The sequence below is a fragment of the Cetorhinus maximus genome, chromosome 29 (genome assembly GCF_964194155.1).
Source record: "Cetorhinus maximus chromosome 29, sCetMax3.hap1.1, whole genome shotgun sequence".
In the NCBI taxonomy this organism is placed as follows: Eukaryota; Metazoa; Chordata; class Chondrichthyes; order Lamniformes; family Cetorhinidae; genus Cetorhinus; species Cetorhinus maximus.
The window spans coordinates 15,285,988-15,341,752 of NC_135907.1; the positions used below are offsets into that span (position 1 = coordinate 15,285,988).

The window sequence follows — 55,765 nt, forward strand, 5'->3', positions numbered from 1 at the left end:
AACAATGAGAAGGGGTCAATTTGCCATCCATTAGATGATTGACTTCTCTTCCTTTTCTCACTGCTTCTCTGGGAGGGCTAATTAATTTTGGATTCGCTGACAGGGCTAGTTGGCTGGGTCTTTCTATTTGAATTGCAAAGAGCAATGGACAATGTCTGACCAGTCTCAGCACGAGGAGAGTGCCCGTAAAAGGTCAACAAAATCCCTGCCTGCGCGCCAGCGAGTGTCAAATGTAATCCTAAAACTGTGTGTAATGAAACGGGGAAAGCGTGGTGTGTTCCCCACAGGCATGTAGTCAGGGAGCACCCAAAAGCACTGTTCATGGGGCTATTTTGGAAGTGGTATTTATGGGGCAAAATTTTTACCTTGGCGGGGGGGTGCACACCCAATCCGCTCGACCGTAAAATGACGCCCGTTGACGTCGGGCGAGCGTCCCGATGCCAACGCTCAGTCGTGCGATATTTCAGTCGGCGGGCACACGCCGGAGTCGGCAGCTCACCCGCCGGCAATTTAAAGGCCCAGTAAGGTCATTAACAAGGTTCATTTTCGCTGCCCGTCCAACCTTACAGTTGGGGGGGGCAGGCGGAAGGGCCAAGCGGCCTTTGCATTTTTTTAGGAAACCTCATCCACGGGCGGGGATGAGGTTTCCAACAGCAAATAAAAACAAAATAAAAAATGTTACATTTCATTTATAACATGTCCCTGCTCATGTGACATGTGACAGAGTCACATGAGGGGACATGTTTCATCCCATTTTTGAAATATTTATGTTATATTTGGAAAGATGTTCATCGCCCTGAGGCAGCTCTGTGCCTCGGGGAGTATTGCCAGCGCGTGCACCCGCATGCGTGCGCGAATTTAGCGCTCGCTCTCCCAGCCCCCCCTACACGGGCAGCGCTGAGCGCTGTCGCTCGCGTTTCACGCTGGGCAGGCCCCGACTGCCCCTGACTAACCCTGCCCGCTTCCACCCGCCCCCACCCTACCCCCACCCGCCCCCGCTGATCCCACCCGACAAGGGCTAAATTCTGGCCCCAGAGTAACAAAGTCGATAACCTTAGATGTTCAATTTGCTTCTTGGGTGTGAAATTGGACTTGCAGTTAATGTTCTCTCCCATCAATACAGTGAGTCACACAGAGTCCACAGCACAGAAGCAGGCCATTCAGCCCAACTTGTCCATGCTGATGTTTATGCTCCACACGAACCTCTTCTTACCCCTCTTCATCTAAACCAACTGAAATACCCTTTTACTCCTTTTCCCCCATTTGCTTATTTAACTTCATCTTAAATGCTTCCCTGCTATTAGCCTCCACTACTCCTCATGTTAGGAACCGTCAGGTGGCGCAGTGGGTAGCGTCTCTAATTCTGGCCCAGAAGCTCTAGGTTCAAGTCCTGCTTCAGGCCTTGATGGTCATAGAAGGTGTGTTTGCTAATGTGACAAGCCAGGTTGATTATCAGCCTGTAAGTCCTTCCAATATGCCTGAGAGCTGGCATTAAAGAGTGGGAGAGTTTTCTGGTCAGCTGTACTGAGAAAGCAACGGCAAACCACTGCAGTACTTCACCAAGCATAACCATGGACCAATCCAATGGAAGCCCATGGGAAGCAACTAATGCTCTTAGGGCCTGGTACCTGAAGGAGGATGAGGACTCCTTACAGTGGAACTTTCCACATTCCTCCCACTCTTTGGGTAACGAAGGTAGAGTGGTTTATTGTTATAGAGTTGATTTTCCAGGCAACTTTTCTTGGTGGAAACATTGAACTTTATTTACAAGCCAGCAACAGCAGCTACATGTGTGCATCTAACTCTATAACTAAAGAAGAACTCCCTCCTCGAAGTTCCCCATGCTGCTACAAACTGATTGGTTTACACAGATCATGTGATCTCACAACACAGGATTATTCTTAAAGCTACAGTCCTACGTTCATCAAAATTATGATTACTACATTCCTCCCCCTTTAACTTTTCTGTACATTTTGTATTTACAGGGATATTTGTCTCACAACAGTACAATATTTACGCAGACCGAAGAAACACTGAAGGGCAGGCGTGTATATTGATATAACCTTTTGTAGGTGTTTGTGGTCTCAAATTCTTTGGTGGTATCATCCATTTCCAGTTGCTGATATGCGTGACTCATATTAAGCTTTGTTTATTTTGTCCCTCCTGTTAATTTAGCATACAGGTCTTCAATCTTGGGAATAGGGTACCTGTCCAGTTTGGCTGCTTTGTTGACCATTAGCTTATAGTCCCCATAGCTCCGGATGGTCTGATCCAGATTTAGGACAGGGACTATGGGTGATGCTCACGCTGAGAACTGAACTGCTTTTATGACACCCAGTCTCTCTAACCGGTTCAACTCAGTGTCAACCTTCTCTCTCAGAACATGTGGCACTGGTCTTGCTTTCAAGGAGCGAGGAGTTGCTTCTGAGTCCAAGTGAATCTTGGCCTGTAGGCCTTTGATTTTCCCCAGTTCGTCCCGGGAGACGGTGTCATTTTTCTTAGTAGCTCCGGCAGTCCTCCTACTTGCAACTGGAAGATTTCGGACCAGTTTAAATGAATCTCTTTCAGCCAATCATGACGTAGAAGGCTTGGTCCTTCACCGTCTACCACCATCACTGGTAGTTGTGCTGTTTGGTGTCTATAATAAACAGTAATACCCATTACTTGGATTTGTTCGCCTGTATATGTTTTCAACTTGGCAGAAATCTGTTCCAAATTTAATTGTTGAGCACCTTTATTTAAATATCTGAAAGTGTGCTCTCCTCCTACAGTGGAAGAAGTACCATTGTCTACTTCCATTTTTAATGGTTTTCCATTCCCTGTAAAGCGACAGTGATTGGCTCACGATTCCCAGCTTTCATGTTGAATGAGGAATAAATGTCAGAATTGGTTGTTTCTCGTTCTTCCGCATTATATACTTCATTTGACTTTGTTTGTTGCCTGGAAGCCTGTTTTAATCTCATTTTGCAATGTTTCAATATGTGCCCTCTTTTGTGACAAAAATAGCACTCCACCTCTTTAAATCGGCAATCATTAGGAGTAGGATTGTTTCCGTGTCGATAACAATTAGTTTGCGAATTTGCTTCTAAGCTGTTTCCTCTAAATTTTCGGGTGGTGGGGGTTGTTTCCCGCTTCTCGTCGGAGTCCCGGCTTTTCGCACCACTTTCAGCTGACCGTTCCCTCACAACTAGGAAAACGGCGACATTTTGTTCACCTTGAATTGCTTGTGAAGACCTTACAGCGCTTTCCATCGCAAGCGCTATTTCTAGCGCTTTCTTAAAATCAAGATCTACTTCAGCCAGCCATCTTCGCTGAATAGCATCACCTTGCACGCCACAGACTAAACGATCCCTGTGCATATCATTCAGGGTTTCACCGAAATCACAACATTCCACTCGTTTGTGTTAATTTCACCACATAGGTAGCAATGATCTCCCCCGGGGCTCTATTCCGTGAATTGAACCTGAACCTCTGCATTGTGACTGAGGGTTTGGGTTGAAAATGTCTCTTAATGAGGTCCACTAATTCATTGAAGGTCTTCGAATCAGGGGCACTGGGGGCAGTCAGGCTTCGAATTAAACTGTAGGCCTTGCTCTTACAAATACTTAGGAGAATTGCTCTCTTTTCCTCCCCCATGATTTCATTGGCTTGAAAGTAGAACCCAAGACGTTTATATATTGAGTCCAGTTGTCTATGGCTGGCTCAAAGGGATCAATTCTGCCAAACTGCAGCATCTCGGATGAGTATATCTTCTTTTCTTTTACTTACCTTTGATACTCACAGCTGCTAGGCGAGGGACAGCACTGGATCTGATTTATCCCATTCTTGTCGTCAGTTTTTTTATAGAGTTGATTATCTGGGCAATTTTTCTTGGTGGAAGCATTGAACTTTATTTACAAGCCAGCAGCAGCAGCTACATGTGTGCATCTAACTCTATAACTAAAGAAGAACTTCCTCCTAGAGGTTCCCCACACTACAAACTGATTGGTTTACACAGATCATGTGATCTTACAACACAGGATTATTCTTAAAGCTACAGTCCTACATTTATAAAAACTATAATTAACATTTATCAAAACTATAATTACTACATTTATCTACCCAAGAATGTCTTAACATGATGGAATTAACTAATGTGCATTTTTCCTACTCAGAAGAACAGCCAGGAATGGCATGGGTTCTAAACATCTTTTGATGTTTCATTCAGCAGTTGAAGAACTAAGAAGGGGGAAAATGTCCAGAGGAGTGGTCTGGTCATGGTTAAGACCAGACAAGCTTTAAACCACAGAAATGGAAACTCAGAGAATCAGGCAGTATCTGGGAGAATTAACTGTTCAGGTCTGTGAGCTTCCACCAGTACTGAGTTTTCTGTCCCCAGTTGAGAAAGAAAGGAAAGCTTGCTTTTATTTAGCACATTTCATGACCACAGATGATCCCAAAACACTTTACAGCCAATTTTTGAAATGTTGTAATGTAGGAAACACAGTATCCAATTTACATACAGCAAGCTCCGACAAACATCAATGTGATAATGACCAGATAATCTGATGTTGGTTGAGGGATACATATTAGCTAGGACACAGGGAAGAGCATCCCTTGCAATAGTGGCTGCAGGATTTTTTATGTCCACCTGAGAGAGCAAACTGAGCCTCAGTTTCTTTTGGTGGCCCCTCAAGACAAGGAGGATGCTTGTCATGGAGTACAAGAACCTGTGCATGGAATCTTTTAATGTGGGGATGTTGTTGAGTGGCAGCTGCTGCACATGGGTCTCTAACTGACCATAAGACTCTCCCCCTCTTACCCCTTGCCGTAGGCGTATTGGAAGGATTTGCAGGTTGGTAATCAACTTGATCGGCCACACCATGAGTGCACCTTCCATGGCAATCAAGCCCCAGAAAGGGACTGGAACCTGGGGTTTCTGGCTCAGAGGTAGGGATACCTACCCAGTGTGCCACAAGACCACCAGCCTCGTTTTGATGTGTCCTCTGAAAGATGACACCTCCTATAGGAGAAACATCCATTCCTCAGATTGATTTGGCTCCCTTCCATTTCTCAGCTCAGAACACAGATCCCCCATCCTCAACACGACTCCCCGATCCCCAACATCGACCGATTATTTTATTGCTGGTTGTGGGAATCTTGCTGCGTACAAATTGGCTGCCACATTCACCAACACTGAAACAGTCATCAAACTTCAAAATAACTCATCTTTTATGCTTATAGGCATCGGTGAGGCATGTTTAAGTGCTATAAGACATATTACTTTCGCATTACTTCTTATAGGACTGTGGGTGTACCTACACCACATTGACTGCAGCGGTTCAAGATGGCGGCTCACCACCAGCTTCTCAAGAGCAATTAGGGATGGGCAATGGCCTTGCCAGTGATGGCCATGCCCCATGGACAAGATGAAAAGGCTTACCTTTTACTTATCTGAACATGTCATTTTATCCTACTCTTGCTACCTAAATTGTATTGATATTCCAGTCCGACAATGCATTTGAGTAACATCACCTCTCAGGCTGGTCCATTTGAAACATCCAAGGGGGTAGTTTTGAATTTGGGAACAGAGTAAACGGAGCAATATGGCTTCAGCTGCCACAACACTCCCAGCTGGATATAAAAACTAGTAGAAATGAGCCATTGTATAAGTACTGCAAGTTTCAAGTCAAAATAACTCCATGTTTCTTCAGCCTTTCCTCGTGAACTCAGATCATTAACATCGGGGATTAGCCTGGTTGCCCATCTCTGCACTGCCCCCAGGGTTAAAAAGATGCCTTTTCCATTGGCCAGAATTCATATTGCCTAATTCCTTATGCAGTCCGGCTAGAGTACTGCAGAAGTGGAGCCATGACTTCCTTTGCCTTATATGCTCCTGTTCTACTGTTGATTGGATGTCGTGCCTTCAGCTATGTAGGCCTGAAGCTCTGGAAATCCCTCGCTAAACTACCCTGCCTCTCTACCTCCTTCTTTAAGGTGCTCCTTAAACCTTGTTGGCCAATTTGGTTACTGTTACGAGACAGCCTTTCGGTAAAGCTGAGTTATTTGAAAATCCCAGAGGGAAACTTTAAACAATTGGCATAACCTATATTTTGAGTGGTATGTTTGAGATGAACTCTAAATTCAGGAATCAGACCACCAGTTCTCGAGAGGTTTTATATTAAACTGAATGAAACATTTTATTAAGTTACAACACATTAAACACATATACAAGGCTACAAATTACTACTATCATAACTTTTATCAAATTCCTAAACTAATCCCAATTAAGGCAACAGCAACCCATAGATTTTCAGCAGGCATCAGGCAAAGCGTTTTCACCGTACAAATTCAAAATGAGGTTCTTTTCACTTTGGTTCCTGTGGAGACGGTTTTAGGCTTACAGCTGCTTTGATCTTACATTGCCTCTGTCCTGCACACACAAAACTGCTGAAGTTATCCCTAACACAGCTCATTGAATGTAAGTTCTCACTGTATCACCAGCCTCTTCTAACAATAAAACCCCTTTCATAGTACCAATTTTATTAGTAATATAAACATATTGCCTGGTCTCTGCTAGCTAGGTGCCAGATTTCACTCGCCTTCTTGAATGCTCTATTCAAAAAATGCAAATGCACTCTACCTCTCTTACACCTCAAAACTAGTACATGTCAAAGCACCCAGACTAGCTGGTTTTAATCCAATTAAGACACACCCACAGACTAACCCTTTATTTTAAAAGAAAAATATTTTCCAATAATATTATATACATTAATAGCTTCATGACAGTTGCCTGTCCTTATGTGGCTTGGTACCAAATTTTGATAATGCCTCCACGAAATACCTTGGATGTCTCACAACCCTGAAGGCACTATATAAATGAAACTAGTTGCTGATGCTGCTCTGCATTGAATGAGTGTGTTGAGCATTAGATTGACACCCATCCTCATTCCATTGGTACGGAATAACTTAACCATCTGTAGTTATCTAAGAGCAACGCACAGACCCGTCCTCCAGGGGTTAATGACTGATTGACTGAAGACAAATTGTTCCCATATTATATCAGATGCCTGTGTTCTCTCCACTCTATATACTCAACAGTCTGCTCCTAATGATCTTAGTTTCCTTCTGGTTATGTGATTGAAACCATATGTGGGTACACGTATGCTAAAGCTGCTTTTACTGCATCAGAGGTAAGAACCTGTGTTATTTTTTTTTTATTTTGAATCATCTATTTCGCTTCTGTGTATCTAAAAGGGGTTCCCACTGAGGAGAAGTTCTAGAGAATGTTTTGCTGACCCTTGATGTGTTTCATTTGCCGACACTGGACAATGGGAGAAGTAGAAACAGAGTTTTTTTCTACCCGGTTTCTCCAGCGCAGTACTTTCCCAGCTGATAGACCACAAATATTTTAACCCCTTAACTGCTGCCGATGAATTGTTTGGTCACCCGTGATAAAGGAGGAGCTCTGCTGCACTAAGGGCTCTTAGAAGATGCTTAGCTCCCTTCATCAGAGGCCATGATGTCACAGCGTCACCACAGACTGAATTTAAGATCGGAATTTGCAAACCGCACTGATGATCCAGTGTTGAAAGCTGTGTTGTTAATTTAGTTCCACGGTTAATATTATAATGCCTCTTTGGAGCAGGTAGTTCCTGGAACTCGACCACTCCAGTAACTCTCTAATGTGACAGTCTTGGCCCTTTAAGACACATTTACACATGAGCAATGATCACAACCTTGATAAATTCTCGTTGATCTGCTGCTAATGCCGGCGATGCTAAAGTGGGATAATAAAGCACAGCTTTGCTTCTGACAACGGGTTCCCGTATTTATCACAGATTCACAGAATGGCCCAGCACAGGAGGAGGCCATTCAGTCAATCATGCCCATGTTGGCTCTTTGAAAGAACTTTCTGATTAGTCCCACTCCCCCTGCTCTCTCCCTGTGGTCCTGCAATTTTTTATCCCTTCAGTGGTTCATCGAATTCCCTTTCGAATATTGTCACTGAGTTTGCTTCCACCTCCCTTTCAGGCAGTGCGTTCCGAATTATAACACCTCATTGCATTAAAAAAAATGCTTCCTCATGACGCCTCTCGTTATTTTGCCAATTACCTTATCTCTCTGTCCTCAAGTCACTGACCTTTCTGTCACTGGAAACAGTTTCTCCTTATTTACCCTGTCAAAGCGTCTCATGATTTTGAACACCTCTATCAAATGTCCTCTTTGCTCCTAGGGGAACACCCCCAGTTTCTCCCATTTCTCCACATAACTGAAATCCCTCACCCCCGGTACCATTCTAGTGAATCTACCCTATGCCCTCTCTAAGGCCATGACATCCTTCCTACTTTCCTAATCTGCGGCGCCCAGGATTGACCACAATACCGCAGCTGGATGGAGGCCCTGTGGCGCAGGGGTAGTGTCCCCGCCTCTGAGCTCCATAAAGCTCCAGGTTCAAGTCCCACTCCAGGACTTGATGGCTGTGGAAGGTGTGTTCATAATGCAGCCAAGCAGGCTGAATAACAATCTGCAAACTCCTCCATCATATGGCAGGTGGTAAGAGTGGGAGAGATTCCTGTCAGCCATGGGATGGAAAGAAATTAGAGCCTTGACCATCACTATTCATCGCTCCAACTTGCATGGAGAGGTGTGTGTTGCCACAGCAACTCATATTCCTGTTGGGCTTGGATGGCTGGTATGGATCAGATTGGTGCCCACAGCATAGGGTTTGACCAGCTGGGTGCACTTGAGATCTGCCTCCTTGAACTACCCATGGTGGAGGTCGCATTGTGGGTCAGCTCTCTTCAGCCAGAGGATTGAAGAAGATTCCAGCTGGGGGCCAAATCAGTGCTTATGAAGTTTAACAGAACTTCCTTGATTTTGTAGCTTATGCTTTTTACTGGATTTTCTGGGATGATAGACCTGCAATTGTGCTTGGGAAGGAGAGTGAGTGAATGTTGGCAATAGTGAAAAAGCAAGGAGAGATTCCAACAGGCAAAGCTCACCTTTGTAACTTTGCATAACATCACCAACAGGGTTTCATCTGACCTGAATGTATAACCAAGACATACATAGATGCCTTTACGATGCCATAATTTCAGGAAGTTTAATTTAAGAGTGCCTCTGTACGATTTTTTTATATTTTCACGGGACATGGGCATCACCAGCTAGGCCAGCATTTATTGCCCCTCTCTAACTACCCTTGAAAACATCCTTGTATGTCCATCCTTTCCAAGAAAGTGGTTCCAATTGTTATATATTTTATACATCGGAGTTATGCAGAGATGACACTAGTTTCTAAGTGTGCAGAAACTTTATTTACAGAGTTTTATATAATGCTTTAAAATGTCAACACCACCCTTCAGCTCAGCTTCTAGCAGCTTCTGTGTTGTCTGTTTACCTTTCTCTGAGTCCACAGCCAGGCTTAACCAATCAAGCACAGTGAGCATCAATAGTAAACAGACTCACATAAACATGGAACAATTGAATTGAACACTACACCAGTTAGAAGAAAATGGGGACACAAATGAATGAGGAACATGGGCTGGCTGTTGTATTTTCCCTAGAATATGTTTCTGGCATCTATATCATTGGTTTATATTGCATGTGGTATAATTTTTTGAAAATGCAATGCCATTTTAAAATGGGGTCATGTCCAGCAGTTGACCCCATTCCCCCTTGCTCGCTCAGTAGCAGTGAAATCACTTTTCTCTCTCCTAGTGAAGGCATGCTGCCATTGAATGTGCAAACTTCACTTCTGCTCGTGCTTCCCTTGTGTTATGCACTATCCATGGGATTAGGAAGGGAAACACTTCCATGGCATCGTTCCCAGGTACTAAATGCCCCACAGCATGTCAAAGAAGATGAGTTACTTTTGAATTGTCTCATTGTTGTCATTTAGGCCAATGTGGCAGCTGATTCAAGCATTCAAAGATCCCACAAACAGTAATGCGATGAATATCCAGATATTCTATTGCAGTGGTGTTGGCTAAGAGAAGAAATGTCAGCCGGAGATGCATTAAAAACTTCTTCAAAACAGTGCCTTGAAATCTTTTACATCCTCCTGAATTGGCAACCGGACCCTCAGTTTAACATCTTATCCAAAAGACAGCATCCCTTCAGTACTACACCGAATTGGCAACCTAAGTTACTTGTTCAAGTCCAGGACTGGGATTTGAACCCACAACGCTTTATCCTAGCAGTAAAATTGCTAGCTACTGAGCCAAGCTAGTGATGCACACAGCTGCGCACAAATTTATTCCAACAAGAATGTCTGTCAGAAGAGCCTACATCTTCCCATTATTTTTATGCTGATCCATAGATGACACGAGCTCTCAAATGGCGATATTCACAATGTTAGTCGAGTGTATTTGAATCACGGGGACGGAAGGCTTGAGAATGGGAGGGGGAAGTAACCATGAATTTATTGGAGTGTGCACAAGCTTCAGATTACTAGATGTCCCCTGGACGAGGTGACTGGCATGGCAATATTTACAATGTTCTAGTCCCAGTCTTCAAGTGGGTAGAAGCCATGCTACAGCTAGGCAAAGCCCTGGTTAGACCACACTTGGAGAACTGTGAGTGCTTCTTGGCACCACACCTGGCCTTGGAGGGAGAGCGGTTTGGATTTGCCAGAATGATACCTGGACTCCAAAGGTTAAACTACGAAGAGGGATTACTCAAACTGGGCTCCTATTCCCTTGAATTTAGTGGGTTGAGGGGTAATTTGATTGAAATTTTCAAGATATCAAGAGGAACAGATAGGAAGAGAGAGAAACTATTTCCATGGCCTGAATTTTCCAGTTGCCTGGCAGGCTCGGGGGTGGGGGGGGCGGGGGGGGGTGCAGATGGGGGTGGTCAGCTGCCCACGATCAACTCCACGCCGCCATTTTACGCGGGCGGGCCAATTAAGGCCCACCCAGCGTAAGATGCGAGCCGTAGCGCTCAGCGCTACCTGTGCGGGCGGGGGGGCGGGAGGAGGGAGAGCCAGGGCCAGCGCTCTTTCGTGCACGAGTGCGAAAGAGGGTTTCAATCTCCTCGAGGCACGGAGCTGCCTCAGGCAAATTGAATCGCTATTGAAATAATTAAATAAATGGGGAAAAAAAATATTTAAACATGTCCCCTCGTGTGCTGAGATGGGACACGTTTTTATATTTCACAAAATCTTTCTATTTGATTCATAAAAGCTTTAGGAAACCTCATCCCGCTCGTGGATGAGGTTTCCTAAAAAACGTCAAGGCCGCTTGGCCTTTTCGCCTGCCCCCCGCCCACCATAAGGTTGGACCGGCAATGTTAACAATGACATAAATTAATTCATTAATGGCCTTAATAGGCCTATCAGTTTTCGGCGGGCGCACCCTCCGAACGAAACATCGCGAGGCAGCGCGATGACATCAGGACGCACGCCCGACGTCATCGTGCATCATTTTATGCTCCGGCCTATCGGGCCTGCACACCGACTGAAAAATTCAGGCCCATAAGTTGAAGGGCCTAGAAGGAGGGGGCATAGTGTAACAATTAGAGCCAGTCCTGTCAGGAGTGACATGACAAGGGGACACCTCTTCAGTCTAAGGGCGGTAGGAGTTTGGAGCTCTCTTCCGCTAATGGCAATTGACGGTGAATTAATTCTTAATTCTAAAACCATTATTTGTTAACCAAAGGGATTGAGGAAAATGGGTCAAGGGTAGGTAGATGGAGTTAGGCTGCAAATTAGTTGTGATCTCATTGAATGGCAGAACAGGCTCAAGGGGTTAAAATGGCCTCCTACCGTTCCCGTGGAGAACTCCAGGAGAGGCGGGGCCTGTTGCACCTTTGCCCTTACTTTGCGCCCTCGTGTATGGCCATAGGAAGGCAGGTGTGCACAAACGTGCTTGTTTTTGTTGCCCTTTTTGCACCTTTGAGTGATCCAGAGGTTAGAGAAAAGAATGCACAATGTCCACCAGGTTAGATCCATGTCCAATTGACTGGGCAGCGGGGATGCCATGGGTGAACAGCAGTGGTAACGGAGTGGCTGATACACGTACAAAATTTTAAAATACTCATCACACTCCAGATGGGCCAATTTCTGGTAAGTCCCAGGGCTGTTTTGTGGGTTTCCTTTTTGTTACAGATGTTATTGAGTTCTTCAGTGTTCTTGATATCTCCTGACTGTACACACATGGGTGCGATTTTCTGCCCATTAACTGTGAATTTGGCCAACAATTTTCTAAGCCTCTTTCCCCTCTCTAATCTCTACAAGTAAACTTTGAAACTCATTGTTCTTGACAGTTAGCTGGTGCAGTGGTGTATCTTTTCACTTTGGATTGGATACAGCTAGTGAATGTAGCATCTGACTTGCGAGCAAGATTAAGTGAATAACTTTTAGTAGTTAAGATGTTTCAAATGAATGCATGTGGCTATCCAGTGGGTAGCATAAATTTCTGCCAGAAATAAATAATGATACTTGAAGTTCTATACATCGGCGCCAGAGCCACCATCAACTGAATTTATAAATTTTCATCCTATGTCCAAATGTTACCATGGCCTCATCCCTCCCTATTACTGTAACCTTCTCCAGCCCTATAACCCTCTGTGAACTCTGCGCTCCTCCAATTCTAGCCTCTTATGCATTCCCAACTTCCTTCACCACACAAATGGCTGTGATTTCTGCCATCAAAGCCCTAAGCTCTGGAATTCCCTCCCTAAACATTTTGGCATCGCCGCCTCTCTCTCTCTCTCAAAGAGGTAGAGCCTACCTCTTTGACTAAGCTTTTGGGTCAAATGTTCTAACGTCCCTATTTTAGCTCGGTGCCCATTTGTCTGCCATTTAGGTAGAATCGTAGAATGGTTACAATACAGAAGGAGATCATTCAACCTATTGTGTCTGTGCTTGTTCTCTGCAAGAAAAACTCAGCTAGTCCCCCTCTGTTACATTTTCCCCGGAACTCTGTAAATATTTATCCTTCAGATAATTACCCAGTTTCGTTTTGAGAGCTACGATTGCCTCTGTCTCCACCGCACTCTCAGGCAGTGCATTCCAAATCCTAAGCACTCACTGCAAAAAAAAAGTGTCCCCTCATGTCACCTTTGGTTCCTTTGCCAATGACCTTAAATCATTCTCGGTCCTTCCCCTAATGGGAACAGTTTTTCTCCATCTAATCTATCCAGTCCCCTCATGATTTTGAATACATCTATCAAATCTCCTCCCGACCATCTCTTCTCGAAGGACCACAACCCCAGCTTCTCTAACCTGTCTACGTGACTGAGGTCCCTTTTCCCTGGAACCATTCTCGGGAATCTTTTCTGCACTCTCTCAAATGCATTCATTTCCTTCCTAAAGTGTGGTGCCCAGGACTGGGCACAATATTACAGTTGAGGCTGAGCCAGTGCATTTGTACCCAAGTCGCGGGATCCTGTATGCTTTATTAACCGCTTTCTCAAACTGCCCTGCCGCCTTCAACAGTTCGTACACATATACCCTCATGTCCCCCTGCACATGCAACACCTTTAGAATTGCACCCTTTATTTTATATTCTTCCGACCAAAATCTATCACTTCACTCTTCTCTGCATTAAATTTCATCTACTATATGTTCACCTATCCCACCAGCTTACCTCTTCTTGAAGTTTATCACTATTAGGAACATAGGAACAGGAGAAGGCCATTCAGCCCATCGAGCCTGCTCCACCATTCAACACAATCATGGCTGATCAAACACTTCAATGTCTTTTACCCACACTATGCCCATAACCCTTTACGTTATTGTTAATCAGAAATCTATCAATCTCTACCTTAAACACACTCAATGACTGAGCTTCCACAGCCCTCTGGGATAGAGAATTCCAAAGGTTCACAACTCCCTGAGTAAAGAAGTTTCTCTTCATCTCGGTCCTAAGTGGCTTCCCCCTTATTTTGAAATTGTGTCCCCTGATTCTAGACTCCCCAACCAGGGGAAACATCTTACCTGCATCTACCCTGTCTATTCCTTTAAGTATTTTGTAGGTTTCAATGAGATCACCTCTCATTCTTCGAAACTCCCGAGAATATAGTCCCAGTTTCCCCAATCTCTCTTCGTAAGACAGTCCCGCCATTCCCGGAACAAGTCTGGTGAACCTTTGTTGCACTCCCTCTATGGCAATAATATCCTTTCTGAGGTAAGGGGACCAAAACTGCACACACTACTCCAGGTGCAGTCTAACCAAGCTTCTATACAATTGAAGCAAGACTTCACTACTCCTGTATTTAAATCCTCTTGTGATAAAGACAAACATTCCATTAGCCTCCCTAATTGCCTCCTGCACCTGCATGTTAGCTTTCAGTGACTTATGGACAAGGACGCCCAGGTCCCTTTGGACATCTACACTTTCTAACCTCTTTCCGTTTAGGAAATACTCTGCACATCTGTTCCTTCTACCAAAGTGGATAACCTCACATTTTTCCACGTTACATTCCATCTGCCATGTTCTTGTCCACTCATTGAGTCTGTCCAAATTCTCCTGTAGCCACTTTACATCTTCCTCACAACACACATTCCCCCCCTTGGCTTTGTATCATCCACGAGCTTGGAAATGTTACATTTGATCCCCACATCCAAATCATTGATAAATATTGTGAACGGCTGGGGCCCAAGTACTGATCCTTGCGGTACCCCACTAGTCACAGCCTGGCAATGTGAGAATGACCTGTGTATTCCTACTCTCTGTTTTCTGCCTGTTAGCCAATCCTTAATCCACGCCAGTATATTACCTCCTATCTCATGTGCTTTCATTTTGCTAACCAACCTCCTGTAAGGGACTTTATCAAAAGCCGTCTGAAAATCCAAGTATACTACGTCCATCGACTCTCCTTTATCAATTTTGTTAGTAACATCCTCAAAAGACTCCAACAAGTTCGTCATACATGATTTCCCATTCGCAAATCCATGCTGACTATGCCCAATCAGATTATGATTATTCAAGTATCCATCCATCATCCTTTATAATGGATTCGAGCATTTTCCCTGTTACTGATGTAAGGCTAACAGGTCTGTAGTTCCCTGTTTTCCACCTCCCTCCCTTCTTAAATAGTGAGGTCACTGTTCAAAATGCTTCCAAGTTTCGTGTCACCTGCAAATTTTGAATATCGGCCCTGCGCACCCAAGTCTAGGTCATTAATGTAAAAAATCAATGATTCAAATGCCGACTTGAAAGCCAGAATCAGGAATGGTGAACATAAAACCATTGTTGATTTTTACAAAAACCCATCTCATCCACTAATGCCCTTTAGGGAAGGAAATCTGCCATTCTTACCTGGTCTGGCCTACATGTGACTCCAGACCCACAGCAGTTGACTCCGAAATGGCCCGTGCAACACTCAGTTGGATCAAACCACTGGGAAGCCCACAAAAAGGAATGAAACCAGACGGACAACCCGGCATTGAGCTAGGCACCAGAAACGACAACTGCAATCTCATCCCTGTCAACCCTGCAAGGTCCCCCTTACTATCATCTGGGGGCGTGTGCCAAAATTGGGAGAGCTGTCTCACAAACTAGTCAAGCAACAGCCTGACATAGTCACACTCACTGAATCATAGCTTACAAGTAATATCCCAGACACCACCAGCACCATCTCTGGGCATGTTCTGTCCCACTGGCAGGACAGACCCAGCAGCGGTGGCAGCACAGTGGTTACAGTCGGGATGGAGTTGCTCTGGGAGTCCTCAACATCCACTCCAGGCCCCATGAAGTCTCATGGCATCAGGTCAAATATGGGCTAGGAAACATCCTGCTGATTACCACTTAACGCCCCTCCCACCACCCCGCTGATGAATCATGTTGAACACAACTTAGAAGAAGCACTGAGGGTGACAGACAGCATAAGCAGCAAGTGATAGGCAGGGCTAAATGATCCCACAACCAACGGATCAGGTCTAAGCTCTGCAGTCCTGCCATGCCCAGTCCTGAATGATGGTGGACAGTTAAACAACTCACTGGAGGAGGAGGCTCCACAAATATCCCCATCCTCAATGATGGGGGAGCCCAGCACATCAGTGCAAAAGATAAAGCTGAAGCATTTGCAACAATCTTCAGCCAGAATTGCCGAGTGGATGATCCATCTCAGCCTCCTCTGGAGGTCCCCAGCATCACAGATGCCAGTCTTCAGCCAATTCAATTCACTCCACCTGATATCAAGAAATGGCTGAAGGCACTGGATACTGCAAAGGCTATGGGCCCTGACAACATTCTGTCAATAGTACTGAAGACTTGTGCTCCAGACTAGTTGCGCCCCTAGCCAAGCTGTTCCAGCACAGCTACAATACTGGCATCTACCCGGCTATGTGGAAAATTGCCCAGGTGTGACCTGTCCATAAAAGGCAGGACATATCCAACCTGGCCCCTTCAGTACTTTCAATCATCAGTAAAGTGATAGAAGGGATCATCAACAGTGCTATCAAGTAGCACTTAGTTAGAAATACCCTGCTCACTGACACTCAGTTTGGGTTCCACCAGGGCCACTTAATCCCTGACCTCATTACAGCCTTGGTCCAAACATGGACAAACGACTTGAACTCGAGAGGTAAGGTGAGAGTGACTTCCCTTGACATCAAGGCAGCATTTGACCGTGTGTGGCATCAAGGAGCCCTTTTCGACCCCTTGGAAAATAGTCTGTCTGGACTTTACCCAGATTGACAACTAAGCAGAATAAGGACAGCCTATCACATTCAACTCTGCTCCCTGCAACCCCCATCTCAAACGCTTCCTAACCTTTTACCTTGCTTGACCCTTTAAATATAAACACAGCTTTGATGAGGGAGAAGAAGATGCACTAATTTCTTTTATTTATTCATGAGATGGAGGCATTGCTGGCAAGGCCAGCATTTGTTGCCTATCTATAATTACCCTTGAGACGGTGGTGGTGAGCTGCCACCTTGAACCGCTGCAGTCCATGTGGTGTAGACACACCCACCGTGCTGTTAGGGAGGGAGACCGAGAATTTTGACTCAGCAGCTTTGAAGGAACAATATATTTCCAAATCGGGATGGTGAGTGGCTTGGAGGTGAACTTGCAGGTGGTGGTGTTACCATTGACCTAGTGCCCTTGTCCTTCTAGATGGTAGAGTCCACGGGTTGGAAGGTGCTGTTGAAGGAGTCTTGGCAAGCTGCTGCAATCCATTTTATAGATGGTGCACACAATTATCATTGGGCGCCAGTTCCAGAGGGAATACATGTTTAAGTTGGTGGGTGGAGTGCGGATCAAGCGGGGCTGCTTTGTCCTGGATGGTGTTGAGCTTCTTGAGTGTTGTGGGAGCTGCACTCATCCAGGCAAGTGGGGAGTATTCCATCACACTCCTGCCTTGTGTCTTGTAGATGGTGGACAGGCTTCGGGGAGTCAGGAGGTGGAGCCTGCAAAGTACTTCTAAGGAATGAACGGCGTTGTTAGACTTGTTTTCCTGAAAAAAAAAGTTGGCAGAATGTTTTATCTGTACCAGAGGCAAAATTAAAAATGCACCTTTGCAGTCTGAAGCTTCCCCATTGGAAAACCAAGATCTATCCCTCTCTGTGACCCATTGTGGGAATCTTGAAACAAAGTCAAAAAAAATTCATTCTGCGACAGCCAAGGAATCTGGCGCCGCACGAATTTCTGATGAAGAGTCATTCGGACTCGAAACGTTAACTGTCTTCCTCTCCGCAGATGCTGTCGGACCTGCTGAGTTTTTCCAGCTATTTTTGTTTTTGTTGTGTATGGATTTACCACAGCCTGTTCGATACCCAGTGCTGGAACCAGCTGCCTGGCACAGAAAGTTAAACATAGACATTGACTGTCCAAACAAATATGTGGCACTGAGGTAGTAACACCCGCTAAGCGTTCTGCACTCGATGTAAAGTTGACATTGTTTCAGGTTTCTCCATTCCTTGGCTGGCGTTGGAGCGAGGCAGTGACCTGTGGTCTCATGCAGCCCGCGAATGTCTCCAAACGGCCAAGCAAAGATAGATGCTTCAAGAGCTGACTAAGTCTAAGCGCTAGGATTGCTCTTTTCTCTTCCCTCCTCTTCAAAACACAAGCCAACTTTATCCAGTCAACTTGTACATATCCTGTTACAGCACTGAGAGTTAAGAAAATGTGAGTGCAACGTTTTCCAGTCGGGAAAATCATTTTGTCAACTCCCTTCATATTTTAAAGCGGAGTTGGCATTCTGTCTGAGCTGCTGTAGGAGTTTTCTTTTTATTGTAATCCTTCTTCATTAAGGATGTTATTTGAAATTCTTCAAAGCAAGGAGCCTCATCGCTAACTGACTGCCCAGAGCCGCAATCCTGAGCGGCGACATTGGGAGAGTTTTAGGATGCGCCGGGATCCTTCTGTGCGAGGAGCCTGAGCAGGCAACATGGCGAGGTCCAGGGAGGTTTCAACTCCCAGGACTCTGTGTCAAACCCCGCATCCTGCTCGAACCACCACTGCCCGGCTGCTGGGTGGAAGCAGGAGTTTGGGCAGCACAACACCACTATTGCGTATCTGTGAGAATGGTCCAGCAGCGATCAGATAGATAGTGAGTTTGTTTGTAATTGCGGGAGGAGGGGGGAGGGAGGCCCAAGAATAAGGGAGACCCACAGTTTCCTTCTGGGGCACAGAGGAGAATTCACAAGTATTGCTTTGGCTGTAAAGTGCTTTCCTGAGGAACTGAAAGGCACTATATAAACGCAAGTCTTTCCTTCTTTGGAAGGAGCTGTGTGAGATGGGAGTCCTCATGCAGGAGGGCATAAGACACCCATTAAACATGGGAGATTTGATAACTAATTGTTAATGGCCATCAATATCGTAGGGGTCACCATTGACCAGAAATTGAACTGGACTAGCCATATAAATACTGTGGTTAAGTTCAGGTCAGAGGCTGAGAATCCTGCGATGAGTAACTCACCTCCCGACTCCCCAAAGCCTGTCCACCATCTACAAGGCACAAACCAGGAATGTAATGGAATACTGTCCACTTGCCTGGATGAGTGGCGCTCCAACAATACTCAAGAAGATCTACGCCATCCAAGATTGCTGTTTGATTGATACCCCATCCACCATCTTCAGCATCCACTCCCTCCCCCATAGGCACACAGTGGCAGTGATGTGTACCATCTACAAGATGCGCTACAGCAACTCAACAAGGCTGCTTCGACAGCACCTTCCAAACCCACGGCCGCTATCACCTAGACGAGCAAGAGCAGCAGATACAGGAGAATGCCACCACGTGCAAGTTCCCCTCCAAGCCACACACCATCCTGATTTGGAAATATAGCTGACACCCAAGTATGCTGGTGGGCGGGTGGTGCCAAACAAGTGGGCTGCTTAGCTCTGAATGTTGTTGAACTTCTTGAGTGTTGTTGAAGCTGCACTCATCCAAGCGAATGAAGAGTATCCCACCACACTCCTGTCCACCACCCACAAGCACTTGCGAACACCACCATCTGCAAATTCCCCTCCAAACCACCCACCATCCTGTCTTAGAAATATATCGCCGTTCCTTCACTGTCGCTGGGGTCAAAATCCTGGAACTCTCTCCCTAACAGCATGGTGGGTGTACCTACACCACATGGGCTGCAGCGGTTCAAGAAGGCAGCTCACCACCACCTTCTCAAGGGCAATTAGGGATGACATTTGAAGAAGTGCAAGGGAGTTCTCCTTGATGTTCTGGCCAACATTTATCCCTCAACCAACATCAGCTAAAACAAATTAACTGGCCACATCTATGTATGCACATCAGTTGAGCAATTTCTCCACAAGCCAACAGTGACTACATTCAGAAGCAACTTGTTGGCTGCAAAGTGCTTTGGAAAATCCTGAGAGGCTATATTAATGCAAGTTCTTCAATTCTTCTTCAGTGGCATTTGGAGCTTACAGTCTAAGGAGACTCGAATGTTGAATTCAGCTTTCGTAAGATTATTACTGTATCATTTCTGGTCTACCCTCCCCCTCCGCCACACACACACACACATGCAAACACACGCAAACACACACACACGCAAACTCACACACACACGCAAACACACACACGCACGCAAACACACACACACACACGCAAACACACACACACACGCAAACTCACACACAGACGCAAACTCACACAAACACACACACACATGCACAAATGCGTGCGCAAACACACACGCACACGCAAACTCACACACGCAAACTCACACAAACACACATGCACAAACGCACACACACACACACGCAAACACACACACACACGCGCAAACACACACACACACGCAAACTCACACAAACGCAAACTCACACAAACACACACACACACAAACACACATACACAGCTGGTTTTCATCTAGTTGGGATAAAATACAGCTGGAATAAGTTTACTTTGAGCTTAAAGATTTGATCATTTTCCCTCTCCAAAAAGGCTCATAATGTGGCCCATAAACAACGGACTCTGTTATTCCCTCCTCCCCCCCCTCAGGTCAAAGAAACTCACTTAGCCAAAAAAAATATAAAACCAATTAGACAGAACAAGCTTGCTATTTTCAGCTGAGTCGCAGGGTTTTTTTTTTTACTCCCTGCCTCTCTGCACAGCTAAACCAGAACAGATTCCCTTTGCTTGCAAAGACTTCCAGTCAGGAGACCTAGGAATAGAGGGGCGAGGGACAGAGGCAGAAGGGGGAGAAAGTGTGAGGGAGAGGCTGAAATAAATAAAGAAAGAAAGAAAGAGAGAGAGAGAGAGAGAGAGGGAGGGAAGAAAAGGCATCCAAATATCTCACCGCAGATAGGGATCTGCAAACAGCTGCCAAACTACACATAAGTAAATGCTTGCAAATTCATGAAGTATTTCTTTGTGTTTCAACTATCTTCAGACTGAATATAACAACTTGAGCAACTGAGGACAAAGAGCCAAGCGAAAGAACTAAGCATTTATTCTTTTCTTATCAAAAAAAATAATAAATCTCGAGGGTGAAGATAAAGAATACGAGAGAAGTAATCCGACTTTATTTTTTTTAAATTGACTTTTCTCGCTGGTGTTTGAAGGGGATTCACTCCGGGGGAGCCTTGGCCGGTGAGTGTGCTCGTTTACTTATGTCTTGTCTCGTGTCGTCTGCTCTGCGGCTGATCCGCGCAGCCCGTCTTGCAACACGTGGTTGGCTCAGGACCGAGTGGTTCTGCGGCCTGGCAGGTGCCGGCCGTCACTCAGCCCATCTCCCTCCCCGATCGAGGGGCAGGAGCTTCGGAGGTGGAGGGCTGAGGGCGTTGGGGTGGGGAGGGAGGAAACCTGGGTGGAACTTGGCAACGGCAACGCGCAATAAACAGCGATCCTCTGTTTTAATGACTTTCCGCGGTATGTACACAGCACATAACGGCGTAGAGATAGATGACGGGGTTTTACGGAATGTAAGCGGGGTTATTTTCCACTCGCCAGCACCCAGCATTGCCTGACAATTCCCAATCAGCATAACAGGACCTCACACTGGTCTAAAAGCATGATTTTCAAATGAGTCGACAGAAAATTTTGGGATCTTCCTGTATCGCATTCCTCATGAGTGCACAAACTAATTTATTTACCCTTTCGCTCGGAGTGGTCCGTGCTAGGTTTGCAGGTAGCGGCCGGACTAACACAAATTTTAAGAATAAATTGGATAGATACATGGATGGGAGAGGTCTGGAGGGTTATGGACTGGGTGCAGGTCAGTGGGACTAGCGGAATAATATTTCGGCACAGACTAGAAGGGCCGAATGGCCTGTTTTTCTGTGCTGTAGTGTTCTATGGTTCTATGGTTCTAAATTTCTCAGGCCTGGCCTAACATTCCTGTGTCTCCCAGCACCATTGCCACGGTAACGGTAAGGGTCAGGAAGCATAGCGAGTGATGGGCTGATCTTCCTCTCCCCAAATCCCCTCAACCCCACTGTCGCAGCCAGCGTCCAGAGTGTTGGGTAAAGGTAAAGGGGAGGAAAACAGCAATCCTGGGAGTCCATGTCTTTCAAACTCGATGCCCATTTTCCCAGGACATCCTGGACTACAGGTGGGAACATTTTATGCTGTGCAAGCACAGGATCTAGGAGCAGGAGTAGATCATTCGGCCCATTGAACCTGTTCTGCCATTCAATACGATCATGGCTGATCTTGGGCTTCAACCCCACTTTCCCGCCCACTTCCCAAATCCCTTGATTGCCCGAGAGGCCAAAAGTCTATGTATCCCAGCTTTAAGTATATCCAACAATGGAGCATCCACAACCCTCTGGGATACAGAATTCCAAAGACTCGCAACCCTTTGAGTGAAGTCATTTCTCCTCATCTCAGTCCTAAGTGACCAGCCTGAGGCTGTGCCCCCATGTTCTCGATCCCCCGACAACCCCTGAGGGTTTACCCTATCAGTCCCCTTCGGGATCTGGTACATTTCGATGAGATTGCCTCTCATTTTTCTCAACGGCCTCCAATAATTTTCTGGGGGATTCAATGCAGCCCTGGAAAACGGAACCAGGGAAGATGTCCCACGGGAACTGTTGGAGGTTCTGGACTGGCACTTCAGACAACTGGTCCAGAAACCAACAGGGACTTTTCAAACTTTCACATGTGCAACTCCCCTTCTCTAACTTAGCGTGAGCGCCCATCCCTAGACCAAAGGGTCCCATCCCACCCCCAGAAACGAACCTCGAGGTACCTAGGTTCAGCCGAGGTCAATTTGGGATCAAGCTTAAAGGGAAAGCACCAGTCGACTGACACTGAGCTGAGGAATGGAAGGAAAATGGAGGTCCATGGCCTGACCAAACCTCAGTGAGGCCAAAGTTTTTAGACCCAGGATACATAGGAAGGAGCCACTCTTTTCCAGATAGTTCGAAGGTGATATTTGTCCTTCAATGTTGAAAATTTAACGGGTAGATGCGCCACCTACAGTTCTCAATTCTGGTTGGACATACATCGGGAGGTTCCATTGCATGACCCCCTGCCCCAACGTGCCCCGCCCTAATGCTCCTGTCATTGGACACCTGACCCCCTCCATCTTGGCAGAGCAATGACCAATTGGAAAGTAGCTGCCAGTGGTCTGATAACCCACGGAGCAGCGTCCCAGCCTGAGTCGGCACCTTCGGGAGAGGAGGGGAGGAGAACTGGTGGTGGTGGAGAGTGGGGGAGGTGGCGAATATAAAATGAGGAAAACGTTGCTGTTTTCAATCTTTCAGAACTCTCAGGGGTAAATCGGGAAATAATTCAGCCTCCAGTTTTGGTTTAATTAAATTGGCAAAGGACTGGTTTGTCCTTAGGCCCCTGGTTACCTGTTGATATATTTTAGCCTCTTCAATTGCCATTTTCAACAATTTTTCACCATCAGGGGTCATTGAGATAGAAATTAGATTCCCGGTGTGGTAGAAATTAGACCAATTTTGGGGATCAGTGACCTAAGCCCCTTGGATACCCGAAAGACCTCTGACCCGATTTTGGATTGGGTCATTTTTCAAGCACCTGGGGTGGGCCAAAGCTGGCGCCGCTTGACAATGCTCACGAAGGATCTAACGGCCTCAACTCAAGCATTATGTCCAGCTCCGGGTGCCACGGTTTGGGAAAGATGTGAAGGCATTGGTGGGAGTGCAGAAAAGATTCACGAGAATGGTTCCAGGGATGAGGAACTTCAGTTACGTGGATTGATTGGAGAAGTTGGGACTGTTTTTCTTGGAGAAGAGAAGGTTGAGAGGAGATTTGATAGAGACGTACAAAATCATGAGGGCAGAGCAGATAAGGGAGAAACTGTTCCCATTGGTGGAAGGATTGAGAACAAGAGGGCACAGGTTTAAGATAATTGGCAAAAGAAGCAATGGAGACGTGAGGAGAAACTTTTCCACACAGGGAGTGGTTAGGATCTGGAATGCGCTGCCTGAGAGTGTGGTGGGGGCAGGTTCAATCGAGGAATTCAGAGGGGAATTAGATTATTATCTGAAAAGGAAGAATGTGCAGGGCCAAGGGGAGAAGGCAAGGGAGTGGCACTAGGTGCATTGCTCATTCGGACAGCTGGCACAGATACGATGGGCTGAACGGCCTCCTCCTGTGCTGTAACCATCCTGTGATCTAATGCCTGGTTTAGGACCTCACAAGTTGTGCTGCCTTGATAGTATCATGCACCGGGTGACTCCCCTCAGCTTTTGCTGACTTGGATGCTGGTTAAGAGTTTTCTTTTTGAGTTTGATGGGCGGCGGGGGGGTGCGGTGGTCAGGTAGAGCAGGACTGTTGCTCCCGGTCCCACACAACTCCGGAGGGTCACTGCAGTCTTGCAATCCTTCCCCCCTCCTGCTTTCCTTCCAGAACTTCGCCAGCACTCAGCCCTCATTACCGGAGTGGGAGGGAGCCCGAAATCGGTTCCCTCGACATGGGCAGGTTCGTCCACGCAGCGCTGACAAAATATTAAGACAAGGCCCGAGGACTAAATTTGGGTGGTCTTCAGCCCAAACTCTTCTGGCGCGTGCAGTGTTTGTGCCCAGAGATGGACCCGAATCAATTTATGCCACAGCACTCCCTACACCAGGTTACATGATCCAGGATTGCAATTATCCTGGTTGCATGCTAGAATTCTACAGTTTACTTTGTCGATTGCCTCGGGATCTTTCTATATATTTCTGCCTACTTAATTAAGGGAATTGCGGCAATGGGAACATCCTGCCTCATAATAAATAAGATCATACGGAAATTGGAGCAGGAGAAGGCCATTCGGCCCCTCAAGCTTGCTCCGCCATTCAATAAGATAATGGCTGGTCTGATTGTGGCTTCAACTCCACTTTCCTGCCTGTTCCCCATAAGCCTTGACTTCCTTGTCAATCAAAAGTCTGTCTTAATTCAGCCTTGGGTATATTCAATGGCCCAGCCTCCATTACTCTCTGTGGAAGAGAGTTCCACAGACTAACAACTTTCTGAGAGAAGAAATTCCTCCTCATCTCCATCTTAAATTGGAGATCCCTTATCTTTAAACTGTTCTAGATTCCCCCACAAGGGAAAAATATCCTCTCAGCATCTACTCTGTCAAGTTTCCTCAGAATCTTATATGTTCCGATTAGATCACCTCTCATTCTTCAAAACTCCAATGAGTATAGGCCCGACTTGCTCGGACTTTCATCATAAGACAACCTCTCCATCCCAGGAGTCAGCCTAGTGAAGATCAGTTACCTCAGCACCTACCAGGGTGATATTCTGGCCTGCAATGTCACGCAGAATGACACGTGTACCCAATAAGTCATCAAAGGAAGATAATCAACCCTGGATTTGAATGAAGCTGCCTAATTGATTTCTCCAAATAAAGGGGAGATGCTTCTCTGATGTTATCGCAAGTAAGGGCTGAAGACTCTCAGATCCACGTCATCCCCCCCTTCCATCATAACCAGGTGGCTGCATCGCAACTGGTGCGGGGGCTGGGGGTGGGGTGGGTGGAGAAAATGTTAGTCAGCAGAACTTTGGGGCTTTTCCTTTGCTCGATAGACTATTGTGTAGATGGGTCTTCATTATTCTCATCCTCTTCTTCAGAATCTTCATCATTGTCATAGTTCCACCAGGTTCAAATTCTTCAGTTCCCCCTATCATCATTTTTCCTGACGTGGACCTTCTAAGTAACTGTGAGTTTGATGCAGTTTACGTTCTACCGCTGATCCCAGCTTGGCTGATGAAACGGCTTCTTTCACCATTCCTAACGGGGGCAATCTGAGCAAGCCCTCACATTGTTAGACTAATCAATAAAGATTGATCACTGTGATTAGTCAACAACTCCAAAACCCAAAACAAAATGTCTACTGTTTGATGTGATTCTGCAATTGGACAGCACTTGTGGAACAATCCTGAGTGCGTTAATAGCTACACTAACAACCAATTTAAGATTAATTAGTTGAGGTCAAAACATGGCTCATTTACACTTGCTAGAAGAGGTGTCAGCTGTGGCTCAGTTCATAGCACCCTCACCTTTGAATCAGAAGGTTGTGGGTTCATGTCCCACTCCCAGAAACCAAGAAATGTGAATGTACTCGAAAGAGTTACACTTGCTAGAAGCAACATACATTCATATGCAGGGACTCGTTCTCTACAAACAAAAGGAACATGTTCAAGCCTTGTGACTTCTTTGAATTACCCCAGAGCTTGGGGATTCTATAGTTCCCTGTTGTTTTCTACATGATAACACCTCAGCCAATCAGTGTTGACTTCCCAACCAATCGGCACCCTTTTCTCCTGTCGTAATAATTATGATCGTTTGAAATCTGGCATTCTTGCATCTGTCCTGATGAGTGCAAGACAAAAAGCTTCAGCCACATGTCTCTCTTTTCAGTAATATCTAACTCCATCTTGTGCCTACCAGGATGGTAGAAGGTGAGCTAGAGGTAGGCCTTGAATTTTTAATTGTCTAACAAATTCTTATATTACTATAAAAAAAAATCCCAAGGCATTTTACAGACGGATAATCAAAAAATATGGGTGCTGAGCCAAAGGAGAATATATCAGAAAGAGTGAACAAAAGTTTAACAGGGAGGTGGTTTTTAGAAGGATTTAAAGGAGGGAGGAGAAAATGGAGGGGTTTAGGGAGGCAATTTTTAGAGGATGGAGCCTAGTGATTCAATATACAGCTGGCATTGGTCGAGTGAAAGGAAGGGGAGGAATTCACAAGATGGCAGAATTAGAGAGGAATGGAGACTAGACGAGAGTTTTGTAGGCATGCAGGAAGTTTCAGAGATAGGGAGAGGGTGAGGGGATGAAGGGATTTAAACACAAGGAGCAGAATGCTAAATTGGCGACATTGGACAGCCAGGGGCCGAAGTAGATCAATGAGTGCGGGGGGGGTGAGGGATACTTTGCGCGAGTTTTGAACAAGTTGAAGTCGAAGATGGTGAATGGGAAGCCGGCCAGGGAACTATTTGTGTATTCAACTAATAAAGTGCCCCGGAATGTCCCGATGATATGATAAGGTGATGTATAAATGCAAGTCCTTTTTGTCTTTAACAAAACTTTGGGAAAAAATTATTTTGCCAGTTTAAATCATAAGTGGCCCGTCGAACAAGCTAACTTTTGGATTCAAAGAGTATTCGCTATTTCAAGGCTCAGCAGGAATTCTATTCAATTTCTAAGCATCTTCCTATTTATGAGTTCTTTGCTCCTTTGATCTCCACAAATATAATGGCATCAGATGGAAGTGATTTTGGGCAGACAATTAAGTCGGATGATGGGAGACAGACTTGTTTTGCTTGCATCCAGCTAATGATATGAGAGGATGTAGTACCTCAAAACAAGAGAAACCCAGGCCTCAGGCTGTTCCAGCGCTCTCGGTCAACCTGACACCTTCAGGTCTACAGATGTCGAAGTAGCACAACTGTAACCTCGTTTATAAATCCCACCAGCCAACGGCTGGATTCATCGCATCATGCCAAATCACTAAATTCAAAGTTAAGGAAAAAACGCACCCACTGGGAGCCTAGATTGAAAAGAGACAGCCTGGGTGTTAAATACTGAAAATGGGTTGAAGTTGGTTCTATCAGACTTCAAAAACATATGCAACAATAATTTCACTAGTCATCACATCTTTATCCCTTTCCTCAAAAAAGCTACTAATTGCTGCTGCTGGTATCTACAAGTGCTAGTCCTCCATCATTCCTGACACGTGACCCACCAGTATTCTTGCTCATGGAGCTCCTCCAGTGTTGGATCATCCATCATTAATACACAGATGTTGTACTAACAACCATGTGGGTTTTTTTGCCCTTTTGCTGGATCTGGACATACCAGATGGTTATGGTCACAATATTTGCTCACATATGTGTAACTTCCGCGCCATACCAAAAGCCATTGCTTGCAGCGTGATTAAGCGCTAGGGTGCTCTTCTTCTCTTATCTCCTCCACCTCTATCGCCCTTCAATATCTCTGCGCTCATCTAATTCTGGTCTCTTGAGCACCCCCCGATTTTAATAGCTCCGCTAGTTGTGGCCAGGTCTTCAGCTACCTGGGTCCTTACGCTTCTCCTCAGGGAGGCCCTTTCCTCCCTGGGCCTCTTCACTTCACTATCGTGCTTTTCTCCTTTAAAATGTACCTCTCTTACCAACCTTTCGACCATCTGACCTAGTATCCTATAAACGTGAACATGTGTTGTAAATAGTTATACTTCTTTGGAAGGGGTGGGGGGGAATTCTTTACAAAGAAAGTGGGAATGTTGTAACATGCCTTTAATAGATTGCAGTGTGACATCACTACAAAGGAAGTGTGCCATGCAATCCAGCTTTAGTTTCACTTTTGCTTTCAACGGAGCACACATAGACAGCTCTGCTGCTGATGTGTCTTCAAGTTTACTGTCAATATATCTGTTCACATGTGCCTAGAATCAACCCACGACGTGTATTTACACAATCCCTTATGAGTGATTGGTGCCTTTACATCATTATAACACACAAGACAGGTGTTATATTTTGTTTTAAGATGCTCCTGTGACGTGCCTTGGGAGTTTTATTACATTAAAGGCACTGTAAAAGTATAAGTTGTTGTTGCTGCTGTTTGCTCTATTAATGGTTCCAAGTTTTTACAAGTGATTTTTGAATCTCAGTGTACAAAATAGGGAAGGGAATATATTAGCGTGGTGAGGGTAGCTGAAAGGATTGCTCCGTCTCCGGATATTTGCCTTTATTTATGTACCAGTCAGGCAGATGCATCTTCCATCTATACGCTATTACTTCTGAAGTCTATATTCTCCACCTTGCTTTGTTTAATGCCTTTGTTAACTAATAATATAAATAATAATGTTACTAGAATCTAATGAATTGGAGTTGATCATTCTCAAACTGGAAAGAAATGCTTGCATTTATATAGCACCTTTCATAACCTTGAGGCATCACAAGGCACTTTACAGCCAATGAAATACTTTTCAGAGTGCAGTCCCTATTGTGATATAGGGAATGTGGTTTGTGCACAGCAAGCTCCCACAAAGATCATGGCCAGATAATTTATGTTCGTGGGGTGAGTTGAGGGATACAGATTGACTCAGGACACCGGGGAGGACTTCCCTGATCAAAATGGGGTGTCTATGCCTGTCTGAGAAAGTAGACAGGGCCTCAGTTTAACATCTCTCCTGAAAGATGGAACCTCCAACAGAGCTGCACTGATGTGTTAACCTGGATTTTGTACTCAGATCTCTGCAGAGGGGTTTGAACCCACAATCCACTGACTTAGAGGCAAGCATGCTATACACAAAACCACAGCTGACGCTGCAACATGCTGCAACCCATTGTAAACGTCTTGAGATGAATGGTATATGAATTTCAGTGCTGGTACGATGCTAGTTATATAGACCGTACATCCAAATGGTTGTTCGCAACAGGCAGAGTACTGACTGTACTCAGCCAGTCCATGCTTGCAAAACTCAGAACATAATGTCTAATCTTGGTTCCACAATTGGACAGCACTTTGAACAATCATGAGTGTGCTAAGATTTACACTAACAACCAAGATTATCACTCGGTCTCACAATGTGGCTCACTTATGCTTGCTAGAAGCTACATATATTCATAAGCAAGGACCTGTCTTCTGCAGGCAAGAGGAACATGTCCAGGCATTATGAAAATTTTGAATTAAACAAAAACATGGGGGAAAATAGTTCCTTTGTGCATTCTCCATGGCAATGCCTCAACCAATCAGAGTCTACTAGCCAAACAATCAGCACCCTTTTCTCAGGTAGTACAAATTGTTGCTCCCTTTGAAATTTGGCGTTCTTCTATCTGTCCTGATGAGTGCAAGACAAAAAGCTTTGACAGCATGTCTCTTTTTACAGCAATATCTTGAGGTGAGCGCTAACGGAGTTTGAAATCTTAAGTGCAGTCGGGCCACTGTGGGATTATCAGAGATTCGGACAGTTCAAACTATTCTATCCTTTATTGTACCTGTCCCTTAAAAAAAATTATTGAGAGTCAGCACTTATCATTCTAATCCTAGGTGGTCCCAGCCCAGGACTTGATGGCCAAGGAAGGCTTGTTCATAATGCAGCCAAACAGGTTGAGGAAAGTATAGATTTGACTCCTAGCAGTCTCACACTTGGTATGTTTCCAATCACTGGTGGCCTCAGATATTCACATGACGCCACCACAAAGCAATAAATCCCATGTCAACATCTTTCTTGACTAGTTCTTGTGCTAATGACTAGCTCTTGTGGTAATTACTAGCTCACTAAACTGGTGCAGATGAAAGCAAAAATTGCTTATTTTGTCAGTAAGGTTGGGGACGTTGGCACTATGCATCCTGAGCGACATGAGACAATTGCGCCATAGTCTTTAGTGTTAATAATGCGTCTGGTGTCTAGAGGCTCTGGTAAATTAACAGTTTTCCTTTAGTGTTCGATGGTTCTCAAACACTTTGTTATTACCCATTTTCATGTTCAGTTTTTTTTTTGTTTCAGCAAGTAAGGCTACATCTCTTCATGGTGTTTAGTCCCTTCTACTATACATCACATGGAGATCTTGTGGTGCACAGGGTAGTATCCCTACCTATGCACTAGAAGCTCTGGGTTCAAGTCCCAGCCCAGGACTTGATGGCCAAGGAAGGTGTGTTCATAATGCAGCCAAACAGGTTGAGTATTAACCTGCCAATTCTTCCAACACACGCCAATGACAGGCAGTAAGAGAGATTCGTGGTCAGCCATGTGATGGAAAGGATGTTGGATCCATAGCTCCAGACTACAACAGGCATGCCCAAGTGCATGTGCCACAGCAACCCAGGTTCTCTGAGCGAACTATAACCCATCACACTCCTCTCAAAGCCTAAACTACAAAGATTATTTGCTTCTCATTCTTTACATTGTAGACCCACTAGAACTAGGTTAAAATTGTCTTCTGCAGGTTGCTTAGAGTGCTGGATCTTCCCTGGTTGTCTTGGGCACCACCACTGATTACCACAAGAACGTTCCGATATCCAGGGGTGACTGCAAAAGCATTTACGCTGCTTGTCTCCCCCTCTCTTCCAACTTTACCTCATTCCTGTGGGCGGTACATTTTGATGAGTTGACTTTCCTGATTTACAGCTTAGGATGACGGTAAAAAAACATCGGCCATTTCAGGCCCAAATTCCAGCATCCGACTTGTAAATCCCCAACTTTCTCTCCATTAATTCTGACATGGTGGGAAAGCCAAGGTAGTCCGGCCACTGATTCCAATCCCAATTCCCAATCTACACTTCCCATTGGGAATTGCTGAGAGAGAGAGAGAAAGAAAGTTCTAGAATCACTACAGCCCAGGAGAAGGCCATTCGGCCCATCGAGTCCATGTCGATGCTCTGTCAAGCAATCCAATCAGTCCCATTCCCCCGCTCTATCCCTGGAGCCCTGGAAGTTTATTTCCCTCAAGTGCCTCCTTCTGAAGTCAGTCAGCGCCTCTGCTCCCACTACCCTCGTGGACGGCGAGTTACAGGTCATTACCATTCGCTGTGTAAAAAAGGCTCTTTCTCACATTTACCCAGCATTTCTTGCTCACAATCTTAAATCTGTGTCCCCCTTAGTCCTTGTACCATCAGCCAATGGGCTGATTTGTCAACATTATCTAAACCTCTATCCAACCTCCCTTCAATCTTATTTTCACTTCGAAGAATTACCTCAGCTTCTCCAACCTAACCTTTAGCTAAATTCCCTCATCCCCAGAACCATTCTGGTAAATCTTCCTCTGTACCCTCTCAAGGACCCTTCCTAAATTGTGGTGCTTTTGAGGTGCAGTTGCTGTTTGTAACATGGGAAACGAGCAGCCCAATCAGTGCAAACTTTGTAGGAAAGGTCCCAAAAAACAGCAATGCAATAATGGCCCAATCATTTGCTTGAGTGGTACTGGTTGAGGGATGAATGTGGACCAGGAGCCTGGGAAGAACTCCATCGCCTTTTTGAAATAGTGCACCTTAAAAAGGGCAGACAGGACCTCAGCTTTTTGTCTCAACTAAAGGACAGTGCAGCACTCCCTCAGTACGGCACAAGGAATATCAGCCTAGTCTCTGGAGTGTAAATTGAACCCACAAAGCTTCTAACTCAACAGGCAAGCACATTATCCACTGAGCCAAGGCTGACATGTAGGTTAAGTACTAACATTTGCCCCATGATTACAGCCCAATAACTCTTTCTCTCTTTAATTCTTTGCTATTGTTTCTATCTTGATGATGTCCTGGACCTAAAGCCTTATCTCTTAGGTTTCCCAATATGGGGGAGATGGTGTCGTAGTGCTAATGTCACTGGACTAGTAATCTAGTGGCACAGGTTACTGCTCTGGGGCCACAAGTTCAAATCCCACTATGGTAATTGGAGGAATTTAAATTTGATTAATAAGTCTGGAATATAAAGCTACCATTTAAACTTGTTATGGACAAAGAAATAGACAAGTTGCAAAAAAATGTTTTGGATTGGGGGAAGAGTGGATTTTAGTAAAATAAGGCAGGATCTGGCCAAGGTAGACTGGGAACAGCTACTTGTGGGGAAATCTACAGAGGAACAGTGGGGGGTGTTCAAAAAAGAAATGGGGAGGGTACAGGCACAACATGTTCCCTCTAGGGTGATAGGAAGGAGTAACAAGCCCAGAGAACCATGGATGACCAGAGATATTCAGGATACGATGAGAAGGAAAAGAGAGGCTTTTAGCAGATACAAGGGGAGCAAGTCAGCGGAGGCATTAGTGGAGTACAGAAAGTGCAGGGTGGAGCTTAAGAAAGCGATTAGGAGAGCAAAGAAGGGATATGAGAAAGCTCTGGCTGGTAAAAATAGGGAAAACCCCAAGATATTCTATAAGTATATCAATGGGAAGAGGATAGCCAGGGAAAGAGTAGGGCCCATTAGGGACCAAGGAGGCAATCTATGGGTGGAGCCAGACACATCGGTAGAGTGTTGAACGAGTACTTCACATCCGTCTTCACCCAAGGGAATGAGGATGAAGGTATGGAACTCGGGGAGAGAGACTGCGAGGTTCTTGAGCAAATTGATATAGGGAGTGACAAGGTATTGGAGGTGTTGGCAGGCTTAAAAGTGGACAAATCTCCAGGTCCGGATTATTTGTGTCCCAGACTGCTGAGGGAGGCAAGGGAAGAGATTGCAGGGGCTCTGACCCAAATTTTTAATTCCTCTCTGGCCACGGGGAAGGTGCCAGAGGACTGGAGAACAGCTAATGTGGTTCTGCTATTTAAGAAGGGTTGTAGAGATAAGCCAGGGGGAACTACAGACTAGTGAGTCTCACATCAGTGGTAGGGAAACTACTGGAAAAAATTCTGAAGGAGAGAATCTATCTCCACTTGGAGAGGCAAGGCTTGATCAGGGATAGTCAGCATGGCTTGGTCAGAGGGAGGTCATGCCTAACAAATTTGATTGAATTTTTTGAGGAGGTGACCAGGTGTGTAGATGAGGGTAGTGCAGTTGATGTAGTTTATATGGATTTCAGCAAAGCCTTTGACAAGGTCCCACATGGGAGACTTATAAAGAAGGCAAATGCACATGGGATACAGGGTAATTTGATAAGGTGGATTCAAAATTGGCTTAGTTGTAGGAGACAGGGGGTGATGACAGAAGGATGCTTTAGTGACTGGAAGCCAGTGTCCAGTGGTGTACCACAGGGATCTGTGCTGGGTCCCCTATTACTCGTCATTTATATAAATGACATAAATGACTATGTGAGGGGTAGGATTAGCAATTTTGCGGATGACACAAAGATTGGCCGGGTGGTTAACAGTGAGGTTGAGTGTCTTGGGCTACAGGAAGATATAGACGGGATGGTCAAATGGGCAGATAAATGGCAGGTGGAATTTAACCCTGACAAGTGTGAGGTGATACACTTTGGAAGGAGTAATTTGACAAGGAAATATTCAATGAACGGCATGGCACTAGGAAGTTCTGAGGAACAAAGGGACCTTGGCGTGTGTGTCCATCGATCTCTGAAGGCAGAGGGGCATGTTAGTAGGGTGGTGAAAAAGGCATATGGGACACTTGCCTTTATCAATCGAGGCATAGATTACAAAAGTAGAGAGATCGTGTTGGAGTTGTATAGAACCTTGGTGAGGCCACAGCTGGAGTACTGTGTGCAGTTCTGGTCGCCACATTATGGGAAGGATGTGATTGCACTGGAGGGGGTGCAGAGGAGATTCACCAGGATGTTGCCTGGGATGAAACATTTAAGTTATGAAGAGAGGTTGGATAGACTTGGGTTGTTTTCGTTGGAGCAGAGAAGACTGAGGGGCGACCCGATTGAGGTGAGGGGAATGGACAGGGTGGATAGGGAGCAGCTGTTCCCCTTAGTTGAAGGGTCAGTCACAAGGGGGCATAAGTTCAAGGTGAGGGGCAGGAGGTCAAGGGGGATGTGAGGGAAAACTTTTTACCCAGAGGGTGGTAACGGCCTGGAATGCGCTGCCTGGGAGGGTGGTGGAGGCAGGTTGCCTCACATCCTTTAAAAAGTACCTGGATGAGCACTTGGCACCTCATAACATTCAAGGCTATGGGCCAAGTGCTGGTAAATGGGGTTAGGTAGGTAGGTCAGGTGTTTCTCACGTGTTGGTGCAGAATCGATGGGCTGAAGGGCCTCTTTTGCACCATATGATTCTGTGATTAGTAATGGTAACCATGACATCTATCATTGATTGTTGTTAAAAAAAAAAACTCATCTGGCTCGCTAATGCCCTTTAGGGAAGGAAATCTACCATCCTTACCTGGTCTGGCGTACACGTGACTCCAGACCCCACAACAACGTGGTTGACTCTTAACTGCCCTCAATTCAAGGGCAATTAGGGATGGGTAACAAATGCCATTAATGCCCACATTCCATGAAAAGAGAGAGGGGTTTTGTCTAAATGCCCTGAGCTGAGTTTGAAGCTAGATGTGAAAGGATTGTTTTGCCAATCAGCACTGCTACTGTTTTTACGACAAGCCGCATTTCCCTTTGCCTTTTTGCAGTTAGTAATGGTGACTAGAAGACTCCTGGGACATGTCCTTCTCTCCATTTGTTTGACACTCACAACTGGAGCCCCCTCCAGCGAGCCGGCTGAGGAGAAAACATCGACTCAGGGCAAATGCAACCGGTGCTGCGATCCGCATGAATACCCCTCGCATCCAACTGTAGCATCCAACCCGGCATCAGGTCCGCAGCAAGGCGATTACTACCCACCATACCCCATGCCACACATCCATCCGCATATCAACATCACCATTCTCAAAGGTAAAAGAGAACGTTGGCTTGTGGCTGTGCGCATTGGTGTCAATTTTCAGATCTCTCTCTCTGTTTTGCGTATGGCAAAAAAGTTGCTTTTAATTTCTGGCGTTTGCGTGAATATACTCTGTGTAGCACATGACATTGCGACGCTGTGGGGAGCATCCCTGCCTCTGAGCCAGAAGCTCCAGGTTCAAGTCCCACAACAGGACTTGACGGCCAAGGAAGGTGCGTTCATAACGTGGCCAAACGGAGAGACGCTGGCATAGTGGTAACGTCATCGAGCTAATAATCTAGAGGCCAGGCTAATGCTCTGGGAAGGTGGGTTCAAATCCCATCCACAGGCGCTGGTGGAATGCAATTGTTCAGTTAAGTGATCTGAAATATAAAGCATGGTCTCAGTGATGGTGATCATGAAACTATGATTGTTGTTTTAAAAAGCCCATCTGGTTCGCTATTTGCCCTCCCCTTTAGGGAAGGAAATCTGCCACCCTCACCTGGGCTGGCCTACATGTGACTCCAGGCACACAGCAATGTGGTTGACCCTTAACTGACCTCTGCAATGCCACTCAGTTCAAGGGCAATTAGGGATGGGCAGCGAATGCTGGCCTTGCCAGCGACACCCACATCGCAGGAAAGAATAAAGGGGAAAAAAGCCCTTCCAACACACGCCAATGGCAGGCAGTAAGAGCGGGAGAGATTCCTGGTCAGCCATGTGATGGAAAGTGTCATGTTATTATAATGACGCACGGCACCAATCGGTCATAAGGGATTTGTGGGTTCACTTATTGAGACTAGGCACATGAGAACAGTTGTACACAGGTATAAAGCTTGAAGACATCAGAGCTGTGTGTGTGGGCTCTCTGCTCGAAGCAAAAGCGAAGCTAAGACTGGGTCACATGACACATTTCCCTTCTAGTGATGTCATGCTGACTTCTCTTAAAGGCATATTACAACAGAAAGAAATTTGGAGCCTCTACCATCGCGATCCATAGCTCAGTTCTACGACATGCATGTAAAAATGCATGTTGCCATAGCAACTTAGACTCCCTGAGTGAACTGTAACACAGCACAAGCAAGATATTACACATGGCTCTTTCAAAGAGCAATTCAGTTAGTCACATTCCCCCTGCTCTTTCCCCATATTGCTGCAATGCTTTCTCCTCATTACTCAGTCTGAGATAATACACACTGTCAGTTAAATAGCAACTTCTGACAAGGCTTTGCACTGGCAATTTTCCAATATAATTTGAATTGAATTTACACTTGCGTCATTGATGGGGAACAGAATCTTAAACTAAGCGATGGAAGAAATGAAACCGTGTCAGCCATGGATCTGGTATAGCGCTGACATATCATAATGGAGTCTGCAGCTTACCCACGGTGTTGATGGGAGCCCTAAAATTCATCACTAACTGATGCCATTTAACATTATTTCCTTGGTTATGCGCACTCTCACCTTTGAGTCAGAAGGTTGTGGGTTCGAGTCTCGCTCCAGAGACTTGAGTACAAAACCTAGGCTGATACTCCAGCGCAGTGCTTGAAGTGCTGCACTGCTGGGGATGTTGTCTTTCAGACGTGACATTAAACTGAGGCCCTCTTAGGTGGATGCGATAGGACCCCATGGCACTATTTGAAAAAGAGCAGGGGAACTCTCCCTGCCCAATATTTATCCCTCAACCAATATCACTAAAGCAAATGATCTGGTTCTGATCACGTTATGGTTTGTGGGCAGATTAGCTGCTGCGTTTCATACAGCGACTTTACTTCAAAAAGTATTTAATTGATCGTAAACTGCTTTGGGGCATTCTGAGGACATGAAAGATGTTAAATAGCCTTTCCTTTCATTAAATTAACTAATCCAACCAACCTTCAGCCCTGCAGATACATCCAGCCCCTGAACTCTGGGAACCCTACCATGAAAGTCCCGGAAACACAGTCTTAATTTCACTTTACTAATTTTCTGCTGGATTTTAAGAGCCTGTAGGTTTAGAAAGGGCTGCTCTTAGCACTGGTGGGTAAATCCTAAATCAGACCAATTAAAATCCATTCTTTCCTGCAGCATAAGATCCATACGGATTAATGTAAATGTGCAAATTGACGGTGCAGATTTCCCTCTTGCTGTGTAAGTTTAGATAGGAAAGGGTAGGAAAGTGAGATAGGGAAGGATTTCATCCTTGTAACAGAGCCCATCAATTTTCCATCCTTTATTTTAAATAAAGATATCTAGGCAAGACTCTCAAGATGAAAGTAACCTTCAAAGCATCTTCCTTTGCTGTGGGTACATGACCCTCCCTGTTGCAAGTTTCTTCTCTCAACTCTCTTCAGTGATCCATTTTGACCCAGAGGTCTTTATGTTGCCCCTAAGATTCCATGTTGCACATTGACATTCCACAAAATTAAAGATCGGACAACTTCACATCAGGGAACACTAGGATCGATTTCAACCTGCCCCCTCTAGGAGCATAGAAGCCACTCCATCTTAATTTCTAATTTCAAAATTGCAGCTGCTGCTATATTGTTCCAAAATGATTCAGGGACTATATTGTCATGCGCATATATACACGTATATCCAGAATGCCACATCACTTTTTTTTTAATTTTTCATGGGATGTGGGCATCACTGGCTAGGCCAGCAATTATTGCCCATCCCTAATTGTCCTTGCTCATTGCTGTGGGTCTGGAGTAGGCCAGACCAGGTAAGGACAGTAGATTTCCTTCCCTAAAAGGCATTAGTGAGCCAGATGGGTTTTTACAACAATTGACAATGGTCCAGTGGTCATCATCAGACTTTTAATTCCAGATCTTTATGGAATTCAGGTTTCACCACCTGCCGTAGTGGGATTCAAATCCAAGTCCCCAGAGCATTAACACTCCCTTTATCCTTTAGGTCAAGACATCATTGTCAGTCTCTCCTTCGTCCCCACCTATCGCTGGCTTTCTATCCAGCTTCACCTGCTCCAACCCCCACGTGCTAATGACTGGATAATATGTTTATTTTTTTGGGTGATGTTGTTTTTAGGGCAAACTGCTGACCAGGATGCCTGGGAGTACGCCTCCGTTCCTTTTCTGAATAGTGCTGTGTGGTCTTTTACCTCCACCTCAGAGAGCAAAGGCAGGGCCTCGGTTTAACGTCTCATCTGAAAGACAGATAATTATTTTTACGAGAATGTTGACAGGGTCGGGTTGAAGATATTAACTTGCCAACGCTGGGTGATAAATTACTGTGGTTTGTAGGACCATAACTCACTGTGTGCATGGAGCTTTTTACAGGATAACAGCTTTGGAAAGTCAACAGGTTTTACTGGGATGTACAGCATAACTCGGTTAAATACTGACCTGTTGTAAATTATAAACTGACAGTGATGATCTCCATGTACTGTCACAAGCATCTGTGATGGAATTAGTCAGATGCTGCTCTGTGGTGCAGCCTGTCACCCTGGGTTATTTAGGTAACAAAGATTCAGAAAGAGGTTTGGTGAAGGAAGGATATCCTTGCATCGAGGGGCAGCTCAGAGAAGGTTCACTAGGTTGATCCCTGGGGTGAAGGGGTAGCCTTATGAGGGGAGGTTGAGCAGGTTGGGCCTGTACACATTGGAGTTGAGAAGAATGAGGGGTGATCTTATTGAAACATGTAAGATTCTGAGAGGGTGGGGGGGTAACAGGGTAGATGCTGAGAGGATGTTTCCCCCAATTTCGGAACTAGGGGGTCTCCCATTTAAGATGGAGATGAGGAGGAATTTCTTCTTCCAGGGAGCCATTAGTGTTTGGAATTCTCTCCCCCAGCGAGTAGCTGAGTGATTGAGTATATTCAAGGCTGTGTTAGGCAAATTCTTGATTGACAAGAGACTCAAGAGTTACAGGGGACAGGCAGGAAAGATTTTCTTTTCTCTATTCTTTCACAGGCATTGGGGCATCGCAGCCAAGGTCAGCGTTTGTGGCCCATCCCTAATTGCCCTTGAGCTGAGTGACTTGCTCGGCCTTTTCAGAGGGCAGTTAGGAGTCAACCACTGTTGCTGTGGGTCTGGAGTCACATGTGGTCCAGACCAGGTAAGGATGGCAGATTTCCTTCCCTAAAGGGGCATTAGTGAAGCAGTTGGGCTTTTATAACATTCGATGATAGTTGTCATGGTCACCATTACTGAGACTAGCTCTCAATTTCAGATTTATGAATTGAATTGAATTTAAATTCCACCAGCTGCCTAAACGGTGGGGTTTAGACCCGTGTCTTCTGAGTATTAGCCTAGGCCTCTGCATTATGACCCCAGTGATATTACCGCTCCACCATCATCCCCCCCGACCCATAACGCAGAGGTTAGGCCACATCAGATCTGCCATGATTTGATCGAATGGCAGGACAGGCTCGAGGGGGCCGAATGGCCTACTCCTGCTCCTATCTCTTATGTCCTTATTAACACACGCCTGAAGAAGCTGATGTAAACGGCAGCGATTATACGGCAGCCGATTTCACGGTCCCACACTCCCGCCTGGGCATGGTGCTGGCAGTGAGGGCCCCAGAGGGAATCCTGCTGGCGTCAGGCCAGGGTTCTGCACGATGTGCCCACTGGAAAGACCACTCCTCGCTGGAAACGTGATCCTGCTGTGCCTGAACTGTCTTAAATAATGGGGACTTTTTCCTTTACAGATGTTTAAATAAACCATTAAACTTACGTTGTCAGCTGCGGCTTAGTGGGTAGTACTCTTGTCTCTGAGTCAGAAGACTGTGGGCTCAAGTCCCACTCCAGGAACTTGAGTGCATAGCCAGGGGTAGCACTCCAGTGCCAGGGGTAGCACTCCAGTGCCAGGGGTAGCACTCCAGTGCCAGGCGTAGCACTCCAGTGCCAGGACTGAGGGTGAGCTGCACTGTTGGAGGTGCTGTCTTTTGAATGAGCCATAAAACTAAGGCCCCCCTATCTGCCCTCACAGGAAAGATCCCATGCTACAATTTGAAGGAGAGTAGAGAATTACAAATATTAGGACAGGTGGTGGCCATTCAGCCCCTTGAGCCTATCCCACCATTCAATTAGATTATGGCTGATCTCTTTCTTAACTCCATCTACCCACCTTGGTCCATAACCCTTAGGAACCTTACCAAACAAAATCTCTCAGTCTCAGTGATGAAATTTGAAATTGCCACCACCTCCCCAGCAGCCTCCATAGCTTCTTCGGGGAGAGAGTTCCAGATTTCCACCATACTTTGTGCCAATATGCTTGGTTGACTTTTAACTGCCTTCTGAAATGGCCTACCGAGCAACTCAGTTGTCAAAAAGGCAGCTCACCACCACCTTGAAGGGCAACGAGGGATGGGCAATAAATGCTGGTCATGCCAACGACGTCCACCTCCCCATAAATGAATTTTTAAAAAGTGATGCCTGGCATCACCCCTGAATGTCAAGCTCAAATTCTAAGGTCATGCTCCTTGGTTCTGACCAAGGGGAAATAGACTCTATTGTTGCACAGTGTTGGGCAACATTCAGTAGGTCTTATTGAAGTCTTTGTGGGTTAACTGTATGTATTTATTAACTGCAAGGACTATGTTCATAGATACAGTAAAGGGTTCAAGCTAGGATTAGTCTCCATGCTTGCTTGTACACACAGCTCTGTCCAACACTAGGCTAATTCCTAGGTGTAGGTCATGTGTTCTCTTACATCACTGTGTGGGTGGTACTGTACTCAGCCCCATGTTAACCCTCTATGTGCCAGACCCTTATACTACATCTATCTATCCTAGCAAGTCCTGTAATTGTCTTAATTATCTCAACTAGATCAATCCTTAATCTTCCCTACTCAAAGGAATACAAGCCTAGTCTGTGCTTTCTGCCCTCGGAATTTAACCCTTTAAGCCCATTCTGGTGGATCTGCACGGCACCCCCTCCAAGGTCAATATATCTTTCTAGAGGAGAGCTGAATGCAGTACTCCAGATGGCCTGACCAGAGATTTATGTATAACATTTTTGTTTTATTTTTTTCTTTTATGGGATGTGGACTTTGCTGGCAAGGCCAGCATTTGTTGCCCATCCCTAATTGCCCTTTAACTGAGTGGCTTGCTAGGCCACTTCAGAGGGCAGTTAAGAGTCAACCACATTGCTGTGGGTTTGGAGTCACAGGTAGGCCAGACCACGTAAGGACGGCAGATTTCCTTCCCTAAAGGACAGTGGTGAATCAGATGGGTTTTTACAGCAATCGGCAATGGTTTCACGGTCACCATTACTGAGACTAGCTTCATATTCCAGATTTACCTCGACTCCTTTATATTCAGCACCTTTTGAGATAAGGACAAGAATACCAAGAACCTTTTAAAATACTTTCTTGCGCCAGTCCATTGAGTCCTCGAATCATAAAATGGTTACAGCAAAGAAGGGGGCCATTCAGCCCATCGAGTCCTTGCTGGGTCTCCGCAACAGCAATTCAGCTATTCCCATTTCCCAGTGCTTTCCCTGTATCCACGCAAATCTTTTGGTGGGATTTTCCAACCCCATCGGGCAGTGTCATGGGCAGGCCGGGAAAATTTGTCGAGCTGTTAAAAGTCAAAGCCCTGGAAGTTTTCCGAACCCACCGGTGACGGTGCCCGGCACTGGCAGGACCGGAACGTCCTTCAGGCGTTTATCCAATTCCCCTTTAAAAGCCACAATTGAACCTGCCTGCACCACGCTCACAAGCATTCTCATGTCACCTTTGCTTCTTTTGCCGGCCACCTTAAACCTGTGTTCTCTGGTCCTTGACCCTCTGCCAAAGAGAACAGTTCATCTCTGTCGACTCTGTCTGGATACCTCGTGATTTTGAACATCGCTATCAAATCTCCTCTCAGCACTCTCTTCTCTCAGGGGAACAACCCCCCACCCCCCCACCCAACAACTTCGCCAATCAAGCAGCATAACTGAAGTCTCTGATCCCTGGAACACGTGCTGTGAATCTTTTCTGCATGTTCCCTGTAAAGCCTTCACATCCTTCCTAAAGAACGATGCCCAGCAATGCCCAGAGCAGGGCACAGCACTCTAGTTGGGACCAAACCAGTGTTTTACAACAGCTCGTCATAACTTTCAGTTCTGAAGAAGAGTCATATTCGACTTGAAACGTTAACTCTGTTTCTCTCTCCAACAGGTGCTGCCAGACCTGCTGAAATAGTTCCAGCGCTTTCTGTTTCTATTTCTGCTTTCCGACATCCACAGTGAATTACTTCAACTCATCATAATTTCTTGGCTTCTGTACTCCATGGGCTGAATTTTAGGTGCCCCCGGTGGGCATATAAAATAGGGTGAGCACCCATCTTGCCACCTTCCTGCCCACCCCTCAGCTCTTCCCCCATAATACAGGGGGCAGACCACCCGCCATATTTAAATGAATAATCAAGGGTTAATTAGACTTGTTATTGAGTCAAAAAAAAATCAAATGTCTAATGGGTGGGAAGGAAGGGGGTGGGTCATTCTTCGGGGGCTGCCCTTTGCCAATCGCAGAGTTCTCTCCCCCTACGTCAATACCCCACCCTTCCTTCCTACCCACTCCCTCCCTTAAAAACCCACTCCCGCCCCTCTCCCTAACCTACCCAAACCCTCCCGGCCCAAGAGCCCGGACTTATCTGCTCCGGGGATCCATGGGCCCTGGCCTTCCTCTTCTCCTGTAGCCCCGGCAGCCGCCACTGACGCCTTCCCCCTGGGACCGATCCGGAACCGATTGGCCCGCAGCTCCAGAGGGCGGAACTTCCTTCCTAATGAGGGACAGGAGTCCCACCCAGCCCTCGTTAGTTTGCCCCACAGTCCTTTAGGGCTGCGGGGGGGGTCAGTGTGGAGCATGTTGGCCCCACTCTGACATGGTTTCCGGCAAGGGGTGTGCCATCTGCCCCCACCCTCTGCCATATTATTGAGCCCTATGCCTCTGTTTACAAAGCTCAAGACCCCTTATGCCTTTTGACCACTTTGTCAACCTGCCCTGCCCCCTTCAAATACAGGTTACCAGGTATCTCAGTTCCTGCGCCCCCTTTAGTATTGTACCCTTTAGTTTATATTGCATCCCTTCATTCTTCCTACTAGCATGTATCATCCTTCCAAACGCTTCATCTATGTCTTTTCTTTACGATTGGCCCATGTTTTGTTATGTTCTTGCTGTCCAACTCTTCCACAATCCCCATGTGCAATGACTCAAATGGTTTGAGTTTTTGCTTGTCTACCTTTCCAGGTCTATTGTGATTGCCTCTGCTAATGGTGGATGAACCAGAACGTGGTTCATGAAGATCAGCCATGATTTTATTAACTGGCGGTGCAGGCCCGAAGAGCGTAGTGGTCTACTCCAGGTCCTATTTCTTGGGTTCACTAGCTCTGAGGTTGCACACACAGTTTTTGTGTATTTACTATTAGTTTTCAACCCACCCCACCACCGCCCCCACCTCCAATGTGCTTGGAATAGGCAGTTATAAACCGGATCTTTGACTATCTTCTATTTCTTTCAGGGGACAAAGGTGAAAGGGGCGAACGAGGGCCTCATGGAAAACTTGGCAAGGAAGGCCCAGTAGGATTACAAGGCCCAATGGGATCTAAAGGAGACCGGGGGCAAGAGGGCATCCCCGGGGACTCCTACAAGCAGCACTACTCCGCCTTCTCGGTGGGCCGCAAGAAAGGACTGCACAGCAGTGACTACTACCAAACCTTGGTCTTTGACACGACCTTTGTGAACCTCTACGGTCACTTCAACATGTTCAAGGGCAAGTTCTACTGCTACATCCCAGGAATTTACTACTTCAACCTCAACATCCACACGTGGAACTTTAAGGAGACCTATCTTCACATCATGAAGAACGACCAAGACATGGTCATCTGCTACGCACAGCCCAGCGATCGCAGCATCATGCAAAGCCAGAGCATCATGCTGGAGCTGCAAGAGAACGATGAAGTTTGGGTTCGACTTTACAAGCGCGAGCGGGAGAACGCCGTCTATAGTGATGATGTTGACACTTATGTCACATTCAACGGCTATTTGATAAAACCCAACATGGACTGAGCCACCTCTTAATTTCTTTTACTCTCTCTCTCTCTCTCTCTCTCTGTGGGGAAATATTGTCCGTCAGGGGAAGACCATTAAGTTATAAATGGAACCATTTCCTCAGCTTCCTGAAAAAAGTCTTCATTTAACTTACCTGGAATCTCCCATGTTGTGTTTTTTTAAAAAAGAAAAGCCACATTGGTATCAAAAAATATATATACTTCTTTAAAGCAAAGATTAAAAAGACCAAAAATAAAGTGTAAATTTAGGTCCTGTAGCTCTCTTCTATATAACGGATAAAGCACAAAAATCCATTGTTTTAACACTTAATGTCTCCCATGGCAACACGGACTTGGAACCAAGATCAAGAGTAGTTTTCAATGAAACAGAGTTAATTGAAGGACCAGGGTGTGCAGGCATAATCCAGTCCCCCTTTTAAAATCACAATTCTACTATTTTTCCATTGAATAAAGAAGACCCTGCATTTGTATAGCACCTCTCACAACCTCAGGAAGCGCCAAAATGCTTTACAGCCATTGAAAAAAATTTTGCGGACGTTATTATAATGTAGGAACCATGGTGGCCGATTTGCACAGCAAGCTCCCACAAACAACATGATAATGGCCAGATAATATACTTTTAAGGTGTTGGTTGAGGGATAAACGTCAGCCTAAGCACAGGGCAGGACTCTTCCAAATACTGCTATGGGATCTTTCACATTCACCCTAGAGGGTAAGGTCTTTTCTGAAAAAAAAAAGCACCTTAGATAGTACAGCACTCCTTCAGTACTGCCCAAGTTTGGATGAGTGTATTCAAATTGGATGGTGCTAAAGGGATGGTGTTATATGTTGCACGTCATGTTATATATCAACTTGCTTATAAGCACTTCCGTGCTCTTGACACCTAGCATTACCACGATGTGTTGGTATTGTGTGCTTTATATATCGCAGAACTATGCAGAGGTGGACACTAGTTTCTTGGGATGGGATGTGGGCATCGCTGGCAAGGTCAGCATTTGTTGCCCACCCCTAATTGCCCTTGAACTGAGTGGCTTGCTAAGGCCATTTCAGAGGACGTTAATAGTCAACCACATTGCTGTGGGTTTGGAGTCACATGTAGGTCATAATGGGCATTGGTGAGCTGGATGGGTTTTTACAACAATTGATGATGGTTGCCATGGTTACTATTACTGAGACTATCTTTATATTCCAGGCGCATTCATTGAATTTAAATTCCACCAGCTGCCATGGCGGGATTTGAACCCATGCCCCCTTAGGCTTCTGGATCCCTAGTCCAGCGACACCACTACATCTCCGTCTCCCCTGTATGTAACAGATTTATTTACAGGAGCTTTAAAATATCTCTGCCATTACAAAATGGCCGCACTCAAGCTTACAGCTCAACTTCCAGAAACTCCAGTGGTGTTGGCTTATTTTGCTCTGAGTCCGCATCCAGGCTTAACCAATCAAGCACAGTGAGCGTAGATCAGTTACCAGACTCACATAATCAAACGCAGAACAACTGGGCAATTTAACACTAGTGGGATTGGGGGCTTAGCATTTTAAATGGCTCTTTAATATAGGGCTATTGCTAGCGTGTCAGTTGATCATTTTCCTTTACTCTGTAAGGTCCATGGCAGCCAAATTCCTCCTGCAGAGATTGTGCTGGCTAAGATGAGGTTAAATTATTGTTGAGGGTCAGCAATGGACAAGTCCCACCAGGCTGTCCTCCTGCCAGAAGAAGAACATCCAGGACATCTATCCAGCAGACGCATTTCAAGCGTTCTGAACTTCACCTGCACCTAGTGATTTACAAGGATCCGCCAATCTATAAACATCCCTCAGCAACGGTGATTAATCCCTCGAATTGACTTTGAGGTTTACAACAGTTAGATCAATGGGGGAAATTCCAGGCATATGGTCTCATTTACTTTACCTCTCCCTGTGCTGATTGCTGTTGGGGAAGGCTTCCAAAGCTGAGGGTGGGGGCGGGGGAAGGACTGTGAAAATCTTTGGAACTTCCTCCTGGCCAATCTGCCTCCAATTAGGTTTTAAAACGAAACTGGAAACCATCTCTTTCAATCGAATGGAAACTGCCCCAACACTGTAGAATGAATCTCTTTTTGTGTGGGTCAACTTTAGAAAAAGGAGCATTCTTACTTTTACTCCTCTGCTTTATTCTTCATGCCAGGTAGGTTTCCTGGAGTTTGACTCCATGGTGCCCAGCTGTTTCATGTGGCTCGGCGGTAGGACGCTTTGAGTTAAAAGGCCATGGATTCAAGCCTTGCTCCAGGAATTGGAGCCGAAATTTTAAGCCGAAGTCCAAAATTCCATTCGGCAGGGTGGTGCTGTCATTTGGATGAATGGTTAAACATGGTCCTTGTCTTCCCTCTCAGGTGGATCTCATGATCACTGTTCAAAGAAGAATGTGGGGATCTCTCCCTATTGTCCTGGCCAATTAGTCACTCCCCAACAATATCGCCAAAACGGGTTGGCTCGTCATCGCTGTTGATGGGAGCTTGCTGTGTGCAAATTGGCTGTGGTGTTTCAACAATGGCTACACTCCAAAAGTGCTTCATTGGCTGTCAAGTGCTTTGGTGAGGTGCTATATACATTCCAAGGTGCTATATAAATGAAATTTTTTTGTTGTGGTAGGCTAATGGCTGTAATTAGGCCCTTGGGCCACAGGCACAACCTGGCTTCACCCAATTTCCCCAGTCATGCACTGTCAGTAAGGCCCAATATGCTCAATATCTGCCCTCTCAGGTGGATGTACAAGATTCAGTGGCACTATTCAAAGGAAGAGCAGGGGTCAGTGCTCCCTAATAGAAATGTCTACTGCCCTCCCCTCTGCCAACCTCAGCAAGATGGGTCAACAGCTCAGATGAAGGATCTCTCTTAGTGCTCTCTGCTCTGCTGTACCCAGAAAACCAAGTGTGTCCACACTAAGGCCCATTAGCAACAAGCAGCTCCCCTGACAACAGGTAACACGGTTTCAAAACCCAGACTACTCAGTTGATCTTACTGTCAAATTTCTAATTCATGGAGTTTTGTCCTCTTTCAAGCAGAAAAAACATTGTATTTTACCACTTTCATAAAATTTCTCAAATAATCTGGCATCTCCTTATCAACATAAATAACATATACCATACTTTGGAGGCAATTTGCTATGCTGAGGTGTACAGATAATTGAATATTTTATATATCTCAGAGCAATGCAGAGATGACACGAGTTTCAAAGTGCTTTACAGGCTTTAAAATGTCTCTGCGATCACATATTGCTTGTACTCATGCTTACAGCTGAGCTTCTAGTAGCTTCTGTGGTGTCTCTTTACTTTGCTCTGAGTCCACACCTTGGCCTAATCAATCCAGCACAGTGAGCATAGATCAGTTACCAGGCTCATAAACGAACACAGAACAATTGAACGTTATACAGGTGCAAAGTGTTCATTCCAATCGTTGTTAAGCAATGTCACAAAATAAGTCTTAAAGTGATTTGTTAGATCACACCATTGCCTCTGGTGTTACCCATAATCAATAGATTAATATAACTTTTTTATATGTATGTGTATATATATATATATACATATATGTGTGTGTGTAAGTTGAGAACACCTGGAATTCCCTTCCTAAGCCTCTCTGCCTCTCTCTCCTCCTTTAACACACTCCTTAAAACCTACCTCTTCGACAAAGCTTTTAGTCACATTCCTAAAGTGGCTTGGTGCTAAATTTTGTTTGATAGTGCTCAGGTGAAGCAACTCAGGATGCTTTACTACATTAAAGGTGCTACATAAATGCAAGCTGCTGTTGTTGACACAGACTGGAAAATCCTGCTCCACAGACCCACCTAGTGGTCAGAGCCTTCAACTACAGCGTGACCGTTGACATAATAAATTTGAATGGGAAATGTCGACATCACAATTTTAAAAAGATAAATGCTTTTTAAGTCTGGGAAAAAAATGTGTAATTAATAATCACGACTGTAGAAAGTAACAGTTATGGACATGAAGTGCATGTCCTGCACAAGATTTTTACTAATATATAAATGTGTTGAATGTTAATGGGAGCAGAGAGAATTTTAAAAGAGATTTTTGCATTCCCATGCGTAAAACTATGTTACAACGTAGAAACAATTCACAATGCATTACATTAAGGTTGAACAACAGTGACCCTTCAGGTCCATTAAGCTATTAGCACATTCCGCACCGTGTTGCTTGCAAGCAGTCTAGGGTAAGTGGCTGGGTGAAAGCAGCAGGATGCGACCATGGGTATATGTGGGATCACAGGGAGAAGCTCATCTGGGAAAAGGTCGATTAGAGAGCAGTTGGACTGGATAATAAGTGGGCAAGATCAAAGGTGCTAATGGGACATCTGTTTACCCTAGTGGCACAGAATTTGTCAATGGGCCAGCCACATGTCAACATGAAAGTATGTTATAATCTTTCTGCATGTTGGCAGGGGATCATTCATGGTGGCTGAATAAAAGCTGAAATGTTTTTGCAGAATCTGATTAAGCTAGCATCTTCCCTGTAAGGAACAATTAATCAGATGCAGCACAAAACAACCTACTGTCTTTAATAGAAGCAAAATACTGCGGATGCTGGAAATCTAGAACAAAAACAAAAATACCTGGAAAAGCTCAGCAGGTCTGACAGCATCTGTGGAGAGGGATACAGTTGACGTTTCAAGTCCGTATGACTCTTCATCAGAACTAAGGCATATAGAAATGAGATGAAATATAAGCTGGTAGAAGGGGGTGGGACAGGAGAGCTCGATAGGGGGCCAGTGATTGGTGGAGGCCAACTACTCAACCTACTGTCTTTGTTCATTTCCACAGTGAACACATCGATCAAATTGGAGAGCCCAGATGTGAGCCTCCAATACATTCCCTTGACCCCTCGCTCCACCATTGGCAGCCATGCCTATGCTATCTGGGCCCCAAACCTCTGGAACTCCCTCCCTAAACCTTTCTGCCTCTCTCTCTCTCTCTCTCTCACTCTCTCTCTTTTAAGACACTGCTTAAAACCTACCTCTTTGACCAAGCTTTTGGTCACGTGTTAATGTTTCGTTCTTCAGCTCAGTGTTAATTTTTGTCTGATTACACTCCTGTGAAGTGCTATGGGATATTTTACTACATTAAAGGTGCTATATAAATGCAAGGTGTTTTTGTTTTCTTTCAACCAATCAATAAGTGTACATGACGCTTCAGGTACACTTGACCCATGTACACCCTGGTGGTCACCATTGACCAGAAACTGAACTGGACCAGCCACAAGGGCAGGCTAGAGGCTGGGAATTCTGAGGCAAGTAACTCATCTCCTGGTCCCCACATTTAAGGAAAAATATATTTGTATTGGGGGTAGTACAGCAAGGTTCACTAGATTGGTCCCTGGGATGACGGGGTTGTCCTATGAAGTGAGGCTAAGTAAATTTTGTTTATATTCTCCGGAGTTTAGAAGAATGAGAGGCGACTTTATTGAAACATACAAAATTCTGAGGGGGTTTGATAGGGTGGACACTGAGAGATTGGTTCCGCTGGTCGGGGAATCTAAAACACAGGGGCACAGTCTCAGGATAAGGGGCCGATCACTTAGGACTGAGATGAGGAGAAATTACTTCACTCAAAGGGCTGTGAATCTTTGGAATTCTCTACCCCAGAGGGTTGTGGGTGCTCCATCGTTGAATACATTTGAGGCTGGGATAGGCAGATTTTTGGCCTCTCAGGGAATTAAGGGATACGGGGAACGGGCAGGAAAATGGAGTTGAAGCCCAAGATCAGTCATTGTCGTATTGAATGGCGGAGCAGGCTCAATGGGCCTTGTGGTCTACTCCTGCTCCTATTTCTTGTGCTCTTGTGCTCCCCAAAGCCCGTCCACCATTTACAAGGCACAGGTCAGGAGTGTGATGGAATACTCCCCACTTGCCTGGATGAGTGCAGCTCCAACAACACTCAAGAAGCTCAACACCATCCAGGACAAAGCAGCCCCACTTGATCGGCATTCCATTCACCAACTTAAACATTCAGTCCCTCCTCAACCGACACACAGTGGCAGCAGTGTGTACCATCTACAAGATGCACCAAGGCTCCTTCTACAGCACCTTCCAAACCCATGACCTCTACCACCTAGAAGGACAAAGGCAGCTGGTCCATTGGAACACCACCACCTGCAAGTTCCTCTCCAAGCCACTCAACATCCTAACTTGGAATTATATTGCTATCGCTGGGTCAAAATCATGGAACTCCCTCTCTAATAGCACTGTGGATGTACTTGCCCTAGAAGGACTGTAGTGGTTCAAGAAGGTGGCTCACCACAAACAATCTTCTCAAGGGGTAATTAGGGATGGCCAACAAATACTGGCCTAGCCAGCAATGCCCACATCCCATGAAAAAAATTTTAAAAGACGTGAAATGTTTCACAAAATTGCCATTACTCTCTTCCACCAGTAGCTGCCACCAGTCCCTCCACTGGCAGGAGAGTATAATTGCAGTGTGACATGTTTACATAGGCTTTTTCTATTATAAATGTGAGCATAGGAATTTATATTATAAATATAAAAACAACAATAGAACATGTGATGTTAAAATGGGGACTGAATATATTGCATGATCTGGTCCAATTATGCTTTTGCCCTCTAACCCTACCTGAAGATTACACTGGAAGTTACCTGAAGATTACACTGGTCTTCATTGCCTGTGTGAAGATTAACTGGTGCTATATAATACCAGCTGGCATCCTTGTGCAGTAATAGTATTGTATTTTTCAGTCTACCTTTTAGAGACATTCATTTACGCCACAATATGTTAATAGATTTGCTCTGCATTATGTAAAGTAAAGTCCTGCCATTCACAGGGGGTTATGTTCCCAGAGATTTTCACAAAGGTCGAAATCGTGAACATACGCGATGATGGGCGTGGATTAGATAGATTCCAGCCATCCCAGAATTTGGACGTTAATTGGGTTTTTTTCTCTCTCACTGAGAGATTTTCCTGTACTGATCCTTTCGCTGTTACACACAGTTCTCTCTCCGATCCAGTTCCACCCCACCGTTCCTCATTATTTATTTTCTTGTTTGTTTTTTTGTGACAGAAAACTGAAAGCAGAAAGCATGGTCTGAGCCCCGAGCCGATCCCTTTCACTCCACCATTACAGGGAGAGAGATGAGAAAGCAGGTTTTAAAGGGCTAGGTCTCTCTCTCTCACTCTCTCTCTCTCTCCCCCTAGGCTATTGACAGCATCACATTATTGTCCAGTGCAGCTCACCACCTGCATTCCCAACATTTATCCCCTTTACTCCTCCTCTGCCCAACATTTAATTAAGGCCAAATGCTGGGGTCCTGTCTACCCTGCAGCCCTTTTAAAGCCTTTCTCTATATCTCTCTCTCTCTCTCTCTAATGAGTCCTCTCTTCTCCCCATCCCCTGGCTCAGGGTGGCATTGGGTGAGAGAAGATGTTTGTTTAAAAAATTGTTGTTCTGTTGCTGGTTGCTGTTGTGCAAGCAACAGGGGGATTGAGGGAGAAGTTGCTGCAGCTGCCAGTCCTCTCTCTCTCTCTCCCTCTCTCCCTCTCTCTCACACTCCCTCTCTCCCTCTCTCTCTCTCTCCCTCTCCCCCTCTCTCTCATACTCCCTCTCTCTCCCTCTCTCCCTCTCTCCCTCTCTCTCACACTCCCTCTCTCTCTCTCTCTCTCCTTCTCTCCCTCTCTCTCACACTCCCTCTCTCTCCCTCTCTCTCCCTCTCTCCCTCTCTCTCACACACTCTCTCTCTCTCTCTCTCACACTCTCTCCCTCTCTCTCTCTCCCTCTCTCTCGCACTCCCTCTCTCTCTCTCTCTCCCCCTCTCTCCCTCTCTCTCACACACTCTCTCTCTCTCTCTCTCTCACACTCTCTCCCTCTCTCTCTCTCCCTCTCTCTCGCACTCCCTCTCTCTCTCTCTCTCCCCCTCTCTCCCTCTCTCTCGCACTCTCTCTCTCTCTCCCTCTCTCCCCCTCTCTCACACTCCCTCTCTCTCTCTCTCTCACACATACACACGCTCCCTCTCTCTCCTGTTTGGATGAGGATGAGAAGATGCCACTACAACAGGGACCCTCATTGTTTGCCAGGCCCAAGCAAGAGGTGAGAGCAACCAAAAAGACAGACTGTAACAACTGGGAGAAACGTACTCTGTTTAATTAACCTTCTCTCGCTTATAGAAATGTCTCTAGGTAAATGTGTGTGAATTCACAGCTAACCTGCATCTCTTTTTCCTCCTGTCGGTGTCACACACACACACACACAAACGCGCCCAGATAAGGACAAGCTTGTTACAAGAACGCGTTGTTTTCCATTTGCTTAAATCGCGGGTAGGCGAAGAGCTGGGGCTGAAATGAGCTATTGTGTACCTTGTGTGCTGTTGCTGTGCCTGCGTGCCATTGCAATGTAAACATGCTCGGCAGAGCAGGTGTTACTGTGGGACTGGAGAACAGCACTGCCCACCGTATGATGCATAGAGTCACATGGTAATAGACGGAGAGAACACTCTGGAACCAGCCTGCATGGAGTTAACAGCACCATGCATGACCTGGGTAACCTGGGATCTGTAAATAGTTAAAGGTGAACAATAAAGAATTCATGTTTAAATATACAAGTCTCGAGATCTCATCATCGAGACTACTAAAGAACCTATATTACGACAGGACTTTTGCGTGGGTAAACAAAATCATGAAAGAAGAACTTGCGAACCGTGGGACTTTACTGCATTGGGAAGATATCTTTGAGAGGTAGCCACAACGTGATGTTTACTTCCATATAATAGAAACTGGAAAAAAAGAACGGCAAATGTTCTTGACAAAGGAGTACCTCATGAAAGGTTAACCTGTCTTCCCTTTTCGCATATTGAACCACCTCCTGTGTAATTCAAATGATTTCTCGTCTTTGCTTCAGGCTCCGGTGTTTGGAGGTTTTCTTTCCTCCTTTTCAGTTGACATATCCCTGAACCCACCTACTTGAGATGCCAAAACAATCAGTGCCAACGCTCTCCTTAGAAGATCGTTCCGATCTTCGACTTGTGTTACGGGGATGGGGGATGTCTCCGAATTCCTCATCAAAACAGAGAGCACCTCCGGCAATGCAGATCATTCATCACCCATTTAACCCCTTCCCCTTAATTAGAAATGAAACAGAACACTGGGAGGTGATAAAACCCAACACAGGTGAAGAACTTGGTTCACATAGCTGGTGAACTACCACAAAGGACGTACAGCACAGGAACAGGCCCAATCGGCCTTCGCTTGTATGCTCCGCACAAGCCTCCTCTCCCTCTACTTTTAACCCTGTCAGCATAACCCTCCTTCTATTGTTTTCTCCCTCATGTACCTAACTTCCCCTTAACTGATTGCCTCAACGAATCACTGTGGTTGCGAGTTCCTTCAGGAGGGAGTTCCGCCTTCTCACCGCTCTCTGGGTAAAGCGCTGTTACACCAGACATGACAAGGGCCTTTACGCAGATCGCAGACCACGGACAACTTCCCTCCTTCCACTCGACTTTCTTTCCTTCAATCATTATGGTCTGTCCATCCTGGACCCTAACAGTTTCCCTCAGGCCTCGAGCCATTATCAGTAGCTTAGTCTTCAGCCACAAGCTCGTCCTGGTCTCTACTTGTCTCCGCGCTTTTTGAAAGCTCCTCCCTCCCCGGCTCCCACCCCACCTCTGTGAAGACTCGGCCCCTCTTCCTCCATCCCTTGGGATATTTTCTACATTAAAAGCGTTACTATAAATGGCAGTTGTTTCATAAAATAATGGAAAATGGGTTAGTACCTGAAGAGGGACTAGTGCACAAGGTAGATGGTAGCATAACGATTGTGACATTAGCCTCGTAATCCAGAAATAAAGCTGAAACAGAGAAAAAAAACTAGTATTTGTAATGATGTCATTAAAAACCCAACTGGTTCACTCCTGTCCATTAGAGATGGAATCCTGCCATCTTCACCTGGTTTGGCCTACATGTGATTCTACTATTCTCCGAGAAATGGCCTAGCAACCTACTCAGTGGTCACCACTGTCAACTCAAGGATAATGCGGAATAAATGCTGGCCACGTCCTGTGAATGAATAAATTTTTTAAAAACTGAATAGAATCACCTGGCACAGGCCTCCATCAGGTGCCAGCGCCAACTCAAGGCTCGACTTCTGATTTCCCAATGTACGGACAAACGGCACGAACTGCGAGAGGGCACAGCCCCCATCTTCTCTATTATTTTTAAGGGGCTGCTCTGAAGCTCTCTCCTCTTGTCTATTTTTTCCCTTTCCCATACCGGAATCTTGTGCCCTCCTCTGTGGCGAGTTTGATGGCAGGTGGGTATTTAAACGGGCAGGGAGGTTGGCAGCTCGGTCCCCGCCCTCTTTCCACCTCCACCCATGGATTAAGTCCGTGGCGGAAAGGCCCATGGTGGGCCGTCCCACTGCCACTGGCATTAACCCAGGGGTAGGCAGGGGGCTCAACACGAGGGAAGTATTTTATATGCCTCAGAGCAATGCAGGAATGGCACTATTTCTATGTCTGTAACAGGTTTTATTCACACTGCTTTCAAATGTCTGCTCCATGCTCACAGCTCTAGCTTCCAGCAACCTCTCCAGTTTGTTTACTTTTCTTTCAGTCCACAACCAGGCTCATTAATAAAGCACAGTGAGCATCAATAGTAAACAGCCTCGCACAATCAAACACAGAACAATGGAACACTGCAGTTGGCTTTCACTGAAAAGGGTGATGCGTGTCTCCAGCCTGTCGCCTCCACAAGACTCTGTCCCAAGTGTGCACGAAATTAGATGGCATCTGTTGCTAGGACCAGGCCACAATCAACGTCCACAATGTCCACGGGTCCAGCATGCAAAAGGGAGGGAGGTGTTCTGAACATTGGCCTAGCTTTCAAGCTCTAGATCACGTCATGGTGACTCTTAAGCACCAGTTCCTGGTCCCTGAATGCCTCGGTAACTCTTGACATTGGCTGTTTGATCCTATTTTAATTGTAAGGATATTTTAATCATCAGCCCACTACAGAGAGATCTACTGCCCTCTAGTGACTGTCATCAATATCTTGCACTGCAGTTTGGATTGCTCTCTCCCTCCCTTTCTTCTCTCCCCCCTCCCCCTTCACCTTTCTCTTTATCTTTCCTTCCCTTCCTTCTCTCTGCATCTGTCCTTCTTCCTCTGTCCCCTCTCTCTTCATCTCTCTCCATCTTTCTCTTTCCCTTCCTCTCCCCCTCCCTCTCTCTCACTTCCTTTCTCTCCCTTCTTCTCTCTTCTTGCCTCTCCATTCGTTTATCTCCCCCTTCGTCCCTCTCTCATGCTCCCTCCGTCCCCTTCCTCTCTCTTCCTCCCAATACCTTGCAGTGCAAGATATCTCCCCCTCCCTCCCTGACACACTCTCTCTATCCCTTCTTTTTCTTACTCCCTCTCTCCCCCTTCTTTCTCTTCCTCCCTCTCCATCCCTTCATCTCTCTCCCTCCATCTCCCACCTTTTTTCTCCCCCTTTCTCTCTCTCTCACCTTCCCTCTCTCCCCCTTCGTCTCGCTCCCCCTCCTCTCAATCATTTCATCTCTAACTGTCCATTCTTCTCCCCCTCCCCTCCCTCTTTCTCTCTCGCCCCCCTGACACCCTCTGTTTCACTCTCCCTGCATCCCTCTCTCCCTTTATCTCTCACTCTTCCTGCCCTCTCTCCGCCCTCTCCTTTCCCTCTCTGTCCCTCCGGTT

At 45.7% G+C, this 55,765-nt stretch overlaps 1 protein-coding gene and 1 long non-coding RNA gene across 2 annotated transcripts; both read left to right on the top strand.

The window, feature by feature from the left end:
• Nucleotides 1-20,460: 20,460 nt before the first annotated feature.
• LOC144669287 (complement C1q tumor necrosis factor-related protein 1-like) lies at nt 20,461-44,314 on the top strand. Its single transcript, XM_078531627.1, has 3 exons — nt 20,461-20,985; nt 34,817-35,078; nt 43,513-44,314. Exons 2-3 carry the CDS (start codon nt 34,823-34,825, stop codon nt 44,058-44,060), a joined length of 804 nt encoding a protein of 267 aa, XP_078387753.1. The 5' UTR covers nt 20,461-20,985; nt 34,817-34,822; the 3' UTR covers nt 44,061-44,314.
• Nucleotides 44,315-46,729: 2,415 nt separating this feature from the next.
• Nucleotides 46,730-49,195, top strand: LOC144669290 (uncharacterized). Its single transcript, XR_013573654.1, has 2 exons — nt 46,730-47,499; nt 47,534-49,195. It is a non-coding gene; the product is annotated as an uncharacterized LOC144669290 (long non-coding RNA).
• The last annotated feature ends 6,570 nt before the right edge of the window (nt 49,196-55,765 follow it).

Excerpts from the sequence above, each read along its gene's own strand:
- LOC144669287 (XM_078531627.1), top strand. The coding sequence starts at position 34,823 with ATGGTGACTAGAAGACTCCTGGGACATGTCCTTCTCTCCATTTGTTTG. Across the intron at positions 35,079-43,512 it reads CAACATCACCATTCTCAAAG|GGGACAAAGGTGAAAGGGGC; the intron begins GTAAAAGAGAAC and ends TATTTCTTTCAG.